The sequence below is a fragment of the Balaenoptera borealis genome (genome assembly GCF_965194805.1).
Source record: "Balaenoptera borealis genome assembly, chromosome: 10".
In the NCBI taxonomy this organism is placed as follows: domain Eukaryota; kingdom Metazoa; phylum Chordata; class Mammalia; order Artiodactyla; family Balaenopteridae; genus Balaenoptera; species Balaenoptera borealis.
This window is the reverse complement of record NC_138874.1, coordinates 31,149,319-31,221,407: the sequence shown is the minus strand read 5'-3', so window position 1 is coordinate 31,221,407 and position 72,089 is coordinate 31,149,319.

Below are 72,089 nucleotides of genomic sequence, written 5' to 3'. Positions count from 1 at the left end.
GCATCGTCCTACATTGAAAACATGCATGAGAAACCCCGAAAATGGTACACCGTGTGATCGGGAAAGGTTTCTAAAACGAACCTCATTTCTCATCTCCTTGTGCTCCGGTTCGCCATTCCAGCCGCTTTACTAGCAATCTCCCTCCTTGGAGAATCAGCACCTTTATCCTCCTGTTCCGTACCGGTTGCAATTTGTCCTGAGGATGAACGGGAAGAGGGGGAAGAATGAGAGACTAGCTCTAGGTGTTGGGACAGGCACAGGTCACTCTATTTTCCCATCAGGAAGAAGAATTAACCACAGGCTCAGCCTGCCGCCCGGAGCCAGCATAGGTCCTGAAGCAATCCTGCGCTTTTGCGGCCAGCTCCCAAGAAAGCGAGCTGAAAAATGGAGCTCAGGGGCACTGCAATTCACAAACCTGCAGAGTTAGAAATGATAACTCTCGTCCACAAATATATTGAGGGAAGGCAACGAAGAGGATTTGAAAGCAAGGCAGAATTGCAGGAAACAGATTTCAGGAGGTAGATTCGAATCGCCTTTAAAGCACAGGAAAAGCGGCAAAACCTCGACAATGATGCCCTTGGCCAAAAAGGGCGTATGCGTTTTTTCCTGAATATATTCAGGAAAAAACGCATACGCCCTTTTTGGCCAACCAAGCAACCTGGAAAGGCAAATCAGCGCTACAAAGAAGTCTCGCTTCCCATCGGTCAAAAGGGCCATGCTGAATAAAGTGTCAAAACCAGAAATGCAGGACAGGCCATGGAGAAATGGGAGCCTTGCTAGGCTGATGGGCGGGCTGTAAATTGCCAACAGTCACTCTGGAGAAGTGTATGGTGTGTCCTGAAACATCTAAAAAAACTCAGCTTAGAGAGCATAGGGCACTTCCACTCATGGGCGTATAAATTGGGAAAACTAAAAATCAGCAAGACACAGGCACCCCAAAATTTAGGGCTGCTCTGTTGACAAGAACCTCCACTTCGTTACACCTGAAATATCCCAGGAAAGAGGAGAATGGATAAAGAAGTTGTGGTCCTCATGTACAATGGAATATCACTCAGCCATGAAATCAACGTCATAAGGCTAGGAGCAGCATGATGAGTGGATTTAGGTACGACGATTCTAAGTGAAATAAGTCACACAGAAAAAGACACTGATCATAAGATATCACGTATAGAGGGAATGTAAAAACCGCTACCCTTGAACTGAATTACAAAACAGAACAGAGTCACACGTTTACAAAACACACTATGGCTGCTTAACGGGAAAGGTGAGGTGGGGTGATGCATAAAACAAGGGTTTCAAATTAGTTCAGATACCGTTCCATAAACCCAATATGTAATAGACAAGACCTACTCCTTGCTACGTGAACTGGACTCAACACCCCCTATTCACCGCCAAAGAATATATCTGACTAGTAAGAATCTTAAAACCTATGTATTGATATCTCTCTGTAAGTGAGTCAAGTGGGTATAAAGCGGCATAAACGCAGCAGTGAAAAGCACCTAAACCCCATTCTAAAAATCAATTACTTTTAAAAACCTGTGAAACAAAGACAGTGAAAGAGAGAGAAATTCTTACAAAATTGGTTCAGGGGCTGTGATGCCACCTGGATTGACCATATCTAGACCCACAGCTGATTGAGACATAAGGGTGGACACTCTTGGGGCTGAGAGGTTTGGTGAAGTTGGGTGAGCAAACGCAGACCCTTTAAAGTAATACGGCGAGGTACCCATCCCATGGGTCCCAAATCTCCAGGTTCAAGGGCATCGTCCTACATTGAAAACATGCATGAGAAACCCCGAAGATGGTACACCGTGTGATCGGGAAAGGTGTCTAAAACGCACCTCATTTCTCATCTCCTTGTGCTCCGGTTTGCCATTCCAGCCGCTTTACTAGCAATCTCCCTCCTTGGAGAATCAGCACCTTTATCCTCCTGTTCCGTACAGGTTGCAACTGGTGCTGAGGATGAACGGGAAGAGGGGGAACCAATGAGAGACTAGCTCTAGGTGTTGGGACAGGCACAGGTCACTCTATTTTCCAATCAGGAAGAAGAATTAACCACAGGCTCAGCCTGCCGCCTGGAACCAGAATAGGGCCTGAAACAATCCTGTGCTTTTGCGGCCAGCTCGCAAGAAAGCGAGTTGAAAAATGGAGGTCAGGGGCACTGCAATCCACAAACCTGCAGAGTTATAAATGATAACTCTCGTCCACAAATATATTGAGGGAAGGCAACGAAGAGGATCTGAAAGCAAGGCAGAATTGCAGGAAACAGATTTCAGGAGGTAGATTCGAATCGCCTTTAAAGCACAGGAAAAGCGGCAAAACCTCGACAATGATGCCCTTGGCCAAAAAGGGCGTATGCGTTTTTTCCTGAATATATTCAGGAAAAAACGCATACGCCCTTTTTGGCCAACCAAGCAACCTGGAAAGGCAAATCAGCGCTACAAAGAAGTCTCGCTTCCCATCGGTCAAAAGGGCCATGCTGAATAAAGTGTCAAAACCAGAAATGCAGGACAGGCCATGGAGAAATGGGAGCCTTGCTACGCTGATGGGCGGGCTGTAAATTGCCAACAGTCACTCTGGAGAAGTGTATGGTGTGTCCTGAAACATCTAAAAAAACTCAGCTTAGAGAGCATAGGGCACTTCCACTCATGGGCGTATAAATTGGGAAAACTAAAAATCAGCAAGACACAGGCACCCCAAAATTTAGGGCTGCTCTGTTGACAAGAACCTCCACTTCGTTACACCTGAAATATCCCAGGAAAGAGGAGAATGGATAAAGAAGTTGTGGTCCTCATGTACAATGGAATATCACTCAGCCATGAAATCAACGTCATAAGGCTAGGAGCAGCATGATGAGTGGATTTAGGTACAACGATTCTAAGTGAAATAAGTCACACAGAAAAAGACACTGATCATAAGATATCACGTATAGAGGGAATGTAAAAACCGCTACCCTTGAACTGAATTACAAAACAGAACAGAGTCACACGTTTAGAAAACACACTATGGCTGCTTAACGGGAAAGGTGAGGTGGGGTGATGCATAAAACAAGGGTTTCAAATTAGTTCAGATACCGTTCCATAAACCCAATATGTAATAGACAAGACCTACTCCTTGCTACGTGAACTGGACTCAACACCCCCTATTCACCGCCAAAGAATATATCTTACTAGTAAGAATCTTAAAACCTATGTATTGATATCTCTCTGTAAGTGAGTCAAGTGGGTATAAAGTGGCATAAACGCAGCAGTGAAAAGCACCTAAACCCCATTCTAAAAATCAATTACTTTTAAAAACCTGTGAAACAAAGACAGTGAAAGAGAGAGAAATTCTTACAAAATTCGTTCAGGGGCTGTGATGCCACCTGGATTGACCATATCTAGACCCACAGCTGATTGAGACATAAGGGTGGACACTCTTGGGGCTGAGAGGTTTGGTGAAGTTGGGTGAGCAAACGCAGACCCTTTAAAGTAATACGGCGAGGTACCCATCCCATGGGTCCCAAATCTCCAGGTTCAAGGGCATCGTCCTACATTGAAAACATGCATGAGAAACCCCGAAGATGGTACACCGTGTGATCGGGAAAGGTTTCTAAAACGAACCTCATTTCTCATCTCCTTGTGCTCCGGTTCGCCATTCCAGCCGCTTTACTAGCAATCTCCCTCCTTGGAGAATCAGCACCTTTATCCTCCTGTTCCGTACCGGTTGCAATTTGTCCTGAGGATGAACGGGAAGAGGGGGAAGAATGAGAGACTAGCTCTAGGTGTTGGGACAGGCACAGGTCACTCTATTTTCCCATCAGGAAGAAGAATTAACCACAGGCTCAGCCTGCCGCCCAGAGCCAGCATAGGTCCTGAAGCAATCCTGCGCTTTTGCGGCCAGCTCCCAAGAAAGCGAGCTGAAAAATGGAGCTCAGGGGCACTGCAATTCACAAACCTGCAGAGTTAGAAATGATAACTCTCGTCCACAAATATATTGAGGGAAGGCAACGAAGAGGATTTGAAAGCAAGGCAGAATTGCAGGAAACAGATTTCAGGAGGTAGATTCGAATCACCTTTAAAGCACAGGAAAAGCGGCAAAACCTCGACAATGATGCCCTTGGCCAAAAAGGGCGTATGCGTTTTTTCCTGAATATATTCAGGAAAAAACGCATACGCCCTTTTTGGCCAACCAAGCAACCTGGAAAGGCAAATCAGCGCTACAAAGAAGTCTCGCTTCCCTTCGGTCAACAGGGTCGTGCTGAATAAGGTGTCAAAACCAGAAAGGCAGGACAGGCCATGGAGAAACGGGAGCCTTGCTACGCTGATGGCCGGGATGTAAATTGCCAACAGCCACTCTGGATAAGAGTACGGTGTGTCCTGAAACATCTAAAAAACTCAGCTTAGAGAGCATAGGGCACTTCCACTCATGGGCGTATAAATTGGGAAAACTAAAAATCAGCAAGACCCAGGCACCCCAAAGTTTAGGGCTGCTCTGTTGACAAGAACCTCCACTTCGTTACAACTTAAATATCCCGGGAAAGAGAAAAATGGATAAAGAAGTTGTGGTCCTCATGTACAATGCAATATCACTCAGCCATGAAGTCAACGTCATAAGGCTAGTAGCAGCATGATGAGTGGATTAGGTACGACGATTCTAAGTGAAATAAGTCACACAGCAAAAGACACTTTTCATAAGATATCACTTATAGAGGGAATGTAAAAACCGCTACACTTGAACTGAATTACAAAACAGAACAGAGTCACACGTTTAGAAAACACACTATGGCTGCTTAACGGGAAAGGTGAGGTGGGGTGATGCATAAAGCAAGGGTTTCAAATTAGCTTAGATACCGTTCCATAAACCCAATATGTAATAGAAAAAACCTACTCCTTGCTCAGTGAACTGGACTCAACACCTCCTATTCACTGCCCAAGAATATATCTCACTAGTAAGAATCTTAAAACCTATGTATTGATATCTCTGTGTTACTGTGTCAAGTGGGTGTAAAGCGGCATAAACACAGCAGTGAAAAGCAGCTATACCCCATTATAAAAATCAATTACTTTTAAAAACCTGTGAAACAAAGACAGTGAAAGAGAGAAAAATTCTTACAAAATTTGTTCAGGGGCTGTGATGCCAACTGGATGGACCATATCTAGACCCACAGGTGATTGAGACATAAGGGTGGACACTCTTGGGGCTGAGAGGTTTGGTGAGGTTGGGTGAGCTAACGCAGACCCTTTAAAGTAATACGGCGTGGTACCCATCCCATGGGTCCCAAATCTCCAGGTTCAAGGGCATCTTCCTACATCGAAAACATGCATGAGAAACCCAGAAGATGGTACACCGTGTGACCGGGAAAGGTTTCTAAAACGCACCTCAATTCTCATCTCCTTGTGCTCCGGTTCGCCATTCCAGCCGCTTTACTAGCAATCTCCCTCCTTGGAGAATCAGCACCTTTAACCTCCTGTTCCGTACACGTTGCAATTTGTCCTGAGGATGAACGGGAAGAGGGGGAACCAATGAGAGACTAGCTCTAGGTGTTGGGACAGGCACAGGTCACTCTATTTTCCCATCAGGAAGAAGAATCAACCACAGGCTCAGCCTGCCGCCCGGAGCCAGAATAGGGCCTGAAGCAATCCTGCGCTTTTGCGGCCAGCTCCCAAGAAAGCGAGTTGAAAAATGGAGCTCAGGGGCACTGCAATTCACAAACCTGCAGAGTTAGAAATGATAACTCTCGTCCACAAATATATGGAGGGAAGGCAACGAAGAGGATTTGAAAGCAAGGCAGAATTGCAGGAAACAGATTTCAGGAGGTAGATTCGAATCGCCTTTAAAGCACAGGAAAAGCGGCAAAACCTCGACAATGATGCCCTTGGCCAAAAAGGGCGTATGCGTTTTTTCCTGAATATATTCAGGAAAAAACGCATACGCCCTTTTTGGCCAACCAAGCAACCTGGAAAGGCAAATCAGCGCTACAAAGAAGTCTCGCTTCCCATCGGTCAAAAGGGCCATGCTGAATAAAGTGTCAAAACCAGAAATGCAGGACAGGCCATGGAGAAATGGGAGCCTTGCTAGGCTGATGGGCGGGCTGTAAATTGCCAACAGTCACTCTGGAGAAGTGTATGGTGTGTCCTGAAACATCTAAAAAAACTCAGCTTAGAGAGCATAGGGCACTTCCACTCATGGGCGTATAAATTGGGAAAACTAAAAATCAGCAAGACACAGGCACCCCAAAATTTAGGGCTGCTCTGTTGACAAGAACCTCCACTTCGTTACACCTGAAATATCCCAGGAAAGAGGAGAATGGATAAAGAAGTTGTGGTCCTCATGTACAATGGAATATCACTCAGCCATGAAATCAACGTCATAAGGCTAGGAGCAGCATGATGAGTGGATTTAGGTACGACGATTCTAAGTGAAATAAGTCACACAGAAAAAGACACTGATCATAAGATATCACGTATAGAGGGAATGTAAAAACCGCTACCCTTGAACTGAATTACAAAACAGAACAGAGTCACACGTTTACAAAACACACTATGGCTGCTTAACGGGAAAGGTGAGGTGGGGTGATGCATAAAACAAGGGTTTCAAATTAGTTCAGATACCGTTCCATAAACCCAATATGTAATAGACAAGACCTACTCCTTGCTACGTGAACTGGACTCAACACCCCCTATTCACCGCCAAAGAATATATCTGACTAGTAAGAATCTTAAAACCTATGTATTGATATCTCTCTGTAAGTGAGTCAAGTGGGTATAAAGCGGCATAAACGCAGCAGTGAAAAGCACCTAAACCCCATTCTAAAAATCAATTACTTTTAAAAACCTGTGAAACAAAGACAGTGAAAGAGAGAGAAATTCTTACAAAATTCGTTCAGGGGCTGTGATGCCACCTGGATTGACCATATCTAGACCCACAGCTGATTGAGACATAAGGGTGGACACTCTTGGGGCTGAGAGGTTTGGTGAAGTTGGGTGAGCAAACGCAGACCCTTTAAAGCAATACGGCGAGGTACCCATCCCATGGGTCCCAAATCTCCAGGTTCAAGGGCATCGTCCTACATTGAAAACATGCATGAGAAACCCCGAAAATGGTACACCGTGTGATCGGGAAAGGTTTCTAAAACGAACCTCATTTCTCATCTCCTTGTGCTCCGGTTCGCCATTCCAGCCGCTTTACTAGCAATCTCCCTCCTTGGAGAATCAGCACCTTTATCCTCCTGTTCCGTACCGGTTGCAATTTGTCCTGAGGATGAACGGGAAGAGGGGGAAGAATGAGAGACTAGCTCTAGGTGTTGGGACAGGCACAGGTCACTCTATTTTCCCATCAGGAAGAAGAATTAACCACAGGCTCAGCCTGCCGCCCGGAGCCAGCATAGGGCCTGAAGCAATCCTGCGCTTTTGCGGCCAGCTCCCAAGAAAGCGAGCTGAAAAATGGAACTCAGGGGCACTGCAATTCACAAACCTGCAGAGTTAGAAATGATAACTCTCGTCCACAAATATATTGAGGGAAGGCAACGAAGAGGAATTGAAAGCAAGGCAGAATTGCAGGAAACAGATTTCAGGAGGTAGATTCGAATCACCTTTAAAGCACAGGAAAAGCGGCAAAACCTCGACAATGATGCCCTTGGCCAAAAAGGGCGTATGCGTTTTTTCCTGAATATATTCAGGAAAAAACGCATACGCCCTTTTTGGCCAACCAAGCAACCTGGAAAGGCAAATCAGCGCTACAAAGAAGTCTCGCTTCCCTTCGGTCAACAGGGTCGTGCTGAATAAGGTGTCAAAACCAGAAAGGCAGGACAGGCCATGGAGAAACGGGAGCCTTGCTACGCTGATGGCCGGGATGTAAATTGCCAACAGCCACTCTGGATAAGAGTACGGTGTGTCCTGAAACATCTAAAAAACTCAGCTTAGAGAGCATAGGGCACTTCCACTCATGGGCGTATAAATTGGGAAAACTAAAAATCAGCAAGACCCAGGCACCCCAAAGTTTAGGGCTGCTCTGTTGACAAGAACCTCCACTTCGTTACAACTTAAATATCCCGGGAAAGAGAAAAATGGATAAAGAAGTTGTGGTCCTCATGTACAATGCAATATCACTCAGCCATGAAGTCAACGTCATAAGGCTAGTAGCAGCATGATGAGTGGATTAGGTACGACGATTCTAAGTGAAATAAGTCACACAGCAAAAGACACTTTTCATAAGATATCACTTATAGAGGGAATGTAAAAACCGCTACACTTGAACTGAATTACAAAACAGAACAGAGTCACACGTTTAGAAAACACACTATGGCTGCTTAACGGGAAAGGTGAGGTGGGGTGATGCATAAAACAAGGGTTTCAAATTAGCTTAGATACCGTTCCATAAACCCAATATGTAATAGAAAAAACCTACTCCTTGCTCAGTGAACTGGACTCAACACCTCCTATTCACTGCCCAAGAATATATCTCACTAGTAAGAATCTTAAAACCTATGTATTGATATCTCTGTGTTACTGTGTCAAGTGGGAGTAAAGCGGCATAAACACAGCAGTGAAAAGCAGCTATACCCCATTATAAAAATCAATTACTTTTAAAAACCTGTGAAACAAAGACAGTGAAAGAGAGAAAAATTCTTACAAAATTTGTTCAGGGGCTGTGATGCCAACTGGATGGACCATATCTAGACCCACAGGTGATTGAGACATAAGGGTGGACACTCTTGTGGCTGAGAGGTTTGGTGAGGTTGGGTGAGCAAACGCAGAACCTTTAAAGTAATACTGCGTGGTACCCAACCCATGGGTCCCAAATCTCCAGGTTCAAGGGCATCTTCCTACATCGAAAACATGCATGAGAAACCCACAAGATGGTACACCGTGTGATCGGGAAAGGTGTCTAAAACGCACCTCATTTCTCATCTCCTTGTGCTCCGGTTTGCCATTCCAGCCACTTTACTAGCAATCTCCCTCCTTGGAGAATCAGCACCTTTATCCTCCTGTTCCGTACAGGTTGCAACTGGTGCTGAGGATGAACGGGAAGAGGGGGAACCAATGAGAGACTAGCTCTAGGTGTTGGGACAGGCACAGGTCACTCTATTTTCCAATCAGGAAGAAGAATTAACCACAGGCTCAGCCTGCCGCCTGGAACCAGAATAGGGCCTGAAACAATCCTGTGCTTTTGCGGCCAGCTCGCAAGAAAGCGAGTTGAAAAATGGAGGTCAGGGGCACTGCAATCCACAAACCTGCAGAGTTATAAATGATAACTCTCGTCCACAAATATATTGAGGGAAGGCAACGAAGAGGATCTGAAAGCAAGGCAGAATTGCAGGAAACAGATTTCAGGAGGTAGATTCGAATCGCCTTTAAAGCACAGGAAAAGCGGCAAAACCTCGACAATGATGCCCTTGGCCAAAAAGGGCGTATGCGTTTTTTCCTGAATATATTCAGGAAAAAACGCATACGCCCTTTTTGGCCAACCAAGCAACCTGGAAAGGCAAATCAGCGCTACAAAGAAGTCTCGCTTCCCATCGGTCAAAAGGGCCATGCTGAATAAAGTGTCAAAACCAGAAATGCAGGACAGGCCATGGAGAAATGGGAGCCTTGCTAGGCTGATGGGCGGGCTGTAAATTGCCAACAGTCACTCTGGAGAAGTGTATGGTGTGTCCTGAAACATCTAAAAAAACTCAGCTTAGAGAGCATAGGGCACTTCCACTCATGGGCGTATAAATTGGGAAAACTAAAAATCAGCAAGACACAGGCACCCCAAAATTTAGGGCTGCTCTGTTGACAAGAACCTCCACTTCGTTACACCTGAAATATCCCAGGAAAGAGGAGAATGGATAAAGAAGTTGTGGTCCTCATGTACAATGGAATATCACTCAGCCATGAAATCAACGTCATAAGGCTAGGAGCAGCATGATGAGTGGATTTAGGTACAACGATTCTAAGTGAAATAAGTCACACAGAAAAAGACACTGATCATAAGATATCACGTATAGAGGGAATGTAAAAACCGCTACCCTTGAACTGAATTACAAAACAGAACAGAGTCACACGTTTAGAAAACACACTATGGCTGCTTAACGGGAAAGGTGAGGTGGGGTGATGCATAAAACAAGGGTTTCAAATTAGTTCAGATACCGTTCCATAAACCCAATATGTAATAGACAAGACCTACTCCTTGCTACGTGAACTGGACTCAACACCCCCTATTCACCGCCAAAGAATATATCTTACTAGTAAGAATCTTAAAACCTATGTATTGATAATTCTCTGTAAGTGAGTCAAGTGGGTATAAAGTGGCATAAACGCAGCAGTGAAAAGCACGTAAACCCCATTCTAAAAATCAATTACTTTTAAAAACCTGTGAAACAAAGACAGTGAAAGAGAGAGAAATTCTTACAAAATTCGTTCAGGGGCTGTGATGCCACCTGGATTGACCATATCTAGACCCACAGCTGATTGAGACATAAGGGTGGACACTCTTGGGGCTGAGAGGTTTGGTGAAGTTGGGTGAGCAAACGCAGACCCTTTAAAGTAATACGGCGAGGTACCCATCCCATGGGTCCCAAATCTCCAGGTTCAAGGGCATCGTCCTACATTGAAAACATGCATGAGAAACCCCGAAAATGGTACACCGTGTGATCGGGAAAGGTTTCTAAAACGAACCTCATTTCTCATCTCCTTGTGCTCCGGTTCGCCATTCCAGCCGCTTTACTAGCAATCTCCCTCCTTGGAGAATCAGCACCTTTATCCTCCTGTTCCGTACCGGTTGCAATTTGTCCTGAGGATGAACGGGAAGAGGGGGAAGAATGAGAGACTAGCTCTAGGTGTTGGGACAGGCACAGGTCACTCTATTTTCCCATCAGGAAGAAGAATTAACCACAGGCTCAGCCTGCCGCCCAGAGCCAGCATAGGTCCTGAAGCAATCCTGCGCTTTTGCGGCCAGCTCCCAAGAAAGCGAGCTGAAAAATGGAGCTCAGGGGCACTGCAATTCACAAACCTGCAGAGTTAGAAATGATAACTCTCGTCCACAAATATATTGAGGGAAGGCAACGAAGAGGATTTGAAAGCAAGGCAGAATTGCAGGAAACAGATTTCAGGAGGTAGATTCGAATCACCTTTAAAGCACAGGAAAAGCGGCAAAACCTCGACAATGATGCCCTTGGCCAAAAAGGGCGTATGCGTTTTTTCCTGAATATATTCAGGAAAAAACGCATACGCCCTTTTTGGCCAACCAAGCAACCTGGAAAGGCAAATCAGCGCTACAAAGAAGTCTCGCTTCCCTTCGGTCAACAGGGTCGTGCTGAATAAGGTGTCAAAACCAGAAAGGCAGGACAGGCCATGGAGAAACGGGAGCCTTGCTACGCTGATGGCCGGGATGTAAATTGCCAACAGCCACTCTGGATAAGAGTACGGTGTGTCCTGAAACATCTACAAAACTCAGCTTAGAGAGCATAGGGCACTTCCACTCATGGGCGTATACATTGGGAAAACTAAAAATCAGCAAGACCCAGGCACCCCAAAGTTTAGGGCTGCTCTGTTGACAAGAACCTCCACTTCGTTACAACTTAAATATCCCGGGAAAGAGAAAAATGGATAAAGAAGTTGTGGTCCTTATGTACAATGCAATATCACTCAGCCATGAAGTCAACGTCATAAGGCTAGTAGCAGCATGATGAGTGGATTAGGTACGACGATTCTAAGTGAAATAAGTCACACAGCAAAAGACACTTTTCATAAGATATCACTTATAGAGGGAATGTAAAAACCGCTACACTTGAACTGAATTACAAAACAGAACAGAGTCACACGTTTAGAAAACACACTATGGCTGCTTAACGGGAAAGGTGATGTGGGGTGATGCATAAAGCAAGGGTTTCAAATTAGCTTAGATACCGTTCCATAAACCCAATATGTAATAGAAAAAACCTACTCCTTGCTCAGTGAACTGGACTCAACACCTCCTATTCACTGCCCAAGAATATATCTCACTAGTAAGAATCTTAAAACCTATGTATTGATATCTCTCTGGAAGTGAGTCAAGTGGGTGTAAAGCGGCATAAACACAGCAGTGCAAAGCAGCTAAACCCCATTCTAAAAATCAATTACTTTTAAAAACCCGTGAAACAAAGACAGTGAAAGAGAGAGAAATGCTTACAAAATTCGTTCAGGGGCTGCGATGCCACCTGGATTGACCATATCTAGACCCACAGCTGATTGAGACATAAGGGTGGACACTCTTGGGGCTGAGAGGTTTGGTGAGGTTGGGTGAGCTAACGCAGACCCTTTAAAGTAATACGGCGTGGTACCCATCCCATGGGTCCCAAATCTCCAGGTTCAAGGGCATCTTCCTACATCGGAAACATGCATGAGAAACCCAGAAGATGGTACACCGTGTGACCGGGAAAGGTTTCTAAAACGCACCTCAATTCTCATCTCCTTGTGCTCCGGTTCGCCATTCCAGCCGCTTTACTAGCAATCTCCCTCCTTGGAGAATCAGCACCTTTAACCTCCTGTTCCGTACAGGTTGCAATTTGTCCTGAGGATGAACGGGAAGAGGGGGAACCAATGAGAGACTAGCTCTAGGTGTTGGGACAGGCACAGGTCACTCTATTTTCCCATCAGGAAGAAGAATCAACCACAGGCTCAGCCTGCCGCCCGGAGCCAGAATAGGGCCTGAAGCAATCCTGCGCTTTTGCGGCCAGCTCCCAAGAAAGCGAGTTGAAAAATGGAGCTCAGGGGCACTGCAATTCACAAACCTGCAGAGTTAGAAATGATAACTCTCGTCCACAAATATATGGAGGGAAGGCAACGAAGAGGATTTGAAAGCAAGGCAGAATTGCAGGAAACAGATTTCAGGAGGTAGATTCGAATCGCCTTTAAAGCACAGGAAAAGCGGCAAAACCTCGACAATGATGCCCTTGGCCAAAAAGGGCGTATGCGTTTTTTCCTGAATATATTCAGGAAAAAACGCATACGCCCTTTTTGGCCAACCAAGCAACCTGGAAAGGCAAATCAGCGCTACAAAGAAGTCTCGCTTCCCATCGGTCAAAAGGGCCATGCTGAATAAAGTGTCAAAACCAGAAATGCAGGACAGGCCATGGAGAAATGGGAGCCTTGCTAGGCTGATGGGCGGGCTGTAAATTGCCAACAGTCACTCTGGAGAAGTGTATGGTGTGTCCTGAAACATCTAAAAAAACTCAGCTTAGAGAGCATAGGGCACTTCCACTCATGGGCGTATAAATTGGGAAAACTAAAAATCAGCAAGACACAGGCACCCCAAAATTTAGGGCTGCTCTGTTGACAAGAACCTCCACTTCGTTACACCTGAAATATCCCAGGAAAGAGGAGAATGGATAAAGAAGTTGTGGTCCTCATGTACAATGGAATATCACTCAGCCATGAAATCAACGTCATAAGGCTAGGAGCAGCATGATGAGTGGATTTAGGTACGACGATTCTAAGTGAAATAAGTCACACAGAAAAAGACACTTATCATAAGATATCACTTACAGAGGGAATGTAAAAACCGCTACCCTTGAACTGAATTACAAAACAGAACAGAGTCACACGTTTACAAAACACACTATGGCTGCTTAACGGGAAAGGTGAGGTGGGGTGATGCATAAAACAAGGGTTTCAAATTAGTTCAGATACCGTTCCATAAACCCAATATGTAATAGACAAGACCTACTCCTTGCTACGTGAACTGGACTCAACACCCCCTATTCACCGCCAAAGAATATATCTGACTAGTAAGAATCTTAAAACCTATGTATTGATATCTCTCTGTAAGTGAGTCAAGTGGGTATAAAGCGGCATAAACGCAGCAGTGAAAAGCACCTAAACCCCATTCTAAAAATCAATTACTTTTAAAAACCTGTGAAACAAAGACAGTGAAAGAGAGAGAAATTCTTACAAAATTCGTTCAGGGGCTGTGATGCCACCTGGATTGACCATATCTAGACCCACAGCTGATTGAGACATAAGGGTGGACACTCTTGGGGCTGAGAGGTTTGGTGAAGTTGGGTGAGCAAACGCAGACCCTTTAAAGTAATACGGCGAGGTACCCATCCCATGGGTCCCAAATCTCCAGGTTCAAGGGCATCGTCCTACATTGAAAACATGCATGAGAAACCCCGAAAATGGTACACCGTGTGATCGGGAAAGGTTTCTAAAACGAACCTCATTTCTCATCTCCTTGTGCTCCGGTTCGCCATTCCAGCCGCTTTACTAGCAATCTCCCTCCTTGGAGAATCAGCACCTTTATCCTCCTGTTCCGTACCGGTTGCAATTTGTCCTGAGGATGAACGGGAAGAGGGGGAAGAATGAGAGACTAGCTCTAGGTGTTGGGACAGGCACAGGTCACTCTATTTTCCCATCAGGAAGAAGAATTAACCACAGGCTCAGCCTGCCGCCCGGAGCCAGCATAGGTCCTGAAGCAATCCTGCGCTTTTGCGGCCAGCTCCCAAGAAAGCGAGCTGAAAAATGGAGCTCAGGGGCACTGCAATTCACAAACCTGCAGAGTTAGAAATGATAACTCTCGTCCACAAATATATTGAGGGAAGGCAACGAAGAGGATTTGAAAGCAAGGCAGAATTGCAGGAAACAGATTTCAGGAGGTAGATTCGAATCGCCTTTAAAGCACAGGAAAAGCGGCAAAACCTCGACAATGATGCCCTTGGCCAAAAAGGGCGTATGCGTTTTTTCCTGAATATATTCAGGAAAAAACGCATACGCCCTTTTTGGCCAACTAAGCAACCTGGAAAGGCAAATCAGCGCTACAGAGAAGTCTCGCTTCCCATCGGTCAAAAGGGCCATGCTGAATAAAGTGTCAAAACCAGAAATGCAGGACAGGCCATGGAGAAATGGGAGCCTTGCTACGCTGATGGGCGGGCTGTAAATTGCCAACAGTCACTCTGGAGAAGTGTATGGTGTGTCCTGAAACATCTAAAAAAACTCAGCTTAGAGAGCATAGGGCACTTCCACTCATGGGCGTATAAATTGGGAAAACTAAAAATCAGCAAGACACAGGCACCCCAAAATTTAGGGCTGCTCTGTTGACAAGAACCTCCACTTCGTTACACCTGAAATATCCCAGGAAAGAGGAGAATGGATAAAGAAGTTGTGGTCCTCATGTACAATGGAATATCACTCAGCCATGAAATCAACGTCATAAGGCTAGGAGCAGCATGATGAGTGGATTTAGGTACGACGATTCTAAGTGAAATAAGTCACACAGAAAAAGACACTGATCATAAGATATCACGTATAGAGGGAATGTAAAAACCGCTACCCTTGAACTGAATTACAAAACAGAACAGAGTCACACGTTTACAAAACACACTATGGCTGCTTAACGGGAAAGGTGAGGTGGGGTGATGCATAAAACAAGGGTTTCAAATTAGCTCAGATACCGTTCCATAAACCCAATATGTAATACAGAAGACCTACTCCTTGCTCAGTGAACTGGACTCAACACACCCTATTCACCGCCCAAGAATATATCTGACTAGTAAGAATCTTAAAACCTATGTATTGATATCTCTCTGGAAGTGAGTCAAGTGGGTGTAAAGCGGCATAAACACAGCAGTGCAAAGCAGCTAAACCCCATTCTAAAAATCAATTACTTTTAAAAACCCGTGAAACAAAGACAGTGAAAGAGAGAGAAATGCTTACAAAATTCGTTCAGGGGCTGCGATGCCACCTGGATTGACCATATCTAGACCCACAGCTGATTGAGACATAAGGGTGGACACTCTTGGGGCTGAGAGGTTTGGTGAGGTTGGGTGAGCTAACGCAGACCCTTTAAAGTAATACGGCGTGGTACCCATCCCATGGGTCCCAAATCTCCAGGTTCAAGGGCATCTTCCTACATCGAAAACATGCATGAGAAAGCCAGAAGATGGTACACCGTGTGACCGGGAAAGGTTTCTAAAACGCACCTCAATTCTCATCTCCTTGTGCTCCGGTTCGCCATTCCAGCCGCTTTACTAGCAATCTCCCTCCTTGGAGAATCAGCACCTTTAACCTCCTGTTCCGTACAGGTTGCAATTTGTCCTGAGGATGAACGGGAAGAGGGGGAACCAATGAGAGACTAGCTCTAGGTGTTGGGACAGGCACAGGTCACTCTATTTTCCCATCAGGAAGAAGAATCAACCACAGGCTCAGCCTGCCGCCCGGAGCCAGAATAGGGCCTGAAGCAATCCTGCGCTTTTGCGGCCAGCTCCCAAGAAAGCGAGTTGAAAAATGGAGCTCAGGGGCACTGCAATTCACAAACCTGCAGAGTTAGAAATGATAACTCTCGTCCACAAATATATGGAGGGAAGGCAACGAAGAGAATTTGAAAGCAAGGCAGAATTGCAGGAAACAGATTTCAGGAGGTAGATTCGAATCGCCTTTAAAGCACAGGAAAAGCGGCAAAACCTCGACAATGATGCCCTTGGCCAAAAAGGGCGTATGCGTTTTTTCCTGAATATATTCAGGAAAAAACGCATACGCCCTTTTTGGCCAACCAAGCAACCTGGAAAGGCAAATCAGCGCTACAAAGAAGTCTCGCTTCCCATCGGTCAAAAGGGCCATGCTGAATAAAGTGTCAAAACCAGAAATGCAGGACAGGCCATGGAGAAATGGGAGCCTTGCTACGCTGATGGGCGGGCTGTAAATTGCCAACAGTCACTCTGGAGAAGTGTATGGTGTGTCCTGAAACATCTAAAAAAACTCAGCTTAGAGAGCATAGGGCACTTCCACTCATGGGCGTATAAATTGGGAAAACTAAAAATCAGCAAGACACAGGCACCCCAAAATTTAGGGCTGCTCTGTTGACAAGAACCTCCACTTCGTTACACCTGAAATATCCCAGGAAAGAGGAGAATGGATAAAGAAGTTGTGGTCCTCATGTACAATGGAATATCACTCAGCCATGAAATCAACGTCATAAGGCTAGGAGCAGCATGATGAGTGGATTTAGGTACGACGATTCTAAGTGAAATAAGTCACACAGAAAAAGACACTGATCATAAGATATCACGTATAGAGGGAATGTAAAAACCGCTACCCTTGAACTGAATTACAAAACAGAACAGAGTCACACGTTTACAAAACACACTATGGCTGCTTAACGGGAAAGGTGAGGTGGGGTGATGCATAAAACAAGGGTTTCAAATTAGCTCAGATACCGTTCCATAAACCCAATATGTAATAGAGAAGACCTACTCCTTGCTCAGTGAACTGGACTCAACACACCCTATTCACCGCCCAAGAATATATCTGACTAGTAAGAATCTTAAAACCTATGTATTGATATCTCTCTGGAAGTGAGTCAAGTGGGTGTAAAGCGGCATAAACACAGCAGTGCAAAGCAGCTAAACCCCATTCTAAAAATCAATTACTTTTAAAAACCCGTGAAACAAAGACAGTGAAAGAGAGAGAAATGCTTACAAAATTCGTTCAGGGGCTGCGATGCCACCTGGATTGACCATATCTAGACCCACAGCTGATTGAGACATAAGGGTGGACACTCTTGGGGCTGAGAGGTTTGGTGAGGTTGGGTGAGCTAACGCAGACCCTTTAAAGTAATACGGCGTGGTACCCATCCCATGGGTCCCAAATCTCCAGGTTCAAGGGCATCTTCCTACATCGGAAACATGCATGAGAAAGCCAGAAGATGGTACACCGTGTGACCGGGAAAGGTTTCTAAAACGCACCTCAATTCTCATCTCCTTGTGCTCCGGTTCGCCATTCCAGCCGCTTTACTAGCAATCTCCCTCCTTGGAGAATCAGCACCTTTAACCTCCTGTTCCGTACAGGTTGCAATTTGTCCTGAGGATGAACGGGAAGAGGGGGAACCAATGAGAGACTAGCTCTAGGTGTTGGGACAGGCACAGGTCACTCTATTTTCCCATCAGGAAGAAGAATCAACCACAGGCTCAGCCTGCCGCCCGGAGCCAGAATAGGGCCTGAAGCAATCCTGCGCTTTTGCGGCCAGCTCCCAAGAAAGCGAGTTGAAAAATGGAGCTCAGGGGCACTGCAATTCACAAACCTGCAGAGTTAGAAATGATAACTCTCGTCCACAAATATATGGAGGGAAGGCAACGAAGAGGATTTGAAAGCAAGGCAGAATTGCAGGAAACAGATTTCAGGAGGTAGATTCGAATCGCCTTTAAAGCACAGGAAAAGCGGCAAAACCTCGACAATGATGCCCTTGGCCAAAAAGGGCGTATGCGTTTTTTCCTGAATATATTCAGGAAAAAACGCATACGCCCTTTTTGGCCAACCAAGCAACCTGGAAAGGCAAATCAGCGCTACAAAGAAGTCTCGCTTCCCATCGGTCAAAAGGGCCATGCTGAATAAAGTGTCAAAACCAGAAATGCAGGACAGGCCATGGAGAAATGGGAGCCTTGCTAGGCTGATGGGCGGGCTGTAAATTGCCAACAGTCACTCTGGAGAAGTGTATGGTGTGTCCTGAAACATCTAAAAAAACTCAGCTTAGAGAGCATAGGGCACTTCCACTCATGGGCGTATAAATTGGGAAAACTAAAAATCAGCAAGACACAGGCACCCCAAAATTTAGGGCTGCTCTGTTGACAAGAACCTCCACTTCGTTACACCTGAAATATCCCAGGAAAGAGGAGAATGGATAAAGAAGTTGTGGTCCTCATGTACAATGGAATATCACTCAGCCATGAAATCAACGTCATAAGGCTAGGAGCAGCATGATGAGTGGATTTAGGTACGACGATTCTAAGTGAAATAAGTCACACAGAAAAAGACACTGATCATAAGATATCACGTATAGAGGGAATGTAAAAACCGCTACCCTTGAACTGAATTACAAAACAGAACAGAGTCACACGTTTACAAAACACACTATGGCTGCTTAACGGGAAAGGTGAGGTGGGGTGATGCATAAAACAAGGGTTTCAAATTAGTTCAGATACCGTTCCATAAACCCAATATGTAATAGACAAGACCTACTCCTTGCTACGTGAACTGGACTCAACACCCCCTATTCACCGCCAAAGAATATATCTGACTAGTAAGAATCTTAAAACCTATGTATTGATATCTCTCTGTAAGTGAGTCAAGTGGGTATAAAGCGGCATAAACGCAGCAGTGAAAAGCACCTAAACCCCATTCTAAAAATCAATTACTTTTAAAAACCTGTGAAACAAAGACAGTGAAAGAGAGAGAAATTCTTACAAAATTCGTTCAGGGGCTGTGATGCCACCTGGATTGACCATATCTAGACCCACAGCTGATTGAGACATAAGGGTGGACACTCTTGGGGCTGAGAGGTTTGGTGAAGTTGGGTGAGCAAACGCAGACCCTTTAAAGTAATACGGCGAGGTACCCATCCCATGGGTCCCAAATCTCCAGGTTCAAGGGCATCGTCCTACATTGAAAACATGCATGAGAAACCCCGAAAATGTTACACCGTGTGATCGGGAAAGGTTTCTAAAACGAACCTCATTTCTCATCTCCTTGTGCTCCGGTTCGCCATTCCAGCCGCTTTACTAGCAATCTCCCTCCTTGGAGAATCAGCACCTTTATCCTCCTGTTCCGTACCGGTTGCAATTTGTCCTGAGGATGAACGGGAAGAGGGGGAAGAATGAGAGACTAGCTCTAGGTGTTGGGACAGGCACAGGTCACTCTATTTTCCCATCAGGAAGAAGAATTAACCACAGGCTCAGCCTGCCGCCCGGAGCCAGCATAGGTCCTGAAGCAATCCTGCGCTTTTGCGGCCAGCTCCCAAGAAAGCGAGCTGAAAAATGGAGCTCAGGGGCACTGCAATTCACAAACCTGCAGAGTTAGAAATGATAACTCTCGTCCACAAATATATTGAGGGAAGGCAACGAAGAGGATTTGAAAGCAAGGCAGAATTGCAGGAAACAGATTTCAGGAGGTAGATTCGAATCGCCTTTAAAGCACAGGAAAAGCGGCAAAACCTCGACAATGATGCCCTTGGCCAAAAAGGGCGTATGCGTTTTTTCCTGAATATATTCAGGAAAAAACGCATACGCCCTTTTTGGCCAACTAAGCAACCTGGAAAGGCAAATCAGCGCTACAGAGAAGTCTCGCTTCCCATCGGTCAAAAGGGCCATGCTGAATAAAGTGTCAAAACCAGAAATGCAGGACAGGCCATGGAGAAATGGGAGCCTTGCTACGCTGATGGGCGGGCTGTAAATTGCCAACAGTCACTCTGGAGAAGTGTATGGTGTGTCCTGAAACATCTAAAAAAACTCAGCTTAGAGAGCATAGGGCACTTCCACTCATGGGCGTATAAATTGGGAAAACTAAAAATCAGCAAGACACAGGCACCCCAAAATTTAGGGCTGCTCTGTTGACAAGAACCTCCACTTCGTTACACCTGAAATATCCCAGGAAAGAGGAGAATGGATAAAGAAGTTGTGGTCCTCATGTACAATGGAATATCACTCAGCCATGAAATCAACGTCATAAGGCTAGGAGCAGCATGATGAGTGGATTTAGGTACGACGATTCTAAGTGAAATAAGTCACACAGAAAAAGACACTGATCATAAGATATCACGTATAGAGGGAATGTAAAAACCGCTACCCTTGAACTGAATTACAAAACAGAACAGAGTCACACGTTTACAAAACACACTATGGCTGCTTAACGGGAAAGGTGAGGTGGGGTGATGCATAAAACAAGGGTTTCAAATTAGCTCAGATACCGTTCCATAAACCCAATATGTAATAGAGAAGACCTACTCCTTGCTCAGTGAACTGGACTCAACACACCCTATTCACCGCCCAAGAATATATCTGACTAGTAAGAATCTTAAAACCTATGTATTGATATCTCTCTGGAAGTGAGTCAAGTGGGTGTAAAGCGGCATAAACACAGCAGTGCAAAGCAGCTAAACCCCATTCTAAAAATCAATTACTTTTAAAAACCCGTGAAACAAAGACAGTGAAAGAGAGAGAAATGCTTACAAAATTCGTTCAGGGGCTGCGATGCCACCTGGATTGACCATATCTAGACCCACAGCTGATTGAGACATAAGGGTGGACACTCTTGGGGCTGAGAGGTTTGGTGAGGTTGGGTGAGCTAACGCAGACCCTTTAAAGTAATACGGCGTGGTACCCATCCCATGGGTCCCAAATCTCCAGGTTCAAGGGCATCTTCCTACATCGAAAACATGCATGAGAAAGCCAGAAGATGGTACACCGTGTGACCGGGAAAGGTTTCTAAAACGCACCTCAATTCTCATCTCCTTGTGCTCCGGTTCGCCATTCCAGCCGCTTTACTAGCAATCTCCCTCCTTGGAGAATCAGCACCTTTAACCTCCTGTTCCGTACAGGTTGCAATTTGTCCTGAGGATGAACGGGAAGAGGGGGAACCAATGAGAGACTAGCTCTAGGTGTTGGGACAGGCACAGGTCACTCTATTTTCCCATCAGGAAGAAGAATCAACCACAGGCTCAGCCTGCCGCCCGGAGCCAGAATAGGGCCTGAAGCAATCCTGCGCTTTTGCGGCCAGCTCCCAAGAAAGCGAGTTGAAAAATGGAGCTCAGGGGCACTGCAATTCACAAACCTGCAGAGTTAGAAATGATAACTCTCGTCCACAAATATATGGAGGGAAGGCAACGAAGAGAATTTGAAAGCAAGGCAGAATTGCAGGAAACAGATTTCAGGAGGTAGATTCGAATCGCCTTTAAAGCACAGGAAAAGCGGCAAAACCTCGACAATGATGCCCTTGGCCAAAAAGGGCGTATGCGTTTTTTCCTGAATATATTCAGGAAAAAACGCATACGCCCTTTTTGGCCAACCAAGCAACCTGGAAAGGCAAATCAGCGCTACAAAGAAGTCTCGCTTCCCATCGGTCAAAAGGGCCATGCTGAATAAAGTGTCAAAACCAGAAATGCAGGACAGGCCATGGAGAAATGGGAGCCTTGCTACGCTGATGGGCGGGCTGTAAATTGCCAACAGTCACTCTGGAGAAGTGTATGGTGTGTCCTGAAACATCTAAAAAAACTCAGCTTAGAGAGCATAGGGCACTTCCACTCATGGGCGTATAAATTGGGAAAACTAAAAATCAGCAAGACACAGGCACCCCAAAATTTAGGGCTGCTCTGTTGACAAGAACCTCCACTTCGTTACACCTGAAATATCCCAGGAAAGAGGAGAATGGATAAAGAAGTTGTGGTCCTCATGTACAATGGAATATCACTCAGCCATGAAATCAACGTCATAAGGCTAGGAGCAGCATGATGAGTGGATTTAGGTACGACGATTCTAAGTGAAATAAGTCACACAGAAAAAGACACTGATCATAAGATATCACGTATAGAGGGAATGTAAAAACCGCTACCCTTGAACTGAATTACAAAACAGAACAGAGTCACACGTTTACAAAACACACTATGGCTGCTTAACGGGAAAGGTGAGGTGGGGTGATGCATAAAACAAGGGTTTCAAATTAGCTCAGATACCGTTCCATAAACCCAATATGTAATAGAGAAGACCTACTCCTTGCTCAGTGAACTGGACTCAACACACCCTATTCACCGCCCAAGAATATATCTGACTAGTAAGAATCTTAAAACCTATGTATTGATATCTCTCTGTAAGTGAGTCAAGTGGGTATAAAGCGGCATAAACGCAGCAGTGAAAAGCACCTAAACCCCATTCTAAAAATCAATTACTTTTAAAAACCTGTGAAACAAAGACAGTGAAAGAGAGAGAAATTCTTACAAAATTCGTTCAGGGGCTGTGATGCCACCTGGATTGACCATATCTAGACCCACAGCTGATTGAGACATAAGGGTGGACACTCTTGGGGCTGAGAGGTTTGGTGAAGTTGGGTGAGCAAACGCAGACCCTTTAAAGTAATACGGCGAGGTACCCATCCCATGGGTCCCAAATCTCCAGGTTCAAGGGCATCGTCCTACATTGAAAACATGCATGAGAAACCCCGAAAATGGTACACCGTGTGATCGGGAAAGGTTTCTAAAACGAACCTCATTTCTCATCTCCTTGTGCTCCGGTTCGCCATTCCAGCCGCTTTACTAGCAATCTCCCTCCTTGGAGAATCAGCACCTTTATCCTCCTGTTCCGTACCGGTTGCAATTTGTCCTGAGGATGAACGGGAAGAGGGGGAAGAATGAGAGACTAGCTCTAGGTGTTGGGACAGGCACAGGTCACTCTATTTTCCCATCAGGAAGAAGAATTAACCACAGGCTCAGCCTGCCGCCCGGAGCCAGCATAGGTCCTGAAGCAATCCTGCGCTTTTGCGGCCAGCTCCCAAGAAAGCGAGCTGAAAAATGGAGCTCAGGGGCACTGCAATTCACAAACCTGCAGAGTTAGAAATGATAACTCTCGTCCACAAATATATTGAGGGAAGGCAACGAAGAGGATTTGAAAGCAAGGCAGAATTGCAGGAAACAGATTTCAGGAGGTAGATTCGAATCGCCTTTAAAGCACAGGAAAAGCGGCAAAACCTCGACAATGATGCCCTTGGCCAAAAAGGGCGTATGCGTTTTTTCCTGAATATATTCAGGAAAAAACGCATACGCCCTTTTTGGCCAACTAAGCAACCTGGAAAGGCAAATCAGCGCTACAGAGAAGTCTCGCTTCCCATCGGTCAAAAGGGCCATGCTGAATAAAGTGTCAAAACCAGAAATGCAGGACAGGCCATGGAGAAATGGGAGCCTTGCTACGCTGATGGGCGGGCTGTAAATTGCCAACAGTCACTCTGGAGAAGTGTATGGTGTGTCCTGAAACATCTAAAAAAACTCAGCTTAGAGAGCATAGGGCACTTCCACTCATGGGCGTATAAATTGGGAAAACTAAAAATCAGCAAGACACAGGCACCCCAAAATTTAGGGCTGCTCTGTTGACAAGAACCTCCACTTCGTTACACCTGAAATATCCCAGGAAAGAGGAGAATGGATAAAGAAGTTGTGGTCCTCATGTACAATGGAATATCACTCAGCCATGAAATCAACGTCATAAGGCTAGGAGCAGCATGATGAGTGGATTTAGGTACGACGATTCTAAGTGAAATAAGTCACACAGAAAAAGACACTGATCATAAGATATCACGTATAGAGGGAATGTAAAAACCGCTACCCTTGAACTGAATTACAAAACAGAACAGAGTCACACGTTTACAAAACACACTATGGCTGCTTAACGGGAAAGGTGAGGTGGGGTGATGCATAAAACAAGGGTTTCAAATTAGCTCAGATACCGTTCCATAAACCCAATATGTAATAGAGAAGACCTACTCCTTGCTCAGTGAACTGGACTCAACACACCCTATTCACCGCCCAAGAATATATCTGACTAGTAAGAATCTTAAAACCTATGTATTGATATCTCTCTGGAAGTGAGTCAAGTGGGTGTAAAGCGGCATAAACACAGCAGTGCAAAGCAGCTAAACCCCATTCTAAAAATCAATTACTTTTAAAAACCCGTGAAACAAAGACAGTGAAAGAGAGAGAAATGCTTACAAAATTCGTTCAGGGGCTGCGATGCCACCTGGATTGACCATATCTAGACCCACAGCTGATTGAGACATAAGGGTGGACACTCTTGGGGCTGAGAGGTTTGGTGAGGTTGGGTGAGCTAACGCAGACCCTTTAAAGTAATACGGCGTGGTACCCATCCCATGGGTCCCAAATCTCCAGGTTCAAGGGCATCTTCCTACATCGAAAACATGCATGAGAAAGCCAGAAGATGGTACACCGTGTGACCGGGAAAGGTTTCTAAAACGCACCTCAATTCTCATCTCCTTGTGCTCCGGTTCGCCATTCCAGCCGCTTTACTAGCAATCTCCCTCCTTGGAGAATCAGCACCTTTAACCTCCTGTTCCGTACAGGTTGCAATTTGTCCTGAGGATGAACGGGAAGAGGGGGAACCAATGAGAGACTAGCTCTAGGTGTTGGGACAGGCACAGGTCACTCTATTTTCCCATCAGGAAGAAGAATCAACCACAGGCTCAGCCTGCCGCCCGGAGCCAGAATAGGGCCTGAAGCAATCCTGCGCTTTTGCGGCCAGCTCCCAAGAAAGCGAGTTGAAAAATGGAGCTCAGGGGCACTGCAATTCACAAACCTGCAGAGTTAGAAATGATAACTCTCGTCCACAAATATATGGAGGGAAGGCAACGAAGAGAATTTGAAAGCAAGGCAGAATTGCAGGAAACAGATTTCAGGAGGTAGATTCGAATCGCCTTTAAAGCACAGGAAAAGCGGCAAAACCTCGACAATGATGCCCTTGGCCAAAAAGGGCGTATGCGTTTTTTCCTGAATATATTCAGGAAAAAACGCATACGCCCTTTTTGGCCAACCAAGCAACCTGGAAAGGCAAATCAGCGCTACAAAGAAGTCTCGCTTCCCATCGGTCAAAAGGGCCATGCTGAATAAAGTGTCAAAACCAGAAATGCAGGACAGGCCATGGAGAAATGGGAGCCTTGCTACGCTGATGGGCGGGCTGTAAATTGCCAACAGTCACTCTGGAGAAGTGTATGGTGTGTCCTGAAACATCTAAAAAAACTCAGCTTAGAGAGCATAGGGCACTTCCACTCATGGGCGTATAAATTGGGAAAACTAAAAATCAGCAAGACACAGGCACCCCAAAATTTAGGGCTGCTCTGTTGACAAGAACCTCCACTTCGTTACACCTGAAATATCCCAGGAAAGAGGAGAATGGATAAAGAAGTTGTGGTCCTCATGTACAATGGAATATCACTCAGCCATGAAATCAACGTCATAAGGCTAGGAGCAGCATGATGAGTGGATTTAGGTACGACGATTCTAAGTGAAATAAGTCACACAGAAAAAGACACTGATCATAAGATATCACGTATAGAGGGAATGTAAAAACCGCTACCCTTGAACTGAATTACAAAACAGAACAGAGTCACACGTTTACAAAACACACTATGGCTGCTTAACGGGAAAGGTGAGGTGGGGTGATGCATAAAACAAGGGTTTCAAATTAGCTCAGATACCGTTCCATAAACCCAATATGTAATAGAGAAGACCTACTCCTTGCTCAGTGAACTGGACTCAACACACCCTATTCACCGCCCAAGAATATATCTGACTAGTAAGAATCTTAAAACCTATGTATTGATATCTCTCTGGAAGTGAGTCAAGTGGGTGTAAAGCGGCATAAACACAGCAGTGCAAAGCAGCTAAACCCCATTCTAAAAATCAATTACTTTTAAAAACCCGTGAAACAAAGACAGTGAAAGAGAGAGAAATGCTTACAAAATTCGTTCAGGGGCTGCGATGCCACCTGGATTGACCATATCTAGACCCACAGCTGATTGAGACATAAGGGTGGACACTCTTGGGGCTGAGAGGTTTGGTGAGGTTGGGTGAGCTAACGCAGACCCTTTAAAGTAATACGGCGTGGTACCCATCCCATGGGTCCCAAATCTCCAGGTTCAAGGGCATCTTCCTACATCGAAAACATGCATGAGAAAGCCAGAAGATGGTACACCGTGTGACCGGGAAAGGTTTCTAAAACGCACCTCAATTCTCATCTCCTTGTGCTCCGGTTCGCCATTCCAGCCGCTTTACTAGCAATCTCCCTCCTTGGAGAATCAGCACCTTTAACCTCCTGTTCCGTACAGGTTGCAATTTGTCCTGAGGATGAACGGGAAGAGGGGGAACCAATGAGAGACTAGCTCTAGGTGTTGGGACAGGCACAGGTCACTCTATTTTCCCATCAGGAAGAAGAATCAACCACAGGCTCAGCCTGCCGCCCGGAGCCAGAATAGGGCCTGAAGCAATCCTGCGCTTTTGCGGCCAGCTCCCAAGAAAGCGAGTTGAAAAATGGAGCTCAGGGGCACTGCAATTCACAAACCTGCAGAGTTAGAAATGATAACTCTCGTCCACAAATATATGGAGGGAAGGCAACGAAGAGGATTTGAAAGCAAGGCAGAATTGCAGGAAACAGATTTCAGGAGGTAGATTCGAATCGCCTTTAAAGCACAGGAAAAGCGGCAAAACCTCGACAATGATGCCCTTGGCCAAAAAGGGCGTATGCGTTTTTTCCTGAATATATTCAGGAAAAAACGCATACGCCCTTTTTGGCCAACCAAGCAACCTGGAAAGGCAAATCAGCGCTACAAAGAAGTCTCGCTTCCCATCGGTCAAAAGGGCCATGCTGAATAAAGTGTCAAAACCAGAAATGCAGGACAGGCCATGGAGAAATGGGAGCCTTGCTACGCTGATGGGCGGGCTGTAAATTGCCAACAGTCACTCTGGAGAAGTGTATGGTGTGTCCTGAAACATCTAAAAAAACTCAGCTTAGAGAGCATAGGGCACTTCCACTCATGGGCGTATAAATTGGGAAAACTAAAAATCAGCAAGACACAGGCACCCCAAAATTTAGGGCTGCTCTGTTGACAAGAACCTCCACTTCGTTACACCTGAAATATCCCAGGAAAGAGGAGAATGGATAAAGAAGTTGTGGTCCTCATGTACAATGGAATATCACTCAGCCATGAAATCAACGTCATAAGGCTAGGAGCAGCATGATGAGTGGATTTAGGTACGACGATTCTAAGTGAAATAAGTCACACAGAAAAAGACACTGATCATAAGATATCACGTATAGAGGGAATGTAAAAACCGCTACCCTTGAACTGAATTACAAAACAGAACAGAGTCACACGTTTACAAAACACACTATGGCTGCTTAACGGGAAAGGTGAGGTGGGGTGATGCATAAAACAAGGGTTTCAAATTAGTTCAGATACCGTTCCATAAACCCAATATGTAATAGACAAGACCTACTCCTTGCTACGTGAACTGGACTCAACACCCCCTATTCACCGCCAAAGAATATATCTGACTAGTAAGAATCTTAAAACCTATGTATTGATATCTCTCTGTAAGTGAGTCAAGTGGGTATAAAGCGGCATAAACGCAGCAGTGAAAAGCACCTAAACCCCATTCTAAAAATCAATTACTTTTAAAAACCTGTGAAACAAAGACAGTGAAAGAGAGAGAAATTCTTACAAAATTCGTTCAGGGGCTGTGATGCCACCTGGATTGACCATATCTAGACCCACAGCTGATTGAGACATAAGGGTGGACACTCTTGGGGCTGAGAGGTTTGGTGAAGTTGGGTGAGCAAACGTAGACCCTTTAAAGTAATACGGCGAGGTACCCATCCCATGGGTCCCAAATCTCCAGGTTCAAGGGCATCGTCCTACATTGAAAACATGCATGAGAAACCCCGAAAATGGTACACCGTGTGATCGGGAAAGGTTTCTAAAACGAACCTCATTTCTCATCTCCTTGTGCTCCGGTTCGCCATTCCAGCCGCTTTACTAGCAATCTCCCTCCTTGGAGAATCAGCACCTTTATCCTCCTGTTCCGTACCGGTTGCAATTTGTCCTGAGGATGAACGGGAAGAGGGGGAAGAATGAGAGACTAGCTCTAGGTGTTGGGACAGGCACAGGTCACTCTATTTTCCCATCAGGAAGAAGAATTAACCACAGGCTCAGCCTGCCGCCCGGAGCCAGCATAGGTCCTGAAGCAATCATGCGCTTTTGCGGCCAGCTCCCAAGAAAGCGAGCTGAAAAATGGAGCTCAGGGGCACTGCAATTCACAAACCTGCAGAGTTAGAAATGATAACTCTCGTCCACAAATATATGGAGGGAAGGCAACGAAGAGGATTTGAAAGCAAGGCAGAATTGCAGGAAACAGATTTCAGGAGGTAGATTCGAATCGCCTTTAAAGCACAGGAAAAGCGGCAAAACCTCGACAATGATGCCCTTGGCCAAAAAGGGCGTATGCGTTTTTTCCTGAATATATTCAGGAAAAAACGCATACGCCCTTTTTGGCCAACTAAGCAACCTGGAAAGGCAAATCAGCGCTACAGAGAAGTCTCGCTTCCCATCGGTCAAAAGGGCCATGCTGAATAAAGTGTCAAAACCAGAAATGCAGGACAGGCCATGGAGAAATGGGAGCCTTGCTATGCTGATGGGCGGGCTGTAAATTGCCAACAGTCACTCTGGAGAAGTGTATGGTGTGTCCTGAAACATCTAAAAAAACTCAGCTTAGAGAGCATAGGGCACTTCCACTCATGGGCGTATAAATTGGGAAAACTAAAAATCAGCAAAACACAGACACCCCAAAATTTAGGGCTGCTCTGTTGACAAGAACCTCCACTTCGTTACACCTGAAATATCCCAGGAAAGAGGAGAATGGATAAAGAAGTTGTGGTCCTCATGTACAATGGAATATCACTCAGCCATGAAATCAACGTCATAAGGCTAGGAGCAGCATGATGAGTGGATTTAGGTACGACGATTCTAAGTGAAATAAGTCACACAGAAAAAGACACTGATCATAAGATATCACGTATAGAGGGAATGTAAAAACCGCTACCCTTGAACTGAATTACAAAACAGAACAGAGTCACACGTTTACAAAACACACTATGGCTGCTTAACGGGAAAGGTGAGGTGGGGTGATGCATAAAACAAGGGTTTCAAATTAGCTCAGATACCGTTCCATAAACCCAATATGTAATAGAGAAGACCTACTCCTTGCTCAGTGAACTGGACTCAACACACCCTATTCACCGCCCAAGAATATATCTGACTAGTAAGAATCTTAAAACCTATGTATTGATATCTCTCTGGAAGTGAGTCAAGTGGGTGTAAAGCGGCATAAACACAGCAGTGCAAAGCAGCTAAACCCCATTCTAAAAATCAATTACTTTTAAAAACCCGTGAAACAAAGACAGTGAAAGAGAGAGAAATGCTTACAAAATTCGTTCAGGGGCTGCGATGCCACCTGGATTGACCATATCTAGACCCACAGCTGATTGAGACATAAGGGTGGACACTCTTGGGGCTGAGAGGTTTGGTGAGGTTGGGTGAGCTAACGCAGACCCTTTAAAGTAATACGGCGTGGTACCCATCCCATGGGTCCCAAATCTCCAGGTTCAAGGGCATCTTCCTACATCGAAAACATGCATGAGAAAGCCAGAAGATGGTACACCGTGTGACCGGGAAAGGTTTCTAAAACGCACCTCAATTCTCATCTCCTTGTGCTCCGGTTCGCCATTCCAGCCGCTTTACTAGCAATCTCCCTCCTTGGAGAATCAGCACCTTTAACCTCCTGTTCCGTACAGGTTGCAATTTGTCCTGAGGATGAACGGGAAGAGGGGGAACCAATGAGAGACTAGCTCTAGGTGTTGGGACAGGCACAGGTCACTCTATTTTCCCATCAGGAAGAAGAATCAACCACAGGCTCAGCCTGCCGCCCGGAGCCAGAATAGGGCCTGAAGCAATCCTGCGCTTTTGCGGCCAGCTCCCAAGAAAGCGAGTTGAAAAATGGAGCTCAGGGGCACTGCAATTCACAAACCTGCAGAGTTAGAAATGATAACTCTCGTCCACAAATATATGGAGGGAAGGCTACGAAGAGGATTTGAAAGCAAGGCAGAATTGCAGGAAACAGATTTCAGGAGGTAGATTCGAATCGCCTTTAAAGCACAGGAAAAGCGGCAAAACCTCGACAATGATGCCCTTGGCCAAAAAGGGCGTATGCGTTTTTTCCTGAATATATTCAGGAAAAAACGCATACGCCCTTTTTGGCCAACCAAGCAACCTGGAAAGGCAAATCAGCACTACAAAGAAGTCTCGCTTCCCATCGGTCAAAAGGGCCATGCTGAATAAAGTGTCAAAACCAGAAATGCAGGACAGGCCATGGAGAAATGGGAGCCTTGCTACGCTGATGGGCGGGCTGTAAATTGCCAACAGTCACTCTGGAGAAGTGTATGGTGTGTCCTGAAACATCTAAAAAAACTCAGCTTAGAGAGCATAGGGCACTTCCACTCATGGGCGTATAAATTGGGAAAACTAAAAATCAGCAAGACACAGGCACCCCAAAATTTAGGGCTGCTCTGTTGACAAGAACCTCCACTTCGTTACACCTGAAATATCCCAGGAAAGAGGAGAATGGATAAAGAAGTTGTGGTCCTCATGTACAATGGAATATCACTCAGCCATGAAATCAACGTCATAAGGCTAGGAGCAGCATGATGAGTGGATTTAGGTACGACGATTCTAAGTGAAATAAGTCACACAGAAAAAGACACTGATCATAAGATATCACGTATAGAGGGAATGTAAAAACCGCTACCCTTGAACTGAATTACAAAACAGAACAGAGTCACACGTTTACAAAACACACTATGGCTGCTTAACGGGAAAGGTGAGGTGGGGTGATGCATAAAACAAGGGTTTCAAATTAGTTCAGATACCGTTCCATAAACCCAATATGTAATAGACAAGACCTACTCCTTGCTACGTGAACTGGACTCAACACCCCCTATTCACCGCCAAAGAATATATCTGACTAGTAAGAATCTTAAAACCTATGTATTGATATCTCTCTGTAAGTGAGTCAAGTGGGTATAAAGCGGCATAAACGCAGCAGTGAAAAGCACCTAAACCCCATTCTAAAAATCAATTACTTTTAAAAACCTGTGAAACAAAGACAGTGAAAGAGAGAGAAATTCTTACAAAATTCGTTCAGGGGCTGTGATGCCACCTGGATTGACCATATCTAGACCCACAGCTGATTGAGACATAAGGGTGGACACTCTTGGGGCTGAGAGGTTTGGTGAAGTTGGGTGAGCAAACGCAGACCCTTTAAAGTAATACGGCGAGGTACCCATCCCATGGGTCCCAAATCTCCAGGTTCAAGGGCATCGTCCTACATTGAAAACATGCATGAGAAACCCCGAAAATGGTACACCGTGTGATCGGGAAAGGTTTCTAAAACGAACCTCATTTCTCATCTCCTTGTGCTCCGGTTCGCCATTCCAGCCGCTTTACTAGCAATCTCCCTCCTTGGAGAATCAGCACCTTTATCCTCCTGTTCCGTACCGGTTGCAATTTGTCCTGAGGATGAACGGGAAGAGGGGGAAGAATGAGAGACTAGCTCTAGGTGTTGGGACAGGCACAGGTCACTCTATTTTCCCATCAGGAAGAAGAATTAACCACAGGCTCAGCCTGCCGCCCGGAGCCAGCATAGGTCCTGAAGCAATCATGCGCTTTTGCGGCCAGCTCCCAAGAAAGCGAGCTGAAAAATGGAGCTCAGGGGCACTGCAATTCACAAACCTGCAGAGTTAGAAATGATAACTCTCGTCCACAAATATATGGAGGGAAGGCAACGAAGAGGATTTGAAAGCAAGGCAGAATTGCAGGAAACAGATTTCAGGAGGTAGATTCGAATCGCCTTTAAAGCACAGGAAAAGCGGCAAAACCTCGACAATGATGCCCTTGGCCAAAAAGGGCGTATGCGTTTTTTCCTGAATATATTCAGGAAAAAACGCATACGCCCTTTTTGGCCAACTAAGCAACCTGGAAAGGCAAATCAGCGCTACAGAGAAGTCTCGCTTCCCATCGGTCAAAAGGGCCATGCTGAATAAAGTGTCAAAACCAGAAATGCAGGACAGGCCATGGAGAAATGGGAGCCTTGCTATGCTGATGGGCGGGCTGTAAATTGCCAACAGTCACTCTGGAGAAGTGTATGGTGTGTCCTGAAACATCTAAAAAAACTCAGCTTAGAGAGCATAGGGCACTTCCACTCATGGGCGTATAAATTGGGAAAACTAAAAATCAGCAAGACACAGGCACCCCAAAATTTAGGGCTGCTCTGTTGACAAGAACCTCCACTTCGTTACACCTGAAATATCCCAGGAAAGAGGAGAATGGATAAAGAAGTTGTGGTCCTCATGTACAATGGAATATCACTCAGCCATGAAATCAACGTCATAAGGCTAGGAGCAGCATGATGAGTGGATTTAGGTACGACGATTCTAAGTGAAATAAGTCACACAGAAAAAGACACTGATCATAAGATATCACGTATAGAGGGAATGTAAAAACCGCTACCCTTGAACTGAATTACAAAACAGAACAGAGTCACACGTTTACAAAACACACTATGGCTGCTTAACGGGAAAGGTGAGGTGGGGTGATGCATAAAACAAGGGTTTCAAATTAGTTCAGATACCGTTCCATAAACCCAATATGTAATAGACAAGACCTACTCCTTGCTACGTGAACTGGACTCAACACCCCCTATTCACCGCCAAAGAATATATCTGACTAGTAAGAATCTTAAAACCTATGTATTGATATCTCTCTGTAAGTGAGTCAAGTGGGTATAAAGCGGCATAAACGCAGCAGTGAAAAGCACCTAAACCCCATTCTAAAAATCAATTACTTTTAAAAACCTGTGAAACAAAGACAGTGAAAGAGAGAGAAATTCTTACAAAATTCGTTCAGGGGCTGTGATGCCACCTGGATTGACCATATCTAGACCCACAGCTGATTGAGACATAAGGGTGGACACTCTTGGGGCTGAGAGGTTTGGTGAAGTTGGGTGAGCAAACGCAGACCCTTTAAAGTAATACGGCGAGGTACCCATCCCATGGGTCCCAAATCTCCAGGTTCAAGGGCATCGTCCTACATTGAAAACATGCATGAGAAACCCCGAAAATGGTACACCGTGTGATCGGGAAAGGTTTCTAAAACGAACCTCATTTCTCATCTCCTTGTGCTCCGGTTCGCCATTCCAGCCGCTTTACTAGCAATCTCCCTCCTTGGAGAATCAGCACCTTTATCCTCCTGTTCCGTACCGGTTGCAATTTGTCCTGAGGATGAACGGGAAGAGGGGGAAGAATGAGAGACTAGCTCTAGGTGTTGGGACAGGCACAGGTCACTCTATTTTCCCATCAGGAAGAAGAATTAACCACAGGCTCAGCCTGCCGCCCGGAGCCAGCATAGCTCCTGAAGCAATCATGCGCTTTTGCGGCCAGCTCCCAAGAAAGCGAGCTGAAAAATGGAGCTCAGGGGCACTGCAATTCACAAACCTGCAGAGTTAGAAATGATAACTCTCGTCCACAAATATATGGAGGGAAGGCAACGAAGAGGATTTGAAAGCAAGGCAGAATTGCAGGAAACAGATTTCAGGAGGTAGATTCGAATCGCCTTTAAAGCACAGGAAAAGCGGCAAAACCTCGACAATGATGCCCTTGGCCAAAAAGGGCGTATGCGTTTTTTCCTGAATATATTCAGGAAAAAACGCATACGCCCTTTTTGGCCAACCAAGCAACCTGGAAAGGCAAATCAGCGCTACAAAGAAGTCTCGCTTCCCATCGGTCAAAAGGGCCATGCTGAATAAAGTGTCAAAACCAGAAATGCAGGACAGGCCATGGAGAAATGGGAGCCTTGCTACGCTGATGGGCGGGCTGTAAATTGCCAACAGTCACTCTGGAGAAGTGTATGGTGTGTCCTGAAACATCTAAAAAAACTCAGCTTAGAGAGCATAGGGCACTTCCACTCATGGGCGTATAAATTGGGAAAACTAAAAATCAGCAAGACACAGGCACCCCAAAATTTAGGGCTGCTCTGTTGACAAGAACCTCCACTTCGTTACACCTGAAATATCCCAGGAAAGAGGAGAATGGATAAAGAAGTTGTGGTCCTCATGTACAATGGAATATCACTCAGCCATGAAATCAACGTCATAAGGCTAGGAGCAGCATGATGAGTGGATTTAGGTACGACGATTCTAAGTGAAATAAGTCACACAGAAAAAGACACTGATCATAAGATATCACGTATAGAGGGAATGTAAAAACCGCTACCCTTGAACTGAATTACAAAACAGAACAGAGTCACACGTTTACAAAACACACTATGGCTGCTTAACGGGAAAGGTGAGGTGGGGTGATGCATAAAACAAGGGTTTCAAATTAGTTCAGATACCGTTCCATAAACCCAATATGTAATAGACAAGACCTACTCCTTGCTACGTGAACTGGACTCAACACACCCTATTCACCGCCAAAGAATATATCTGACTAGTAAGAATCTTAAAACCTATGTATTGATATCTCTCTGTAAGTGAGTCAAGTGGGTATAAAGCGGCATAAACGCAGCAGTGAAAAGCACCTAAACCCCATTCTAAAAATCAATTACTTTTAAAAACCTGTGAAACAAAGACAGTGAAAGAGAGAGAAATTCTTACAAAATTCGTTCAGGGGCTGTGATGCCACCTGGATTGACCATATCTAGACCCACAGCTGATTGAGACATAAGGGTGGACACTCTTGGGGCTGAGAGGTTTGGTGAAGTTGGGTGAGCAAACGCAGACCCTTTAAAGTAATACGGCGAGGTACCCATCCCATGGGTCCCAAATCTCCAGGTTCAAGGGCATCGTCCTACATTGAAAACATGCATGAGAAACCCCGAAAATGGTACACCGTGTGATCGGGAAAGGTTTCTAAAACGAACCTCATTTCTCATCTCCTTGTGCTCCGGTTCGCCATTCCAGCCGCTTTACTAGCAATCTCCCTCCTTGGAGAATCAGCACCTTTATCCTCCTGTTCCGTACTGGTTGCAATTTGTCCTGAGGATGAACGGGAAGAGGGGGAAGAATGAGAGACTAGCTCTAGGTGTTGGGACAGGCACAGGTCACTCTATTTTCCCATCAGGAAGAAGAATTAACCACAGGCTCAGCCTGCCGCCCGGAGCCAGCATAGGTCCTGAAGCAATCCTGCGCTTTTGCGGCCAGCTCCCAAGAAAGCGAGCTGAAAAATGGAGCTCAGGGGCACTGCAATTCACAAACCTGCAGAGTTAGAAATGATAACTCTCGTCCACAAATATATGGAGGGAAGGCAACGAAGAGGATTTGAAAGCAAGGCAGAATTGCAGGAAACAGATTTCAGGAGGTAGATTCGAATCGCCTTTAAAGCACAGGAAAAGCGGCAAAACCTCGACAATGATGCCCTTGGCCAAAAAGGGCGTATGCGTTTTTTCCTGAATATATTCAGGAAAAAACGCATACGCCCTTTTTGGCCAACTAAGCAACCTGGAAAGGCAAATCAGCGCTACAGAGAAGTCTCGCTTCCCATCGGTCAAAAGGGCCATGCTGAATAAAGTGTCAAAACCAGAAATGCAGGACAGGCCATGGAGAAATGGGAGCCTTGCTACGCTGATGGGCGGGCTGTAAATTGCCAACAGTCACTCTGGAGAAGTGTATGGTGTGTCCTGAAACATCTAAAAAAACTCAGCTTAGAGAGCATAGGGCACTTCCACTCATGGGCGTATAAATTGGGAAAACTAAAAATCAGCAAGACACAGGCACCCCAAAATTTAGGGCTGCTCTGTTGACAAGAACCTCCACTTCGTTACACCTGAAATATCCCAGGAAAGAGGAGAATGGATAAAGAAGTTGTGGTCCTCATGTACAATGGAATATCACTCAGCCATGAAATCAACGTCATAAGGCTAGCAGCAGCATGATGAGTGGATTTAGGTACGACGATTCTAAGTGAAATAAGTCACACAGAAAAAGACACTGATCATAAGATATCACGTATAGAGGGAATGTAGAAACCGCTACCCTTGAACTGAATTACAAAACAGAACAGAGTCACACGTTTACAAAACACACTATGGCTGCTTAACGGGAAAGGTGAGGTGGGGTGATGCATAAAACAAGGGTTTCAAATTAGCTCAGATACCGTTCCATAAACCCAATATGTAATAGAGAAGACCTACTCCTTGCTCAGTGAACTGGACTCAACACACCCTATTCACCGCCCAAGAATATATCTGACTAGTAAGAATCTTAAAACCTATGTATTGATATCTCTCTGGAAGTGAGTCAAGTGGGTGTAAAGCGGCATAAACACAGCAGTGCAAAGCAGCTAAACCCCATTCTAAAAATCAATTACTTTTAAAAACCCGTGAAACAAAGACAGTGAAAGAGAGAGAAATGCTTACAAAATTCGTTCAGGGGCTGCGATGCCACCTGGATTGACCATATCTAGACCCACAGCTGATTGAGACATAAGGGTGGACACTCTTGGGGCTGAGAGGTTTGGTGAGGTTGGGTGAGCTAACGCAGACCCTTTAAAGTAATACGGCGTGGTACCCATCCCATGGGTCCCAAATCTCCAGGTTCAAGGGCATCTTCCTACATCGAAAACATGCATGAGAAAGCCAGAAGATGGTACACCGTGTGACCGGGAAAGGTTTCTAAAACGCACCTCAATTCTCATCTCCTTGTGCTCCGGTTCGCCATTCCAGCCGCTTTACTAGCAATCTCCCTCCTTGGAGAATCAGCACCTTTAACCTCCTGTTCCGTACAGGTTGCAATTTGTCCTGAGGATGAACGTGAAGAGGGGGAACCAATGAGAGACTAGCTCTAGGTGTTGGGACAGGCACAGGTCACTCTATTTTCCCATCAGGAAGAAGAATCAACCACAGGCTCAGCCTGCTGCCCGGAGCCAGAATAGGGCCTGAAGCAATCCTGCGCTTTTGCGGCCAGCTCCCAAGAAAGCGAGTTGAAAAATGGAGCTCAGGGGCACTGCAATTCACAAACCTGCAGAGTTAGAAATGATAACTCTCGTCCACAAATATATGGAGGGAAGGCAACGAAGAGGATTTGAAAGCAAGGCAGAATTGCAGGAAACAGATTTCAGGAGGTAGATTCGAATCGCCTTTAAAGCACAGGAAAAGCGGCAAAACCTCGACAATGATGCCCTTGGCCAAAAAGGGCGTATGCGTTTTTTCCTGAATATATTCAGGAAAAAACGCATACGCCCTTTTTGGCCAACCAAGCAACCTGGAAAGGCAAATCAGCGCTACAAAGAAGTCTCGCTTCCCATCGGTCAAAAGGGCCATGCTGAATAAAGTGTCAAAACCAGAAATGCAGGACAGGCCATGGAGAAATGGGAGCCTTGCTAGGCTGATGGGCGGGCTGTAAATTGCCAACAGTCACTCTGGAGAAGTGTATGGTGTGTCCTGAAACATCTAAAAAAACTCAGCTTAGAGAGCATAGGGCACTTCCACTCATGGGCGTATAAATTGGGAAAACTAAAAATCAGCAAGACACAGGCACCCCAAAATTTAGGGCTGCTCTGTTGACAAGAACCTCCACTTCGTTACACCTGAAATATCCCAGGAAAGAGGAGAATGGATAAAGAAGTTGTGGTCCTCATGTACAATGGAATATCACTCAGCCATGAAATCAACGTCATAAGGCTAGGAGCAGCATGATGAGTGGATTTAGGTACGACGATTCTAAGTGAAATAAGTCACACAGAAAAAGACACTGATCATAAGATATCACGTATAGAGGGAATGTAAAAACCGCTACCCTTGAACTGAATTACAAAACAGAACAGAGTCACACGTTTACAAAACACACTATGGCTGCTTAACGGGAAAGGTGAGGTGGGGTGATGCATAAAACAAGGGTTTCAAATTAGTTCAGATACCGTTCCATAAACCCAATATGTAATAGACAAGACCTACTCCTTGCTACGTGAACTGGACTCAACACCCCCTATTCACCGCCAAAGAATATATCTGACTAGTAAGAATCTTAAAACCTATGTATTGATATCTCTCTGTAAGTGAGTCAAGTGGGTATAAAGCGGCATAAACGCAGCAGTGAAAAGCACCTAAACCCCATTCTAAAAATCAATTACTTTTAAAAACCTGTGAAACAAAGACAGTGAAAGAGAGAGAAATTCTTACAAAATTCGTTCAGGGGCTGTGATGCCACCTGGATTGACTATATCTAGACCCACAGCTGATTGAGACATAAGGGTGGACACTCTTGGGGCTGAGAGGTTTGGTGAAGTTGGGTGAGCAAACGCAGACCCTTTAAAGTAATACGGCGAGGTACCCATCCCATGGGTCCCAAATCTCCAGGTTCAAGGGCATCGTCCTACATTGAAAACATGCATGAGAAACCCCGAAAATGGTACACCGTGTGATCGGGAAAGGTTTCTAAAACGAACCTCATTTCTCATCTCCTTGTGCTCCGGTTCGCCATTCCAGCCGCTTTACTAGCAATCTCCCTCCTTGGAGAATCAGCACCTTTATCCTCCTGTTCCGTACCGGTTGCAATTTGTCCTGAGGATGAACGGGAAGAGGGGGAAGAATGAGAGACTAGCTCTAGGTGTTGGGACAGGCACAGGTCACTCTATTTTCCCATCAGGAAGAAGAATTAACCACAGGCTCAGCCTGCCGCCCGGAGCCAGCATAGGTCCTGAAGCAATCCTGCGCTTTTGCGGCCAGCTCCCAAGAAAGCGAGCTGAAAAATGGAGCTCAGGGGCACTGCAATTCACAAACCTGCAGAGTTAGAAATGATAACTCTCGTCCACAAATATATGGAGGGAAGGCAACGAAGAGGAATTGAAAGCAAGGCAGAATTGCAGGAAACAGATTTCAGGAGGTAGATTCGAATCGCCTTTAAAGCACAGGAAAAGCGGCAAAACCTCGACAATGATGCCCTTGGCCAAAAAGGGCGTATGCGTTTTTTCCTGAATATATTCAGGAAAAAACGCATACGCCCTTTTTGGCCAACCAAGCAACCTGGAAAGGCAAATCAGCGCTACAAAGAAGTCTCGCTTCCCTTCGGTCAACAGGGTCGTGCTGAATAAGGTGTCAAAACCAGAAAGGCAGGACAGGCCATGGAGAAACGGGAGCCTTGCTACGCTGATGGCCGGGATGTAAATTGCCAACAGCCACTCTGGATAAGAGTACGGTGTGTCCTGAAACATCTACAAAACTCAGCTTAGAGAGCATAGGGCACTTCCACTCATGGGCGTATACATTGGGAAAACTAAAAATCAGCAAGACCCAGGCACCCGAAAGTTTAGGGCTGCTCTGTTGACAAGAACCTCCACTTCGTTACAACTTAAATATCCCGGGAAAGAGAAAAATGGATAAAGAAGTTGTGGTCCTTATGTACAATGCAATATCACTCAGCCATGAAGTCAACGTCATAAGGCTAGTAGCAGCATGATGAGTGGATTAGGTACGACGATTCTAAGTGAAATAAGTCACACAGCAAAAGACACTTTTCATAAGATATCACTTATAGAGGGAATGTAAAAACCGCTACACTTGAACTGAATTACAAAACAGAACAGAGTCACACGTTTAGAAAACACACTATGGCTGCTTAACGGGAAAGGTGAGGTGGGGTGATGCATAAAGCAAGGGTTTCAAATTAGCTTAGATACCGTTCCATAAACCCAATATGTAATAGAAAAAACCTACTCCTTGCTCAGTGAACTGGACTCAACACCTCCTATTCACTGCCCAAGAATATATCTCACTAGTAAGAATCTTAAAACCTATGTATTGATATCTCTGTGTTACTGTGTCAAGTGGGTGTAAAGCGGCATAAACACAGCAGTGAAAAGCAGCTATACCCCATTATAAAAATCAATTACTTTTAAAAACCTGTGAAACAAAGACAGTGAAAGAGAGAAAAATTCTTACAAAATTTGTTCAGGGGCTGTGATGCCACCTGGATGGACCATATCTAGACCCACAGGTGATTGAGACATAAGGGTGGACACTCTTGGGGCTGAGAGGTTTGGTGAGGTTGGGTGAGCTAACGCAGACCCTTTAAAGTAATACGGCGTGGTACCCATCCCATGGGTCCCAAATCTCCAGGTTCAAGGGCATCTTCCTACATCGAAAACATGCATGAGAAAGCCAGAAGATGGTACACCGTGTGACCGGGAAAGGTTTCTAAAACGCACCTCAATTCTCATCTCCTTGTGCTCCGGTTCGCCATTCCAGCCGCTTTACTAGCAATCTCCCTCCTTGGAGAATCAGCACCTTTAACCTCCTGTTCCGTACAGGTTGCAATTTGTCCTGAGGATGAACGGGAAGAGGGGGAACCAATGAGAGACTAGCTCTAGGTGTTGGGACAGGCACAGGTCACTCTATTTTCCCATCAGGAAGAAGAATTAACCACAGGCTCAGCCTGCCGCCCGGAGCCAGAATAGGGCCTGAAGCAATCCTGCGCTTTTGCGGCCAGCTCCCAAGAAAGCGAGTTGAAAAATGGAGCTCAGGGGCACTGCAATTCACAAACCTGCAGAGTTAGAAATGATAACTCTCGTCCACAAATATATGGAGGGAAGGCAACGAAGAGGATTTGAAAGCAAGGCAGAATTGCAGGAAACAGATTTCAGGAGGTAGATTCGAATCGCCTTTAAAGCACAGGAAAAGCGGCAAAACCTCAACAATGATGCCCTTGGCCAAAAAGGGCGTATGCGTTTTTTCCTGAATATATTCAGGAAAAAACGCATACGCCCTTTTTGGCCAACCAAGCAACCTGGAAAGGCAAATCAGCGCTACAAAGAAGTCTCGCTTCCCATCGGTCAAAAGGGCCATGCTGAATAAAGTGTCAAAACCAGAAATGCAGGACAGGCCATGGAGAAATGGGAGCCTTGCTAGGCTGATGGGCGGGCTGTAAATTGCCAACAGTCACTCTGGAGAAGTGTATGGTGTGTCCTGAAACATCTAAAAAAACTCAGCTTAGAGAGCATAGGGCACTTCCACTCATGGGCGTATAAATTGGGAAAACTAAAAATCAGCAAGACACAGGCACCCCAAAATTTAGGGCTGCTCTGTTGACAAGAACCTCCACTTCGTTACACCTGAAATATCCCAGGAAAGAGGAGAATGGATAAAGAAGTTGTGGTCCTCATGTACAATGGAATATCACTCAGCCATGAAATCAACGTCATAAGGCTAGGAGCAGCATGATGAGTGGATTTAGGTACGACGATTCTAAGTGAAATAAGTCACACAGAAAAAGACACTGATCATAAGATATCACGTATAGAGGGAATGTAAAAACCGCTACCCTTGAACTGAATTACAAAACAGAACAGAGTCACACGTTTACAAAACACACTATGGCTGCTTAACGGGAAAGGTGAGGTGGGGTGATGCATAAAACAAGGGTTTCAAATTAGTTCAGATACCGTTCCATAAACCCAATATGTAATAGACAAGACCTACTCCTTGCTACGTGAACTGGACTCAACACCCCCTATTCACCGCCAAAGAATATATCTGACTAGTAAGAATCTTAAAACCTATGTATTGATATCTCTCTGTAAGTGAGTCAAGTGGGTATAAAGCGGCATAAACGCAGCAGTGAAAAGCACCTAAACCCCATTCTAAAAATCAATTACTTTTAAAAACCTGTGAAACAAAGACAGTGAAAGAGAGAGAAATTCTTACAAAATTCGTTCAGGGGCTGTGATGCCACCTGGATTGACCATATCTAGACCCACAGCTGATTGAGACATAAGGGTAGACACTCTTGGGGCTGAGAGGTTTGGTGAAGTTGGGTGAGCAAACGCAGACCCTTTAAAGTAATACGGCGAGGTACCCATCCCATGGGTCCCAAATCTCCAGGTTCAAGGGCATCGTCCTACATTGAAAACATGCATGAGAAACCCCGAAAATGGTACACCGTGTGATCGGGAAAGGTTTCTAAAACGAACCTCATTTCTCATCTCCTTGTGCTCCGGTTCGCCATTCCAGCCGCTTTACTAGAAATCTCCCTCCTTGGAGAATCAGCACCTTTATCCTCCTGTTCCGTACTGGTTGCAATTTGTCCTGAGGATGAACGGGAAGAGGGGGAAGAATGAGAGACTAGCTCTAGGTGTTGGGACAGGCACAGGTCACTCTATTTTCCCATCAGGAAGAAGAATTAACCACAGGCTCAGCCTGCCGCCCGGAGCCAGCATAGGTCCTGAAGCAATCCTGCGCTTTTGCGGCCAGCTCCCAAGAAAGCGAGCTGAAAAATGGAGCTCAGGGGCACTGCAATTCACAAACCTGCAGAGTTACAAATGATAACTCTCGTCCACAAATATATGGAGGGAAGGCAACGAAGAGGATTTGAAAGCAAGGCAGAATTGCAGGAAACAGATTTCAGGAGGTAGATTCGAATCGCCTTTAAAGCACAGGAAAAGCGGCAAAACCTCGACAATGATGCCCTTGGCCAAAAAGGGCGTATGCGGTTTTTCCTGAATATATTCAGGAAAAAACGCATACGCCCTTTTTGGCCAACTAAGCAACCTGGAAAGGCAAATCAGCGCTACAGAGAAGTCTCGCTTCCCATCGGTCAAAAGGGCCATGCTGAATAAAGTGTCAAAACCAGAAATGCAGGACAGGCCATGGAGAAATGGGAGCCTTGCTACGCTGATGGGCGGGCTGTAAATTGCCAACAGTCACTCTGGAGAAGTGTATGGTGTGTCCTGAAACATCTAAAAAAACTCAGCTTAGAGAGCATAGGGCACTTCCACTCATGGGCGTATAAATTGGGAAAACTAAAAATCAGCAAGACACAGGCACCCCAAAATTTAGGGCTGCTCTGTTGACAAGAACCTCCACTTCGTTACACCTGAAATATCCCAGGAAAGAGGAGAATGGATAAAGAAGTTGTGGTCCTCATGTACAATGGAATATCACTCAGCCATGAAATCAACGTCATAAGGCTAGCAGCAGCATGATGAGTGGATTTAGGTACGACGATTCTAAGTGAAATAAGTCACACAGAAAAAGACACTGATCATAAGATATCACGTATAGAGGGAATGTAGAAACCGCTACCCTTGAACTGAATTACAAAACAGAACAGAGTCACACGTTTACAAAACACACTATGGCTGCTTAACGGGAAAGGTGAGGTGGGGTGATGCATAAAACAAGGGTTTCAAATTAGCTCAGATACCGTTCCATAAACCCAATATGTAATAGAGAAGACCTACTCCTTGCTCAGTGAACTGGACTCAACACACCCTATTCACCGCCCAAGAATATATCTGACTAGTAAGAATCTTAAAACCTATGTATTGATATCTCTCTGGAAGTGAGTCAAGTGGGTGTAAAGCGGCATAAACACAGCAGTGCAAAGCAGCTAAACCCCATTCTAAAAATCAATTACTTTTAAAAACCCGTGAAACAAAGACAGTGAAAGAGAGAGAAATGCTTACAAAATTCGTTCAGGGGCTGCGATGCCACCTGGATTGACCATATCTAGACCCACAGCTGATTGAGACATAAGGGTGGACACTCTTGGGGCTGAGAGGTTTGGTGAGGTTGGGTGAGCTAACGCAGACCCTTTAAAGTAATACGGCGTGGTACCCATCCCATGGGTCCCAAATCTCCAGGTTCAAGGGCATCTTCCTACATCGAAAACATGCATGAGAAAGCCAGAAGATGGTACACCGTGTGACCGGGAAAGGTTTCTAAAACGCACCTCAATTCTCATCTCCTTGTGCTCCGGTTCGCCATTCCAGCCGCTTTACTAGCAATCTCCCTCCTTGGAGAATCAGCACCTTTAACCTCCTGTTCCGTACAGGTTGCAATTTGTCCTGAGGATGAACGGGAAGAGGGGGAACCAATGAGAGACTAGCTCTAGGTGTTGGGACAGGCACAGGTCACTCTATTTTCCCATCAGGAAGAAGAATCAACCACAGGCTCAGCCTGCTGCCCGGAGCCAGAATAGGGCCTGAAGCAATCCTGCGCTTTTGCGGCCAGCTCCCAAGAAAGCGAGTTGAAAAATGGAGCTCAGGGGCACTGCAATTCACAAACCTGCAGAGTTAGAAATGATAACTCTCGTCCACAAATATATGGAGGGAAGGCAACGAAGAGGATTTGAAAGCAAGGCAGAATTGCAGGAAACAGATTTCAGGAGGTAGATTCGAATCGCCTTTAAAGCACAGGAAAAGCGGCAAAACCTCGACAATGATGCCCTTGGCCAAAAAGGGCGTATGCGTTTTTTCCTGAATATATTCAGGAAAAAACGCATACGCCCTTTTTGGCCAACCAAGCAACCTGGAAAGGCAAATCAGCGCTACAAAGAAGTCTCGCTTCCCATCGGTCAAAAGGGCCATGCTGAATAAAGTGTCAAAACCAGAAATGCAGGACAGGCCATGGAGAAATGGGAGCCTTGCTACGCTGATGGGCGGGCTGTAAATTGCCAACAGTCACTCTGGAGAAGTGTATGGTGTGTCCTGAAACATCTAAAAAAACTCAGCTTAGAGAGCATAGGGCACTTCCACTCATGGGCGTATAAATTGGGAAAACTAAAAATCAGCAAGACACAGGCACCCCAAAATTTAGGGCTGCTCTGTTGACAAGAACCTCCACTTCGTTACACCTGAAATATCCCAGGAAAGAGGAGAATGGATAAAGAAGTTGTGGTCCTCATGTACAATGGAATATCACTCAGCCATGAAATCAACGTCATAAGGCTAGGAGCAGCATGATGAGTGGATTTAGGTACGACGATTCTAAGTGAAATAAGTCACACAGAAAAAGACACTGATCATAAGATATCACGTATAGAGGGAATGTAAAAACCGCTACCCTTGAACTGAATTACAAAACAGAACAGAGTCACACGTTTACAAAACACACTATGGCTGCTTAACGGGAAAGGTGAGGTGGGGTGATGCATAAAACAAGGGTTTCAAATTAGTTCAGATACCGTTCCATAAACCCAATATGTAATAGACAAGACCTACTCCTTGCTACGTGAACTGGACTCAACACCCCCTATTCACCGCCAAAGAATATATCTGACTAGTAAGAATCTTAAAACCTATGTATTGATATCTCTCTGTAAGTGAGTCAAGTGGGTATAAAGCGGCATAAACGCAGCAGTGAAAAGCACCTAAACCCCATTCTAAAAATCAATTACTTTTAAAAACCTGTGAAACAAAGACAGTGAAAGAGAGAGAAATTCTTACAAAATTCGTTCAGGGGCTGTGATGCCACCTGGATTGACCATATCTAGACCCACAGCTGATTGAGACATAAGGGTGGACACTCTTGGGGCTGAGAGGTTTGGTGAAGTTGGGTGAGCAAACGCAGACCCTTTAAAGTAATACGGCGAGGTACCCATCCCATGGGTCCCAAATCTCCAGGTTCAAGGGCATCGTCCTACATTGAAAACATGCATGAGAAACCCCGAAAATGGTACACCGTGTGATCGGGAAAGGTTTCTAAAACGAACCTCATTTCTCATCTCCTTGTGCTCCGGTTCGCCATTCCAGCCGCTTTACTAGCAATCTCCCTCCTTGGAGAATCAGCACCTTTATCCTCCTGTTCCGTACCGGTTGCAATTTGTCCTGAGGATGAACGGGAAGAGGGGGAAGAATGAGAGACTAGCTCTAGGTGTTGGGACAGGCACAGGTCACTCTATTTTCCCATCAGGAAGAAGAATTAACCACAGGCTCAGCCTGCCGCCCGGAGCCAGCATAGGTCCTGAAGCAATCCTGCGCTTTTGCGGCCAGCTCCCAAGAAAGCGAGCTGAAAAATGGAGCTCAGGGGCACTGCAATTCACAAACCTGCAGAGTTAGAAATGATAACTCTCGTCCACAAATATATTGAGGGAAGGCAACGAAGAGGATTTGAAAGCAAGGCAGAATTGCAGGAAACAGATTTCAGGAGGTAGATTCGAATCGCCTTTAAAGCACAGGAAAAGCGGCAAAACCTCGACAATGATGCCCTTGGCCAAAAAGGGCGTATGCGTTTTTTCCTGAATATATTCAGGAAAAAACGCACACGCCCTTTTTGGCCAACTAAGCAACCTGGAAAGGCAAATCAGCGCTACAGAGAAGTCTCGCTTCCCATCGGTCAAAAGGGCCATGCTGAATAAAGTGTCAAAACCAGAAATGCAGGACAGGCCATGGAGAAATGGGAGCCTTGCTACGCTGATGGGCGGGCTGTAAATTGCCAACAGTCACTCTGGAGAAGTGTATGGTGTGTCCTGAAACATCTAAAAAAACTCAGCTTAGAGAGCATAGGGCACTTCCACTCATGGGCGTATAAATTGGGAAAACTAAAAATCAGCAAGACACAGGCACCCCAAAATTTAGGGCTGCTCTGTTGACAAGAACCTCCACTTCGTTACACCTGAAATATCCCAGGAAAGAGGAGAATGGATAAAGAAGTTGTGGTCCTCATGTACAATGGAATATCACTCAGCCATGAAATCAACGTCATAAGGCTAGCAGCAGCATGATGAGTGGATTTAGGTACGACGATTCTAAGTGAAATAAGTCACACAGAAAAAGACACTGATCATAAGATATCACGTATAGAGGGAATGTAAAAACCGCTACCCTTGAACTGAATTACAAAACAGAACAGAGTCACACGTTTAGAAAACACACTATGGCTGCTTAACGGGAAAGGTGAGGTGGGGTGATGCATAAAACAAGGGTTTCAAATTAGCTCAGATACCGTTCCATAAACCCAATATGTAATAGAGAAGACCTACTCCTTGCTCAGTGAACTGGACTCAACACACCCTATTCACCGCCCAAGAATATATCTGACTAGTAAGAATCTTAAAACCTATGTATTGATATCTCTCTGGAAGTGAGTCAAGTGGGTGTAAAGCGGCATAAACACAGCAGTGCAAAGCAGCTAAACCCCATTCTAAAAATCAATTACTTTTAAAAACCCGTGAAACAAAGACAGTGAAAGAGAGAGAAATGCTTACAAAATTCGTTCAGGGGCTGCGATGCCACCTGGATTGACCATATCTAGACCCACAGCTGATTGAGACATAAGGGTGGACACTCTTGGGGCTGAGAGGTTTGGTGAGGTTGGGTGAGCTAACGCAGACCCTTTAAAGTAATACGGCGTGGTACCCATCCCATGGGTCCCAAATCTCCAGGTTCAAGGGCATCTTCCTACATCGAAAACATGCATGAGAAAGCCAGAAGATGGTACACCGTGTGACCGGGAAAGGTTTCTAAAACGCACCTCAATTCTCATCTCCTTGTGCTCCGGTTCGCCATTCCAGCCGCTTTACTAGCAATCTCCCTCCTTGGAGAATCAGCACCTTTAACCTCCTGTTCCGTACAGGTTGCAATTTGTCCTGAGGATGAACGGGAAGAGGGGGAACCAATGAGAGACTAGCTCTAGGTGTTGGGACAGGCACAGGTCACTCTATTTTCCCATCAGGAAGAAGAATCAACCACAGGCTCAGCCTGCCGCCCGGAGCCAGAATAGGGCCTGAAGCAATCCTGCGCTTTTGCGGCCAGCTCCCAAGAAAGCGAGTTGAAAAACGGAGCTCAGGGGCACTGCAATTCACAAACCTGCAGAGTTAGAAATGATAACTCTCGTCCACAAATATATGGAGGGAAGGCAACGAAGAGGATTTGAAAGCAAGGCAGAATTGCAGGAAACAGATTTCAGGAGGTAGATTCGAATCGCCTTTAAAGCACAGGAAAAGCGGCAAAACCTCGACAATGATGCCCTTGGCCAAAAAGGGCGTATGCGTTTTTTCCTGAATATATTCAGGAAAAAACGCATACGCCCTTTTTGGCCAACCAAGCAACCTGGAAAGGCAAATCAGCGCTACAAAGAAGTCTCGCTTCCCATCGGTCAAAAGGGCCATGCTGAATAAAGTGTCAAAACCAGAAATGCAGGACAGGCCATGGAGAAATGGGAGCCTTGCTAGGCTGATGGGCGGGCTGTAAATTGCCAACAGTCACTCTGGAGAAGTGTATGGTGTGTCCTGAAACATCTAAAAAAACTCAGCTTAGAGAGCATAGGGCACTTCCACTCATGGGCGTATAAATTGGGAAAACTAAAAATCAGCAAGACACAGGCACCCCAAAATTTAGGGCTGCTCTGTTGACAAGAACCTCCACTTCGTTACACCTGAAATATCCCAGGAAAGAGGAGAATGGATAAAGAAGTTGTGGTCCTCATGTACAATGGAATATCACTCAGCCATGAAATCAACGTCATAAGGCTAGGGGCAGCATGATGAGTGGATTTAGGTACGACGATTCTAAGTGAAATAAGTCACACAGAAAAAGACACTGATCATAAGATATCACGTATAGAGGGAATGTAAAAACCGCTACCCTTGAACTGAATTACAAAACAGAACAGAGTCACACGTTTACAAAACACACTATGGCTGCTTAACGGGAAAGGTGAGGTGGGGTGATGCATAAAACAAGGGTTTCAAATTAGTTCAGATACCGTTCCATAAACCCAATATGTAATAGACAAGACCTACTCCTTGCTACGTGAACTGGACTCAACACCCCCTATTCACCGCCAAAGAATATATCTGACTAGTAAGAATCTTAAAACCTATGTATTGATATCTCTCTGTAAGTGAGTCAAGTGGGTATAAAGCGGCATAAACGCAGCAGTGAAAAGCACCTAAACCCCATTCTAAAAATCAATTACTTTTAAAAACCTGTGAAACAAAGACAGTGAAAGAGAGAGAAATTCTTACAAAATTCGTTCAGGGGCTGTGATGCCACCTGGATTGACCATATCTAGACCCACAGCTGATTGAGACATAAGGGTGGACACTCTTGGGGCTGAGAGGTTTGGTGAAGTTGGGTGAGCAAACGCAGACCCTTTAAAGTAATACGGCGAGGTACCCATCCCATGGGTCCCAAATCTCCAGGTTCAAGGGCATCGTCCTACATTGAAAACATGCATGAGAAACCCCGAAAATGGTACACCGTGTGATCGGGAAAGGTTTCTAAAACGAACCTCATTTCTCATCTCCTTGTGCTCCGGTTCGCCATTCCAGCCGCTTTACTAGCAATCTCCCTCCTTGGAGAATCAGCACCTTTATCCTCCTGTTCCGTACCGGTTGCAATTTGTCCTGAGGATGAACGGGAAGAGGGGGAAGAATGAGAGACTAGCTCTAGGTGTTGGGACAGGCACAGGTCACTCTATTTTCCCATCAGGAAGAAGAATTAACCACAGGCTCAGCCTGCCGCCCGGAGCCAGCATAGGTCCTGAAGCAATCCTGCGCTTTTGCGGCCAGCTCCCAAGAAAGCGAGCTGAAAAATGGAGCTCAGGGGCACTGCAATTCACAAACCTGCAGAGTTAGAAATGATAACTCTCGTCCACAAATATATGGAGGGAAGGCAACGAAGAGGATTTGAAAGCAAGGCAGAATTGCAGGAAACAGATTTCAGGAGGTAGATTCGAATCGCCTTTAAAGCACAGGAAAAGCGGCAAAACCTCGACAATGATGCCCTTGGCCAAAAAGGGCGTATGCGTTTTTTCCTGAATATATTCAGGAAAAAACGCATACGCCCTTTTTGGCCAACTAAGCAACCTGGAAAGGCAAATCAGCGCTACAGAGAAGTCTCGCTTCCCATCGGTCAAAAGGGCCATGCTGAATAAAGTGTCAAAACCAGAAATGCAGGACAGGCCATGGAGAAATGGGAGCCTTGCTACGCTGATGGGCGGGCTGTAAATTGCCAACAGTCACTCTGGAGAAGTGTATGGTGTGTCCTGAAACATCTAAAAAAACTCAGCTTAGAGAGCATAGGGCACTTCCACTCATGGGCGTATAAATTGGGAAAACTAAAAATCAGCAAGACACAGGCACCCCAAAATTTAGGGCTGCTCTGTTGACAAGAACCTCCACTTCGTTACACCTGAAATATCCCAGGAAAGAGGAGAATGGATAAAGAAGTTGTGGTCCTCATGTACAATGGAATATCACTCAGCCATGAAATCAACGTCATAAGGCTAGGAGCAGCATGATGAGTGGATTTAGGTACGACGATTCTAAGTGAAATAAGTCACACAGAAAAAGACACTGATCATAAGATATCACGTATAGAGGGAATGTAAAAACCGCTACCCTTGAACTGAATTACAAAACAGAACAGAGTCACACGTTTAGAAAACACACTATGGCTGCTTAACGGGAAAGGTGAGGTGGGGTGATGCATAAAACAAGGGTTTCAAATTAGCTCAGATACCGTTCCATAAACCCAATATGTAATAGAGAAGACCTACTCCTTGCTCAGTGAACTGGACTCAACACACCCTATTCACCGCCCAAGAATATATCTGACTAGTAAGAATCTTAAAACCTATGTATTGATATCTCTCTGGAAGTGAGTCAAGTGGGTGTAAAGCGGCATAAACACAGCAGTGCAAAGCAGCTAAACCCCATTCTAAAAATCAATTACTTTTAAAAACCCGTGAAACAAAGACAGTGAAAGAGAGAGAAATGCTTACAAAATTCGTTCAGGGGCTGCGATGCCACCTGGATTGACCATATCTAGACCCACAGCTGATTGAGACATAAGGGTGGACACTCTTGGGGCTGAGAGGTTTGGTGAGGTTGGGTGAGCTAACGCAGACCCTTTAAAGTAATACGGCGTGGTACCCATCCCATGGGTCCCAAATCTCCAGGTTCAAGGGCATCTTCCTACATCGAAAACATGCATGAGAAAGCCAGAAGATGGTACACCGTGTGACCGGGAAAGGTTTCTAAAACGCACCTCAATTCTCATCTCCTTGTGCTCCGGTTCGCCATTCCAGCCGCTTTACTAGCAATCTCCCTCCTTGGAGAATCAGCACCTTTAACCTCCTGTTCCGTACAGGTTGCAATTTGTCCTGAGGATGAACGGGAAGAGGGGGAACCAATGAGAGACTAGCTCTAGGTGTTGGGACAGGCACAGGTCACTCTATTTTCCCATCAGGAAGAAGAATCAACCACAGGCTCAGCCTGCCGCCCGGAGCCAGAATAGGGCCTGAAGCAATCCTGCGCTTTTGCGGCCAGCTCCCAAGAAAGCGAGTTGAAAAATGGAGCTCAGGGGCACTGCAATTCACAAACCTGCAGAGTTAGAAATGATAACTCTCGTCCACAAATATATGGAGGGAAGGCAACGAAGAGGATTTGAAAGCAAGGCAGAATTGCAGGAAACAGATTTCAGGAGGTAGATTCGAATCGCCTTTAAAGCACAGGAAAAGCGGCAAAACCTCGACAATGATGCCCTTGGCCAAAAAGGGCGTATGCGTTTTTTCCTGAATATATTCAGGAAAAAACGCATACGCCCTTTTTGGCCAACCAAGCAACCTGGAAAGGCAAATCAGCGCTACAAAGAAGTCTCGCTTCCCATCGGTCAAAAGGGCCATGCTGAATAAAGTGTCAAAACCAGAAATGCAGGACAGGCCATGGAGAAATGGGAGCCTTGCTACGCTGATGGGCGGGCTGTAAATTGCCAACAGTCACTCTGGAGAAGTGTATGGTGTGTCCTGAAACATCTAAAAAAACTCAGCTTAGAGAGCATAGGGCACTTCCACTCATGGGCATATAAATTGGGAAAACTAAAAATCAGCAAGACACAGGCACCCCAAAATTTAGGGCTGCTCTGTTGACAAGAACCTCCACTTCGTTACACCTGAAATATCCCAGGAAAGAGGAGAATGGATAAAGAAGTTGTGGTCCTCATGTACAATGGAATATCACTCAGCCATGAAATCAACGTCATAAGGCTAGGAGCAGCATGATGAGTGAATTTAGGTACGACGATTCTAAGTGAAATAAGTCACACAGAAAAAGACACTGATCATAAGATATCACGTATAGAGGGAATGTAAAAACCGCTACCCTTGAACTGAATTACAAAACAGAACAGAGTCACACGTTTACAAAACACACTATGGCTGCTTAACGGGAAAGGTGAGGTGGGGTGATGCATAAAACAAGGGTTTCAAATTAGTTCAGATACCGTTCCATAAACCCAATATGTAATAGACAAGACCTACTCCTTGCTACGTGAACTGGACTCAACACCCCCTATTCACCGCCAAAGAATATATCTGACTAGTAAGAATCTTAAAACCTATGTATTGATATCTCTCTGTAAGTGAGTCAAGTGGGTATAAAGCGGCATAAACGCAGCAGTGAAAAGCACCTAAACCCCATTCTAAAAATCAATTACTTTTAAAAACCTGTGAAACAAAGACAGTGAAAGAGAGAGAAATTCTTACAAAATTCGTTCAGGGGCTGTGATGCCACCTGGATTGACCATATCTAGACCCACAGCTGATTGAGACATAAGGGTGGACACTCTTGGGGCTGAGAGGTTTGGTGAAGTTGGGTGAGCAAACGCAGACCCTTTAAAGTAATACGGCGAGGTACCCATCCCATGGGTCCCAAATCTCCAGGTTCAAGGGCATCGTCCTACATTGAAAACATGCATGAGAAACCCCGAAAATGGTACACCGTGTGATCGGGAAAGGTTTCTAAAACGAACCTCATTTCTCATCTCCTTGTGCTCCGGTTCGCCATTCCAGCCGCTTTACTAGCAATCTCCCTCCTTGGAGAATCAGCACCTTTATCCTCCTGTTCCGTACCGGTTGCAATTTGTCCTGAGGATGAACGGGAAGAGGGGGAAGAATGAGAGACTAGCTCTAGGTGTTGGGACAGGCACAGGTCACTCTATTTTCCCATCAGGAAGAAGAATTAACAACAGGCTCAGCCTGCCGCCCGGAGCCAGCATAGGTCCTGAAGCAATCCTGCGCTTTTGCGGCCAGCTCCCAAGAAAGCGAGCTGAAAAATGTAGCTCAGGGGCACGGCAATTCACAAACCTGCAGAGTTAGAAATGATAACTCTCGTCCACAAATATATTGAGGGAAGGCAACGAAGAGGAATTGAAAGCAAGGCAGAATTGCAGGAAACAGATTTCAGGAGGTAGATTCGAATCACCTTTAAAGCACAGGAAAAGCGGCAAAACCTCGACAATGATGCCCTTGGCCAAAAAGGGCGTATGCGTTTTTTCCTGAATATATTCAGGAAAAAACGCATACGCCCTTTTTGGCCAACCAAGCAACCTGCAAAGGCAAATCAGCGCTACAAAGAAGTCTCGCTTCCCTTCGGTCAACAGGGTCGTGCTGAATAAGGTGTCAAAACCAGAAAGGCAGGACAGGCCATGGAGAAACGGGAGCCTTGCTACGCTGATGGCCGGAATGTAAATTGCCAACAGCCACTCTGGATAAGAGTACGGTGTGTCCTGAAACATCTACAAAACTCAGCTTAGAGAGCATAGGGCACTTCCACTCATGGGCGTATACATTGGGAAAACTAAAAATCAGCAAGACCCAGGCACCCCAAAGTTTAGGGCTGCTCTGTTGACAAGAACCTACACTTCGTTACAACTTAAATATCCCGGGAAAGAGAAAAATGGATAAAGAAGTTGTGGTCCTTATGTACAATGCAATATCACTCAGCCATGAAGTCAACGTCATAAGGCTAGTAGCAGCATGATGAGTGGATTAGGTACGACGATTCTAAGTGAAATAAGTCACACAGCAAAAGACACTTTTCATAAGATATCACTTATAGAGGGAATGTAAAAACCGCTACACTTGAACTGAATTACAAAACAGAACAGAGTCACACGTTTAGAAAACACACTATGGCTGCTTAACGGGAAAGGTGAGGTGGGGTGATGCATAAAGCAAGGGTTTCAAATTAGCTTAGATACCGTTCCATAAACCCAATATGTAATAGAAAAAACCTACTCCTTGCTCAGTGAACTGGACTCAACACCTCCTATTCACTGCCCAAGAATATATCTCACTAGTAAGAATCTTAAAACCTATGTATTGATATCTCTGTGTTACTGTGTCAAGTGGGTGTAAAGCGGCATAAACACAGCAGTGAAAAGCAGCTATACCCCATTATAAAAATCAATTACTTTTAAAAACCTGTGAAACAAAGACAGTGAAAGAGAGAAAAATTCTTACAAAATTTGTTCAGGGGCTGTGATGCCAACTGGATGGACCATATCTAGACCCACAGGTGATTGAGACATAAGGGTGGACACTCTTGGGGCTGAGAGGTTTGGTGAGGTTGGGTGAGCTAACGCAGACCCTTTAAAGTAATACGGCGTGGTACCCATCCCATGGGTCCCAAATCTCCAGGTTCAAGGGCATCTTCCTACATCGAAAACATGCATGAGAAACCCAGAAGATGGTACACCGTGTGACCGGGAAAGGTTTCTAAAACGCACCTCAATTCTCATCTCCTTGTGCTCCGGTTCGCCATTCCAGCCGCTTTACTAGCAATCTCCCTCCTTGGAGAATCAGCACCTTTAACCTCCTGTTCCGTACAGGTTGCAATTTGTCCTGAGGATGAACGGGAAGAGGGGGAACCAATGAGAGACTAGCTCTAGGTGTTGGGACAGGCACAGGTCACTCTATTTTCCCATCAGGAAGAAGAATTAACCACAGGCTCAGCCTGCCGCCCGGAGCCAGCATAGGTCCTGAAGCAATCCTGCGCTTTTGCGGCCAGCTCCCAAGAAAGCGAGCTGAAAAATGGAGCTCAGGGGCACTGCAATTCACAAACCTGCAGAGTTAGAAATGATAACTCTCGTCCACAAATATATTGAGGGAAGGCAACGAAGAGGATTTGAAAGCAAGGCAGAATTGCAGGAAACAGATTTCAGGAGGTAGATTCGAATCGCCTTTAAAGCACAGGAAAAGCGGCAAAACCTCGACAATGATGCCCTTGGCCAAAAAGGGCGTATGCGTTTTTTCCTGAATATATTCAGGAAAAAACGCATACGCCCTTTTTGGCCAACTAAGCAACCTGGAAAGGCAAATCAGCGCTACAGAGAAGTCTCGCTTCCCATCGGTCAAAAGGGCCATGCTGAATAAAGTGTCAAAACCAGAAATGCAGGACAGGCCATGGAGAAATGGGAGCCTTGCTACGCTGATGGGCGGGCTGTAAATTGCCAACAGTCACTCTGGAGAAGTGTATGGTGTGTCCTGAAACATCTAAAAAAACTCAGCTTAGAGAGCATAGGGCACTTCCACTCATGGGCGTATAAATTGGGAAAACTAAAAATCAGCAAGACACAGGCACCCCAAAATTTAGGGCTGCTCTGTTGACAAGAACCTCCACTTCATTACACCTGAAATATCCCAGGAAAGAGGAGAATGGATAAAGAAGTTGTGGTCCTCATGTACAATGGAATATCACTCAGCCATGAAATCAACGTCATAAGGCTAGGAGCAGCATGATGAGTGGATTTAGGTACGACGATTCTAAGTGAAATAAGTCACACAGAAAAAGACACTGATCATAAGATATCACGTATAGAGGGAATGTAAAAACCGCTACCCTTGAACTGAATTACAAAACAGAACAGAGTCACACGTTTACAAAACACACTATGGCTGCTTAACGGGAAAGGTGAGGTGGGGTGATGCATAAAACAAGGGTTTCAAATTAGCTCAGATACCGTTCCATAAACCCAATATGTAATAGAGAAGACCTACTCCTTGCTCAGTGAACTGGACTCAACACACCCTATTCACCGCCCAAGAATATATCTGACTAGTAAGAATCTTAAAACCTATGTATTGATATCTCTCTGGAAGTGAGTCAAGTGGGTGTAAAGCGGCATAAACACAGCAGTGCAAAGCAGCTAAACCCCATTCTAAAAATCAATTACTTTTAAAAACCCGTGAAACAAAGACAGTGAAAGAGAGAGAAATGCTTACAAAATTCGTTCAGGGGCTGCGATGCCACCTGGATTGACCATATCTAGACCCACAGCTGATTGAGACATAAGGGTGGACACTCTTGGGGCTGAGAGGTTTGGTGAGGTTGGGTGAGCTAACGCAGACCCTTTAAAGTAATACGGCGTGGTACCCATCCCATGGGTCCCAAATCTCCAGGTTCAAGGGCATCTTCCTACATCGAAAACATGCATGAGAAAGCCAGAAGATGGTACACCGTGTGACCGGGAAAGGTTTCTAAAACGCACCTCAATTCTCATCTCCTTGTGCTCCGGTTCGCCATTCCAGCCGCTTTACTAGCAATCTCCCTCCTTGGAGAATCAGCACCTTTAACCTCCTGTTCCGTACAGGTTGCAATTTGTCCTGAGGATGAACGTGAAGAGGGGGAACCAATGAGAGACTAGCTCTAGGTGTTGGGACAGGCACAGGTCACTCTATTTTCCCATCAGGAAGAAGAATCAACCACAGGCTCAGCCTGCCGCCCGGAGCCAGAATAGGGCCTGAAGCAATCCTGCGCTTTTGCGGCCAGCTCCCAAGAAAGCGAGTTGAAAAATGGAGCTCAGGGGCACTGCAATTCACAAACCTGCAGAGTTAGAAATGATAACTCTCGTCCACAAATATATGGAGGGAAGGCAACGAAGAGGATTTGAAAGCAAGGCAGAATTGCAGGAAACAGATTTCAGGAGGTAGATTCGAATCGCCTTTAAAGCACAGGAAAAGCGGCAAAACCTCGACAATGATGCCCTTGGCCAAAAAGGGCGTATGCGTTTTTTCCTGAATATATTCAGGAAAAAACGCATACGCCCTTTTTGGCCAACCAAGCAACCTGGAAAGGCAAATCAGCGCTACAAAGAAGTCTCGCTTCCCATCGGTCAAAAGGGCCATGCTGAATAAAGTGTCAAAACCAGAAATGCAGGACAGGCCATGGAGAAATGGGAGCCTTGCTACGCTGATGGGCGGGCTGTAAATTGCCAACAGTCACTCTGGAGAAGTGTATGGTGTGTCCTGAAACATCTAAAAAAACTCAGCTTAGAGAGCATAGGGCACTTCCACTCATGGGCGTATAAATTGGGAAAACTAAAAATCAGCAAGACACAGGCACCCCAAAATTTAGGGCTGCTCTGTTGACAAGAACCTCCACTTCGTTACACCTGAAATATCCCAGGAAAGAGGAGAATGGATAAAGAAGTTGTGGTCCTCATGTACAATGGAATATCACTCAGCCATGAAATCAACGTCATAAGGCTAGGAGCAGCATGATGAGTGGATTTAGGTATGACGATTCTAAGTGAAATAAGTCACACAGAAAAAGACACTGATCATAAGATATCACGTATAGAGGGAATGTAAAAACCGCTACCCTTGAACTGAATTACAAAACAGAACAGAGTCACACGTTTACAAAACACACTATGGCTGCTTAACGGGAAAGGTGAGGTGGGGTGATGCATAAAACAAGGGTTTCAAATTAGTTCAGATACCGTTCCATAAACCCAATATGTAATAGACAAGACCTACTCCTTGCTACGTGAACTGGACTCAACACCCCCTATTCACCGCCAAAGAATATATCTGACTAGTAAGAATCTTAAAACCTATGTATTGATATCTCTCTGTAAGTGAGTCAAGTGGGTATAAAGCGGCATAAACGCAGCAGTGAAAAGCACCTAAACCCCATTCTAAAAATCAATTACTTTTAAAAACCTGTGAAACAAAGACAGTGAAAGAGAGAGAAATTCTTACAAAATTCGTTCAGGGGCTGTGATGCCACCTGGATTGACCATATCTAGACCCACAGCTGATTGAGACATAAGGGTGGACACTCTTGGGGCTGAGAGGTTTGGTGAAGTTGGGTGAGCAAACGCAGACCCTTTAAAGTAATACGGCGAAGTACCCATTCCATGGGTCCCAAATCTCCAGGTTCAAGGGCATCGTCCTACATTGAAAACATGCATGAGAAACCCCGAAAATGGTACACCGTGTGATCGGGAAAGGTTTCTAAAACGAACCTCATTTCTCATCTCCTTGTGCTCCGGTTCGCCATTCCAGCCGCTTTACTAGCAATCTCCCTCCTTGGAGAATCAGCACCTTTATCCTCCTGTTCCGTACCGGTTGCAATTTGTCCTGAGGATGAACGGGAAGAGGGGGAAGAATGAGAGACTAGCTCTAGGTGTTGGGACAGGCACAGGTCACTCTATTTTCCCATCAGGAAGAAGAATTAACCACAGGCTCAGCCTGCCGCCCGGAGCCAGCATAGGTCCTGAAGCAATCCTGCGCTTTTGCGGCCAGCTCCCAAGAAAGCGAGCTGAAAAATGGAGCTCAGGGGCACTGCAATTCACAAACCTGCAGAGTTAGAAATGATAACTCTCGTCCACAAATATATGGAGGGAAGGCAACGAAGAGGATTTGAAAGCAAGGCAGAATTGCAGGAAACAGATTTCAGGAGGTAGATTCGAATCGCCTTTAAAGCACAGGAAAAGCGGCAAAACCTCGACAATGATGCCCTTGGCCAAAAAGGGCGTATGCGTTTTTTCCTGAATATATTCAGGAAAAAACGCATACGCCCTTTTTGGCCAACCAAGCAACCTGGAAAGGCAAATCAGCGCTACAAAGAAGTCTCGCTTCCCATCGGTCAAAAGGGCCATGCTGAATAAAGTGTCAAAACCAGAAATGCAGGACAGGCCATGGAGAAATGGGAGCCTTGCTAGGCTGATGGGCGGGCTGTAAATTGCCAACAGTCACTCTGGAGAAGTGTATGGTGTGTCCTGAAACATCTAAAAAAACTCAGCTTAGAGAGCATAGGGCACTTCCACTCATGGGCGTATAAATTGGGAAAACTAAAAATCAGCAAGACACAGGCACCCCAAAATTTAGGGCTGCTCTGTTGACAAGAACCTCCACTTCGTTACACCTGAAATATCCCAGGAAAGAGGAGAATGGATAAAGAAGTTGTGGTCCTCATGTACAATGGAATATCACTCAGCCATGAAATCAACGTCATAAGGCTAGGAGCAGCATGATGAGTGGATTTAGGTACGACGATTCTAAGTGAAATAAGTCACACAGAAAAAGACACTGATCATAAGATATCACGTATAGAGGGAATGTAAAAACCGCTACCCTTGAACTGAATTACAAAACAGAACAGAGTCACACGTTTACAAAACACACTATGGCTGCTTAACGGGAAAGGTGAGGTGGGGTGATGCATAAAACAAGGGTTTCAAATTAGTTCAGATACCGTTCCATAAACCCAATATGTAATAGACAAGACCTACTCCTTGCTACGTGAACTGGACTCAACACCCCCTATTCACCGCCAAAGAATATATCTGACTAGTAAGAATCTTAAAACCTATGTATTGATATCTCTCTGTAAGTGAGTCAAGTGGGTATAAAGCGGCATAAACGCAGCAGTGAAAAGCACCTAAACCCCATTCTAAAAATCAATTACTTTTAAAAACCTGTGAAACAAAGACAGTGAAAGAGAGAGAAATTCTTACAAAATTCGTTCAGGGGCTGTGATGCCACCTGGATTGACCATATCTAGACCCACAGCTGATTGAGACATAAGGGTGGACACTCTTGGGGCTGAGAGGTTTGGTGAAGTTGGGTGAGCAAACGCAGACCCTTTAAAGTAATACGGCGAGGTACCCATCCCATGGGTCCCAAATCTCCAGGTTCAAGGGCATCGTCCTACATTGAAAACATGCATGAGAAACCCCGAAAATGGTACACCGTGTGATCGGGAAAGGTTTCTAAAACGAACCTCATTTCTCATCTCCTTGTGCTCCGGTTCGCCATTCCAGCCGCTTTACTAGCAATCTCCCTCCTTGGAGAATCAGCACCTTTATCCTCCTGTTCCGTACCGGTTGCAATTTGTCCTGAGGATGAACGGGAAGAGGGGGAAGAATGAGAGACTAGCTCTAGGTGTTGGGACAGGCACAGGTCACTCTATTTTCCCATCAGGAAGAAGAATTAACAACAGGCTCAGCCTGCCGCCCGGAGCCAGCATAGGTCCTGAAGCAATCCTGCGCTTTTGCGGCCAGCTCCCAAGAAAGCGAGCTGAAAAATGGAGCTCAGGGGCACTGCAATTCACAAACCTGCAGAGTTAGAAATGATAACTCTCGTCCACAAATATATTGAGGGAAGGCAACGAAGAGGAATTGAAAGCAAGGCAGAATTGCAGGAAACAGATTTCAGGAGGTAGATTCGAATCACCTTTAAAGCACAGGAAAAGCGGCAAAACCTCGACAATGATGCCCTTGGCCAAAAAGGGCGTATGCGTTTTTTCCTGAATATATTCAGGAAAAAACGCATACGCCCTTTTTGGCCAACCAAGCAACCTGCAAAGGCAAATCAGCACTACAAAGAAGTCTCGCTTCCCTTCGGTCAACAGGGTCGTGCTGAATAAGGTGTCAAAACCAGAAAGGCAGGACAGGCCATGGAGAAACGGGAGCCTTGCTACGCTGATGGCCGGGATGTAAATTGCCAACAGCCACTCTGGATAAGAGTACGGTGTGTCCTGAAACATCTACAAAACTCAGCTTAGAGAGCATAGGGCACTTCCACTCATGGGCGTATACATTGGGAAAACTAAAAATCAGCAAGACCCAGGCACCCCAAAGTTTAGGGCTGCTCTGTTGACAAGAACCTCCACTTCGTTACAACTTAAATATCCCGGGAAAGAGAAAAATGGATAAAGAAGTTGTGGTCCTTATGTACAATGCAATATCACTCAGCCATGAAGTCAACGTCATAAGGCTAGTAGCAGCATGATGAGTGGATTAGGTACGACGATTCTAAGTGAAATAAGTCACACAGCAAAAGACACTTTTCATAAGATATCACTTATAGAGGGAATGTAAAAACCGCTACACTTGAACTGAATTACAAAACAGAACAGAGTCACACGTTTAGAAAACACACTATGGCTGCTTAACGGGAAAGGTGAGGTGGGGTGATGCATAAAGCAAGGGTTTCAAATTAGCTTAGATACCGTTCCATAAACCCAATATGTAATAGAAAAAACCTACTCCTTGCTCAGTGAACTGGACTCAACACCTCCTATTCACTGCCCAAGAATATATCTCACTAGTAAGAATCTTAAAACCTATGTATTGATATCTCTGTGTTACTGTGTCAAGTGGGTGTAAAGCGGCATAAACACAGCAGTGAAAAGCAGCTATACCCCATTATAAAAATCAATTACTTTTAAAAACCTGTGAAACAAAGACAGTGAAAGAGAGAAAAATTCTTACAAAATTTGTTCAGGGGCTGTGATGCCAACTGGATGGACCATATCTAGACCCACAGGTGATTGAGACATAAGGGTGGACACTCTTGGGGCTGAGAGGTTTGGTGAGGTTGGGTGAGCTAACGCAGACCCTTTAAAGTAATACGGCGTGGTACCCATCCCATGGGTCCCAAATCTCCAGGTTCAAGGGCATCTTCCTACATCGAAAACATGCATGAGAAACCCAGAAGATGGTACACCGTGTGACCGGGAAAGGTTTCTAAAACGCACCTCAATTCTCATCTCCTTGTGCTCCGGTTCGCCATTCCAGCCGCTTTACTAGCAATCTCCCTCCTTGGAGAATCAGCACCTTTAACCTCCTGTTCCGTACAGGTTGCAATTTGTCCTGAGGATGAACGGGAAGAGGGGGAACCAATGAGAGACTAGCTCTAGGTGTTGGGACAGGCACAGGTCACTCTATTTTCCCATCAGGAAGAAGAATTAACCACAGGCTCAGCCTGCCGCCCGGAGCCAGCATAGGTCCTGAAGCAATCCTGCGCTTTTGCGGCCAGCTCCCAAGAAAGCGAGCTGAAAAATGGAGCTCAGGGGCACTGCAATTCACAAACCTGCAGAGTTAGAAATGATAACTCTCGTCCACAAATATATTGAGGGAAGGCAACGAAGAGGATTTGAAAGCAAGGCAGAATTGCAGGAAACAGATTTCAGGAGGTAGATTCGAATCGCCTTTAAAGCACAGGAAAAGCGGCAAAACCTCGACAATGATGCCCTTGGCCAAAAAGGGCGTATGCGTTTTTTCCTGAATATATTCAGGAAAAAACGCATACGCCCTTTTTGGCCAACTAAGCAACCTGGAAAGGCAAATCAGCGCTACAGAGAAGTCTCGCTTCCCATCGGTCAAAAGGGCCATGCTGAATAAAGTGTCAAAACCAGAAATGCAGGACAGGCCATGGAGAAATGGGAGCCTTGCTACGCTGATGGGCGGGCTGTAAATTGCCAACAGTCACTCTGGAGAAGTGTATGGTGTGTCCTGAAACATCTAAAAAAACTCAGCTTAGAGAGCATAGGGCACTTCCACTCATGGGCGTATAAATTGGGAAAACTAAAAATCAGCAAGACACAGGCACCCCAAAATTTAGGGCTGCTCTGTTGACAAGAACCTCCACTTCGTTACACCTGAAATATCCCAGGAAAGAGGAGAATGGATAAAGAAGTTGTGGTCCTCATGTACAATGGAATATCACTCAGCCATGAAATCAACGTCATAAGGCTAGGAGCAGCATGATGAGTGGATTTAGGTACGACGATTCTAAGTGAAATAAGTCACACAGAAAAAGACACTGATCATAAGATATCACGTATAGAGGGAATGTAAAAACCGCTACCCTTGAACTGAATTACAAAACAGAACAGAGTCACACGTTTACAAAACACACTATGGCTGCTTAACGGGAAAGGTGAGGTAGGGTGATGCATAAAACAAGGGTTTCAAATTAGCTCAGATACCGTTCCATAAACCCAATATGTAATAGAGAAGACCTACTCCTTGCTCAGTGAACTGGACTCAACACACCCTATTCACCGCCCAAGAATATATCTGACTAGTAAGAATCTTAAAACCTATGTATTGATATCTCTCTGGAAGTGAGTCAAGTGGGTGTAAAGCGGCATAAACACAGCAGTGCAAAGCAGCTAAACCCCATTCTAAAAATCAATTACTTTTAAAAACCCGTGAAACAAAGACAGTGAAAGAGAGAGAAATGCTTACAAAATTCGTTCAGGGGCTGCGATGCCACCTGGATTGACCATATCTAGACCCACAGCTGATTGAGACATAAGGGTGGACACTCTTGGGGCTGAGAGGTTTGGTGAGGTTGGGTGAGCTAACGCAGACCCTTTAAATACGGCGTGGTACCCATCCCATGGGTCCCAAATCTCCAGGTTCAAGGGCATCTTCCTACATCGAAAACATGCATGAGAAACCCAGAAGATGGTACACCGTGTGACCGGGAAAGGTTTCTAAAACGCACCTCAATTCTCATCTCCTTGTGCTCCGGTTCGCCATTCCAGCCGCTTTACTAGCAATCTCCCTCCTTGGAGAATCAGCACCTTTAACCTCCTGTTCCGTACAGGTTGCAATTTGTCCTGAGGATGAACGGGAAGAGGGGGAACCAATGAGAGACTAGCTCTAGGTGTTGGGACAGGCACAGGTCACTCTATTTTCCCATCAGGAAGAAGAATTAACCACAGGCTCAGCCTGCCGCCCGGAGCCAGCATAGGTCCTGAAGCAATCCTGCGCTTTTGCGGCCAGCTCCCAAGAAAGCGAGCTGAAAAATGGAGCTCAGGGGCACTGCAATTCACAAACCTGCAGAGTTAGAAATGATAACTCTCGTCCACAAATATATTGAGGGAAGGCAACGAAGAGGATTTGAAAGCAAGGCAGAATTGCAGGAAACAGATTTCAGGAGGTAGATTCGAATCGCCTTTAAAGCACAGGAAAAGCGGCAAAACCTCGACAATGATGCCCTTGGCCAAAAAGGGCGTATGCGTTTTTTCCTGAATATATTCAGGAAAAAACGCATACGCCCTTTTTGGCCAACTAAGCAACCTGGAAAGGCAAATCAGCGCTACAGAGAAGTCTCGCTTCCCATCGGTCAAAAGGGCCATGCTGAATAAAGTGTCAAAACCAGAAATGCAGGACAGGCCATGGAGAAATGGGAGCCTTGCTACGCTGATGGGCGGGCTGTAAATTGCCAACAGTCACTCTGGAGAAGTGTATGGTGTGTCCTGAAACATCTAAAAAAACTCAGCTTAGAGAGCATAGGGCACTTCCACTCATGGGCGTATAAATTGGGAAAACTAAAAATCAGCAAGACACAGGCACCCCAAAATTTAGGGCTGCTCTGTTGACAAGAACCTCCACTTCGTTACACCTGAAATATCCCAGGAAAGAGGAGAATGGATAAAGAAGTTGTGGTCCTCATGTACAATGGAATATCACTCAGCCATGAAATCAACGTCATAAGGCTAGGAGCAGCATGATGAGTGGATTTAGGTACGACGATTCTAAGTGAAATAAGTCACACAGAAAAAGACACTGATCATAAGATATCACGTATAGAGGGAATGTAAAAACCGCTACCCTTGAACTGAATTACAAAACAGAACAGAGTCACACGTTTACAAAACACACTATGGCTGCTTAACGGGAAAGGTGAGGTAGGGTGATGCATAAAACAAGGGTTTCAAATTAGCTCAGATACCGTTCCATAAACCCAATATGTAATAGAGAAGACCTACTCCTTGCTCAGTGAACTGGACTCAACACACCCTATTCACCGCCCAAGAATATATCTGACTAGTAAGAATCTTAAAACCTATGTATTGATATCTCTCTGGAAGTGAGTCAAGTGGGTGTAAAGCGGCATAAACACAGCAGTGCAAAGCAGCTAAACCCCATTCTAAAAATCAATTACTTTTAAAAACCCGTGAAACAAAGACAGTGAAAGAGAGAGAAATGCTTACAAAATTCGTTCAGGGGCTGCGATGCCACCTGGATTGACCATATCTAGACCCACAGCTGATTGAGACATAAGGGTGGACACTCTTGGGGCTGAGAGGTTTGGTGAGGTTGGGTGAGCTAACGCAGACCCTTTAAATACGGCGTGGTACCCATCCCATGGGTCCCAAATCTCCAGGTTCAAGGGCATCTTCCTACATCGAAAACATGCATGAGAAAGCCAGAAGATGGTACACCGTGTGACCGGGAAAGGTTTCTAAAACGCACCTCAATTCTCATCTCCTTGTGCTCCGGTTCGCCATTCCAGCCGCTTTACTAGCAATCTCCCTCCTTGGAGAATCAGCACCTTTAACCTCCTGTTCCGTACAGGTTGCAATTTGTCCTGAGGATGAACGTGAAGAGGGGGAACCAATGAGAGACTAGCTCTAGGTGTTGGGACAGGCACAGGTCACTCTATTTTCCCATCAGGAAGAAGAATCAACCACAGGCTCAGCCTGCCGCCCGGAGCCAGAATAGGGCCTGAAGCAATCCTGCGCTTTTGCGGCCAGCTCCCAAGAAAGCGAGTTGAAAAATGGAGCTCAGGGGCACTGCAATTCACAAACCTGCAGAGTTAGAAATGATAACTCTCGTCCACAAATATATGGAGGGAAGGCAACGAAGAGGATTTGAAAGCAAGGCAGAATTGCAGGAAACAGATTTCAGGAGGTAGATTCGAATCGCCTTTAAAGCACAGGAAAAGCGGCAAAACCTCGACAATGATGCCCTTGGCCAAAAAGGGCGTATGCGTTTTTTCCTGAATATATTCAGGAAAAAACGCATACGCCCTTTTTGGCCAACCAAGCAACCTGGAAAGGCAAATCAGCGCTACAAAGAAGTCTCGCTTCCCATCGGTCAAAAGGGCCATGCTGAATAAAGTGTCAAAACCAGAAATGCAGGACAGGCCATGGAGAAATGGGAGCCTTGCTAGGCTGATGGGCGGGCTGTAAATTGCCAACAGTCACTCTGGAGAAGTGTATGGTGTGTCCTGAAACATCTAAAAAAACTCAGCTTAGAGAGCATAGGGCACTTCCACTCATGGGCGTATAAATTGGGAAAACTAAAAATCAGCAAGACACAGGCACCCCAAAATTTAGGGCTGCTCTGTTGACAAGAACCTCCACTTCGTTACACCTGAAATATCCCAGGAAAGAGGAGAATGGATAAAGAAGTTGTGGTCCTCATGTACAATGGAATATCACTCAGCCATGAAATCAACGTCATAAGGCTAGGAGCAGCATGATGAGTGGATTTAGGTACGACGATTCTAAGTGAAATAAGTCACACAGAAAAAGACACTGATCATAAGATATCACGTATAGAGGGAATGTAAAAACCGCTACCCTTGAACTGAATTACAAAACAGAACAGAGTCACACGTTTACAAAACACACTATGGCTGCTTAACGGGAAAGGTGAGGTGGGGTGATGCATAAAACAAGGGTTTCAAATTAGTTCAGATACCGTTCCATAAACCCAATATGTAATAGACAAGACCTACTCCTTGCTCAGTGAACTGGACTCAACACCCCCTATTCACCGCCAAAGAATATATCTGACTAGTAAGAATCTTAAAACCTATGTATTGATATCTCTCTGTAAGTGAGTCAAGTGGGTATAAAGCGGCATAAACGCAGCAGTGAAAAGCACCTAAACCCCATTCTAAAAATCAATTACTTTTAAAAACCTGTGAAACAAAGACAGTGAAAGAGAGAGAAATTCTTACAAAATTCGTTCAGGGGCTGTGATGCCACCTGGATTGACCATATCTAGACCCACAGCTGATTGAGACATAAGGGTGGACACTCTTGGGGCTGAGAGGTTTGGTGAAGTTGGGTGAGCAAACGCAGACCCTTTAAAGTAATACGGCGAGGTACCCATCCCATGGGTCCCAAATCTCCAGGTTCAAGGGCATCGTCCTACATTGAAAACATGCATGAGAAACCCCGAAAATGGTACACCGTGTGATCGGGAAAGGTTTCTAAAACGCACCTCATTTCTCATCTCCTTGTGCTCCGGTTCGCCATTCCAGCCGCTTTACTAGCAATCTCCCTCCTTGGAGAATCAGCACCTTTATCCTCCTGTTCCGTACCGGTTGCAATTTGTCCTGAGGATGAACGGGAAGAGGGGGAAGAATGAGAGACTAGCTCTAGGTGTTGGGACAGGCACAGGTCACTCTATTTTCCCATCAGGAAGAAGAATTAACCACAGGCTCAGCCTGCCGCCCGGAGCCAGCATAGGTCCTGAAGCAATCCTGCGCTTTTGCGGCCAGCTCCCAAGAAAGCGAGCTGAAAAATGGAGCTCAGGGGCACTGCAATTCACAAACCTGCAGAGTTAGAAATGATAACTCTCGTCCACAAATATATTGAGGGAAGGCAACGAAGAGGATTTGAAAGCAAGGCAGAATTGCAGGAAACAGATTTCAGGAGGTAGATTCGAATCGCCTTTAAAGCACAGGAAAAGCGGCAAAACCTCGACAATGATGCCCTTGGCCAAAAAGGGCGTATGCGTTTTTTCCTGAATATATTCAGGAAAAAACGCATACGCCCTTTTTGGCCAACCAAGCAACCTGGAAAGGCAAATCAGCGCTACAGAGAAGTCTCGCTTCCCATCGGTCAAAAGGGCCATGCTGAATAAAGTGTCAAAACCAGAAATGCAGGACAGGCCATGGAGAAATGGGAGCCTTGCTAGGCTGATGGGCGGGCTGTAAATTGCCAACAGTCACTCTGGAGAAGTGTATGGTGTGTCCTGAAACATCTAAAAAAACTCAGCTTAGAGAGCATAGGGCACTTCCACTCATGGGCGTATAAATTGGGAAAACTAAAAATCAGCAAGACACAGGCACCCCAAAATTTAGGGCTGCTCTGTTGACAAGAACCTCCACTTCGTTACACCTGAAATATCCCAGGAAAGAGGAGAATGGATAAAGAAGTTGTGGTCCTCATGTACAATGGAATATCACTCAGCCATGAAATCAACGTCATAAGGCTAGGAGCAGCATGATGAGTGGATTTAGGTACGACGATTCTAAGTGAAATAAGTCACACAGAAAAAGACACTGATCATAAGATATCACGTATAGAGGGAATGTAAAAACCGCTACCCTTGAACTGAATTACAAAACAGAACAGAGTCACACGTTTACAAAACACACTATGGCTGCTTAACGGGAAAGGTGAGGTGGGGTGATGCATAAAACAAGGGTTTCAAATTAGCTCAGATACCGTTCCATAAACCCAATATGTAATAGAGAAGACCTACTCCTTGCTCAGTGAACTGGACTCAACACACCCTATTCACCGCCCAAGAATATATCTGACTAGTAAGAATCTTAAAACCTATGTATTGATATCTCTCTGGAAGTGAGTCAAGTGGGTGTAAAGCGGCATAAACACAGCAGTGCAAAGCAGCTAAACCCCATTCTAAAAATCAATTACTTTTAAAAACCCGTGAAACAAAGACAGTGAAAGAGAGAGAAATGCTTACAAAATTCGTTCAGGGGCTGCGATGCCACCTGGATTGACCATATCTAGACCCACAGCTGATTGAGACATAAGGGTGGACACTCTTGGGGCTGAGAGGTTTGGTGAGGTTGGGTGAGCTAACGCAGACCCTTTAAAGTAATACGGCGTGGTACCCATCCCATGGGTCCCAAATCTCCAGGTTCAAGGGCATCTTCCTACATCGAAAACATGCATGAGAAAGCCAGAAGATGGTACACCGTGTGACCGGGAAAGGTTTCTAAAACGCACCTCAATTCTCATCTCCTTGTGCTCCGGTTCGCCATTCCAGCCGCTTTACTAGCAATCTCCCTCCTTGGAGAATCAGCACCTTTAACCTCCTGTTCCGTACAGGTTGCAATTTGTCCTGAGGATGAACGGGAAGAGGGGGAACCAATGAGAGACTAGCTCTAGGTGTTGGGACAGGCACAGGTCACTCTATTTTCCCATCAGGAAGAAGAATCAACCACAGGCTCAGCCTGCCGCCCGGAGCCAGAATAGGGCCTGAAGCAATCCTGTGCTTTTGCGGCCAGCTCCCAAGAAAGCGAGTTGAAAAATGGTGCTCAGGGGCACTGCAATTCACAAACCTGCAGAGTTAGAAATGATAACTCTCGTCCACAAATATATGGAGGGAAGGCAACGAAGAGGATTTGAAAGCAAGGCAGAATTGCAGGAAACAGATTTCAGGAGGTAGATTCGAATCGCCTTTAAAGCACAGGAAAAGCGGCAAAACCTCGACAATGATGCCCTTGGCCAAAAAGGGCGTATGCGTTTTTTCCTGAATATATTCAGGAAAAAACGCATACGCCCTTTTTGGCCAACCAAGCAACCTGGAAAGGCAAATCAGCGCTACAAAGAAGTCTCGCTTCCCATCGGTCAAAAGGGCCATGCTGAATAAAGTGTCAAAACCAGAAATGCAGGACAGGCCATGGAGAAATGGGAGCCTTGCTAGGCTGATGGGCGGGCTGTAAATTGCCAACAGTCACTCTGGAGAAGTGTATGGTGTGTCCTGAAACATCTAAAAAAACTCAGCTTAGAGAGCATAGGGCACTTCCACTCATGGGCGTATAAATTGGGAAAACTAAAAATCAGCAAGACACAGGCACCCCAAAATTTAGGGCTGCTCTGTTGACAAGAACCTCCACTTCGTTACACCTGAAATATCCCAGGAAAGAGGAGAATGGATAAAGAAGTTGTGGTCCTCATGTACAATGGAATATCACTCAGCCATGAAATCAACGTCATAAGGCTAGGAGCAGCATGATGAGTGGATTTAGGTACGACGATTCTAAGTGAAATAAGTCACACAGAAAAAGACACTGATCATAAGATATCACGTATAGAGGGAATGTAAAAACCGCTACCCTTGAACTGAATTACAAAACAGAACAGAGTCACACGTTTACAAAACACACTATGGCTGCTTAACGGGAAAGGTGAGGTGGGGTGATGCATAAAACAAGGGTTTCAAATTAGTTCAGATACCGTTCCATAAACCCAATATGTAATAGACAAGACCTACTCCTTGCTACGTGAACTGGACTCAACACCCCCTATTCACCGCCAAAGAATATATCTGACTAGTAAGAATCTTAAAACCTATGTATTGATATCTCTCTGTAAGTGAGTCAAGTGGGTATAAAGCGGCATAAACGCAGCAGTGAAAAGCACCTAAACCCCATTCTAAAAATCAATTACTTTTAAAAACCTGTGAAACAAAGACAGTGAAAGAGAGAGAAATTCTTACAAAATTCGTTCAGGGGCTGTGATGCCACCTGGATTGACCATATCTAGACCCACAGCTGATTGAGACATAAGGGTGGACACTCTTGGGGCTGAGAGGTTTGGTGAAGTTGGGTGAGCAAACGCAGACCCTTTAAAGTAATACGGCGAGGTACCCATCCCATGGGTCCCAAATCTCCAGGTTCAAGGGCATCGTCCTACATTGAAAACATGCATGAGAAACCCCGAAAATGGTACACCGTGTGATCGGGAAAGGTTTCTAAAACGAACCTCATTTCTCATCTCCTTGTGCTCCGGTTCGCCATTCCAGCCGCTTTACTAGCAATCTCCCTCCTTGGAGAATCAGCACCTTTATCCTCCTGTTCCGTACCGGTTGCAATTTGTCCTGAGGATGAACGGGAAGAGGGGGAAGAATGAGAGACTAGCTCTAGGTGTTGGGACAGGCACAGGTCACTCTATTTTCCCATCAGGAAGAAGAATTAACAACAGGCTCAGCCTGCCGCCCGGAGCCAGCATAGGTCCTGAAGCAATCCTGCGCTTTTGCGGCCAGCTCCCAAGAAAGCGAGCTGAAAAATGGAGCTCAGGGGCACTGCAATTCACAAACCTGCAGAGTTAGAAATGATAACTCTCGTCCACAAATATATTGAGGGAAGGCAACGAAGAGGAATTGAAAGCAAGGCAGAATTGCAGGAAACAGATTTCAGGAGGTAGATTCGAATCACCTTTAAAGCACAGGAAAAGCGGCAAAACCTCGACAATGATGCCCTTGGCCAAAAAGGGCGTATGCGTTTTTTCCTGAATATATTCAGGAAAAAACGCATACGCCCTTTTTGGCCAACCAAGCAACCTGCAAAGGCAAATCAGCACTACAAAGAAGTCTCGCTTCCCTTCGGTCAACAGGGTCGTGCTGAATAAGGTGTCAAAACCAGAAAGGCAGGACAGGCCATGGAGAAACGGGAGCCTTGCTACGCTGATGGCCGGGATGTAAATTGCCAACAGCCACTCTGGATAAGAGTACGGTGTGTCCTGAAACATCTACAAAACTCAGCTTAGAGAGCATAGGGCACTTCCACTCATGGGCGTATACATTGGGAAAACTAAAAATCAGCAAGACCCAGGCACCCCAAAGTTTAGGGCTGCTCTGTTGACAAGAACCTCCACTTCGTTACAACTTAAATATCCCGGGAAAGAGAAAAATGGATAAAGAAGTTGTGGTCCTTATGTACAATGCAATATCACTCAGCCATGAAGTCAACGTCATAAGGCTAGTAGCAGCATGATGAGTGGATTAGGTACGACGATTCTAAGTGAAATAAGTCACACAGCAAAAGACACTTTTCATAAGATATCACTTATAGAGGGAATGTAAAAACCGCTACACTTGAACTGAATTACAAAACAGAACAGAGTCACACGTTTAGAAAACACACTATGGCTGCTTAACGGGAAAGGTGAGGTGGGGTGATGCATAAAGCAAGGGTTTCAAATTAGCTTAGATACCGTTCCATAAACCCAATATGTAATAGAAAAAACCTACTCCTTGCTCAGTGAACTGGACTCAACACCTCCTATTCACTGCCCAAGAATATATCTCACTAGTAAGAATCTTAAAACCTATGTATTGATATCTCTGTGTTACTGTGTCAAGTGGGTGTAAAGCGGCATAAACACAGCAGTGAAAAGCAGCTATACCCCATTATAAAAATCAATTACTTTTAAAAACCTGTGAAACAAAGACAGTGAAAGAGAGAAAAATTCTTACAAAATTTGTTCAGGGGCTGTGATGCCAACTGGATGGACCATATCTAGACCCACAGGTGATTGAGACATAAGGGTGGACACTCTTGGGGCTGAGAGGTTTGGTGAGGTTGGGTGAG